The sequence below is a fragment of the Botryllus schlosseri genome, chromosome 5 (assembly GCF_051294905.1).
Source record: "Botryllus schlosseri isolate E-star chromosome 5, Bs_hap1, whole genome shotgun sequence".
Taxonomy (NCBI): domain Eukaryota; kingdom Metazoa; phylum Chordata; class Ascidiacea; order Stolidobranchia; family Styelidae; genus Botryllus; species Botryllus schlosseri.
Window position 1 is genome coordinate 22,813,917 of NC_137240.1, and position 72,089 is coordinate 22,886,005.

General features: G+C 39.8%; 1 protein-coding gene across 3 annotated transcripts; it reads right to left on the minus strand.

Annotated features, from left to right (window-relative positions):
* Nucleotides 1-13,217: 13,217 nt before the first annotated feature.
* On the minus strand, nt 13,218-49,736 carry LOC145439439 (uncharacterized). 3 transcript variants are annotated; one of them, XM_080316923.1, is made up of 9 exons: nt 49,579-49,736; nt 48,491-48,601; nt 46,311-46,440; nt 43,026-43,198; nt 36,370-36,530; nt 24,105-24,122; nt 18,899-19,015; nt 17,231-17,434; nt 13,218-16,236 (listed from the first exon to the last, which is right to left on the minus strand). In XM_080316923.1, the coding sequence occupies exons 2-9, from the start codon at nt 48,552-48,554 to the stop codon at nt 15,697-15,699; spliced, it is 1,407 nt and encodes a 468-aa protein (XP_080173049.1). In that variant the 5' UTR covers nt 48,555-48,601; nt 49,579-49,736; the 3' UTR covers nt 13,218-15,696. The 3 variants fall into 3 exon arrangements, with proteins under 3 accessions (XP_080173049.1, XP_080173050.1, XP_080173051.1); XM_080316924.1 differs by having other exon boundaries at nt 48,491-48,610; nt 49,579-49,734; XM_080316925.1 differs by having other exon boundaries at nt 48,491-48,592; nt 49,579-49,730.
* Nucleotides 49,737-72,089: the final 22,353 nt, after the last annotated feature.

The window sequence follows — 72,089 nt, forward strand, 5'->3', positions numbered from 1 at the left end:
AGGGTGTATGACTTGAGAACTAGCAAAGTATGTTTCTCACCACTCAATTCGAATGAACAGACTCAGCATACTCAATTCTGATTTCATTGACCAAATAGTTCTGTATACAATTCTGTCTAGTAATACTGTATGACTCGCGTCGAGTGATAATTGCAAGTATTGGATTAGAGTGTGTGATGACTAGATATTTAGAGATTCGATTGTGTACCGTTATCTTCTCATTTCAAACTTAAGTCTAATAATGTCATATTATAATGTTGCTGTATAAAGAACATGCGCACTATTACCAATGAATGTTTTTTTGAAATGACACGGTATGTATCTCAGGGTACATTATGCACATTGGAGATCAGACACTATAGTTGCCAGGTGACGTGTTGCAAATGTTGCTCCCTGGTTATACAAGGACGTTCATGCTGATAGAAACCTACCATGTGGTATCAGATCAGTAGGTTTCATATAGACAAAGTCCATTTGGGTTTGCATAAATTTCGTGTATTTTCGTGTACACAATTAAAATTTCAAAACATGAAATTATATAAATGACTCATAACTGGGGCATTATAATGGTGATATTCCGATACTTGGCTAGAATTGATTAATATTACACTCTAAGAATAGGTTTCGTTGGGTATAATCGATTGATCGTCATTACTTGCTCTGGTGAGTAATCGTACGGTGTCAAATTTATCACATATGGTAATCGCCATTGAAATTAAATCTCGTTAAAAGAGATGACAAACGAATATAAAATAATTTCAGTAATATCAAAATGAAAATAAGTCAAACAATACATGTTTGGTAAGCACATAAAAGCCCGAAGATTGTGTGCTGTCGGAAACGTCGGAATGAAATTATATCATATGATCTTTACTTACCAGCGCAAACGCGATAAAAGCCTCACATCAATCCACCCACCAACTTTGACGTAACGTACGCTATTGCAAACCAGAAACGAAATGATATGGGTAAGCCAGCAAATCAAGTTTGACTAGGAATTAGTGTCACTGGAAATAAGATAGAAAAAACACGTTCGCCACGTACATTCATACATACAGCTAATCCTGATACTTATAGACGACCATACGGAAATACTATTGTTGCAAAGCCGTAGGCCTACTTGCTATTTTTATAGATTACCTGGTCCTCGCTAGTAGACTTACATCAGATTCAGGATTGATAATTTACTCTCAAATGTAAACGTTTATATCTTTTTCGTGCTGTGCTAATTCCGACCATAGGAAAAACGCTGCGGGAAGCTTGCTATGGATGTGAATCAAACAATCATAGATAATTTTAGCAGTTCTCAGAACTTATGGTCGGGCCTGGGTAGCTAGTAGCCTACATGCGATAAAAGCAGTTTCATTGTAATTATTACTTCAAATAAACACAATATATGAAGTTCTAGATGAGGGACCACCAAGCTTATTGAAACCAAAAGCTACTTCTTGGTTACTGATTAATGCGACGGACTGTCAGTAATTCCCGCCTTATATCCTTGTTCAGTGAGATTTCTTTACTTAGACATTTAGAAGAGCACGGCGCAGGGTTTCCGCCCCTTACCAAGAACAGAAAACTCTCGCTTACCGGGACTCACACCAGCGTCTCCGATCTCAGTTGCGCGCCGAAATGCCGATTTCCGCGTCCAGACTCGGGAATATTAATTAGATTCCCGTTACGCCTCCGCGCGGGTTAAGAGGAGAAACGCCGCGATCGAACGCTGCGTTCGTATTATCCTCAGGGTCGACTGACCCATGCTCAACTGCTGCTCATATGAAACCTTTCTCTGCGTCGACTTTGAAATCTCTCATTTGAATATTTTCCACAGCGACCACAAGCGACTCATTTGGTTCTCGTGGGCCAGCGGTAGCCCGCGGGCACCGCGTTGGTGACCCCTGTGTTAGAATCTCAAATGAATATTCCATTTGTCACGCTATGCCGAGTTCACACCTGCCACAGAGTGAATGTATTATTGACTACCCACGATATCGTGTAGCAATCCGTAGCTTATCATTATATAGGTTTCACTTCATCGCGGCGCGGTCAAACACAGAAGCTTATAAAGCCGAACTTGTGAAACATTTGGTCCTGAGGTTTAATGCCTCAAGGCTCTGCCATGGACCATGGTGCTCTGAATTGTATACTATACAGCAGGGGTCGGCAACTCAAAACGGCTCGCGGGCTATCCTTCAAATTTCGTAGAGGCCGCGGACTGCAAGAATGCAATATCAAAACCAAGTAGGTCACAATGTTTGCCAATCACGATTTTAGATCGTTACGTCAGTAAAACCGCGTGTTCTCTAACGGCGACCGCATAGTTACCACAAAAAGATATGATATTTTAGTAAAGAAGTACAAATATATCGAAAAATATCATGATCACCACTTTATTTTGAACTATAAGCTGCGCAGTGCGCTGTGCGCACGATACCTTGCAACGCGTTTCAGCGGTCAAGGAAAGTGAAAGTGACTTTTCTGCAAAACAATTGAAATTTATTCAGTATCTAATAAGCCTGAGTTTCATACTCCCAACTCCCAAGGTATAAGCATGCCAAAGTCGCTGAGTAATTGGTTTATTCAACATCGTCCGAAGACTATTCATTGTTATTTTTAGAGATTTTCTATATTAACAATATTTGAATTATATTTTTGTGAACATTTCATTAACATGTAACCTGCATATGCCGTTTCACATTGGCGTTTTCACTTCTGTGAATTACTACATTTGACCCTTTTTTTATAAACCACTGACCTCAGTGTGCACTTTTTGAATTACCGGAAATGTCTGCGATTTGGGTCTTAATGGTGATTAGAGTGAAACCATGCCACCGCTGTCAGATGGTTATAATGTGGCCTGGCATATTATAATACTCGACATTTGTTTCCTTAAGGTTCAATGGAAGTATTTCTTACTAAACATTTGTTAGAAATGTTCTGGATGATACAAACATTTTTCCAATCTACTCAGAATTGCTTCGCGGGCCGGATGATATCGTCTGGCGAGCTGTATGTTTGACACCTCTGCCCTAGAGCATCCGGCGGAAGAGCCCTGATTTATTGTATTTATTATTTGCCTAATTTATTGCAAAAGTATTATTCGCGCCAAGATAGATCTTTTGAAGTTGCTTTTGTAGTTTCCAAAACCAACGGTGTTGGGTGCCGTAGCCAATAAGTGACACGCGCCGCAACGTTGTTACTATGGTACGGCTTGATCATGAAAATTGTGCCCACCACTGTATCATACAAGTTGGTGTGATGACACACTAGGTTTCTCTGCAAAGCTCTAAGGATCGCGATAAAGACCGTCGCTGTTCAAAATAAATCCGAATCGCTTACACGTAGGCTACCAGACGAAACTATCTCATTTCGTCAGACAAACACAACTCCAAATTCCAATTTCGACGCGGGGCTCATTGGGGGGTCTCATTTCCACCATGCGGATCAGGCTGCGGGCACAGAACTATTCGGCTGTGGTCATTTCTACGCCCAGGTATTAATGTTGAACATTTTGGTCAACATACAATGGGTTTTTAATTGCACGGTTTTATCGCCGTCAATCATGTTAGGAGCGCTCTTCACGGAGTCTCTTGTTTCCCGCAACTTCATATGTCTTGGTGTATCCTAGCTTAGAAACACCCACGGCCGAAATTCTGGTTCCTCATAGTCACGCTACCACAGGCTGCACAGAGCGCACCCCTAGACTAAAGTATCCACCCACAGACGATATTAGCATGCCGTTCTCTCATAATTGCTAATAAGTTTGGAGTAGCGATATCTAGATATCCCTGGTTTGGAGTCATTGCTGTATATTAAGCATATTTTGTATTTTTGGGGGAATCCACGTTAAAAACAATTCCGGTTCCACTAAACTGCGTTAAGCGCGGAGAAAATTTTCAAGAATAATGAAATCCGCCCTAACAAACTCTACTTTATATTGATATACGAAATAATTTTTGGTCACGTTCAAGCTTTTCACATTTTGGAAACTTCTGTTTCACATTTTGCAACATACTTGAATATAACATGTCATGTGTGTTATTTCATTTGGCGTGCCATAAAAAATCATCTCGCGTCCCATATTTGGCTCGCGTTCCAGGGTTTGCCGACCATGACGTAAATCATTTTTTTCATTTATATATATTTTGAGTTGGATATATTCAAATCCTCCATTTCCCTCTTCGTTGGTCCCTCCCAGCCTTCCCAGGGTGATGCTGCTGAATCCATCATTACGACTTGGGTGGTTACAGTATATAATATACGTTCAATCTCGCGAAAAATGTTACGGAAGCTGCACGGTACTATACACTTGCCGCTACTACTCGCCACCGCAGTCTGAATTGTGAGCTGTCTAATTAAATCGAACGCAACTAGCAACAAGTACAAGGCGATCCTGTTCCAACTCACTTCATCCGACCGTGACCATTCTGCCGGATAACAATGGGAGAACAAAGGAGTCTTCACTCCAGCCATGCTCTATCTATTTTAGTCGTATCACTGGTTTTCACAATAACTCGTTGGTACGATTATATCAGATGTAAAGTCACTCTTTGCGCGAGGGGCCCAGCAATTAACTACCAGTGTTTTAGGGATGCCAAGATAATATCTTCTGGTCCAGGAAACTATTTTCCACCAGGACCGAAATACATCATTTCCGGTCTCATCAGACGGCAATATAAGCCTAGGTTTTGAAACAATGACGGAAGTGGATATTTTATTATTCACAAGCAAAATATGTTGATATGCGTCAAGCAGAATTCTTCAAAAATCAATACAATTTATGGCGTCCACGGTTCATTCTAGTTTTGTTTCGAATTCCCTTTCCTGAGGACACCTTGATACAGCGAGTGATAGCAAGTTGAATTCCATGGAATTGAAATCGGAGATGATAATATTACTGGAATATTCTGTTAGTTCACAAAATGTTTAGTTGTTTACAGGATAGAACCAACTGAGCTTTTGCGAACCGCTCAGTTACAACAGTTTGTATGCCGAAGGCGGACCTAACGTTTGCACCATACTTACTATAGTTACCATCTATTCCAACCATAGGCGTAGATAGGATGGAGATTTTACTACGAACTATATTAAGAGAGAGAGAGAGAGAGTCTTTATTTTCATCCAACCAAAATACATAACACACGGCAGTGATGGTGGTACAGAAAATATGCTAGCACAGTATTCGGTATTAGATAGGAATGATCGATAAGACCGTGAAGGTCATCTAGTCTGATCACACCAGCATAAAACAGGTACACTTGACTCTAAACAGTCTGGCTGTAAAAAAGGTTACAGTAGTTAAAAAAATAAAATAGAAGAAAAATTAAACGATGGTTGCAAATGATCAATGAAGCAATGTCTGGGCGAGGTAGGGCAACAGTGTTAGTGTAACGACAAGAGGTGATCAAGTAGGGCTTTTTTGAATCTATTATGAGGCAATTCACGGATATGTGGTGGTAATGCATTCCAGATGATAGGTCCCGAGTAGTCGATAGATCTCTTAGTTAGGTTGCTATTGGGTGGGGGTAAGTAGATATTTCCTTTAGACGAGGATCTCGTGTAGTGGGAGTGGACATTTTGGGCAGGCATGAAAAAGTCATCAAAAACAGGAGGCAAACTATTGGAAAAATATTTGTGAATGACTTTTGATACTTCGAAGCGATATAGTTTGTCAACTTCAGCCGTATCGCACGGTTTTGCAGGGTTCGAATTCTGCACAAAATGTTGTGCATGCACTTCCCTATACTACGATTCCATATTGTAGGTGAGAGTGGAAAAGAGAGAAATAGATGGTTCGTAATATTGATCTGGAAACCAAAGATTGCAGACGGGTCATTATTCCCACACACCGAGCTAGTTTTGATATTGTGCATTCAATATGCTGCTTCCAAGACATTTTGGCATCAATGGTGATGCCGAGATATTTTGCCGAGTCACATATGGAGATTTGTTTATGATTGATGTTCACAGTGAAACTATGATTGGCATTATTTAAAAGGAGCATCTCGGTCTTACCTGTATTCAAACTTAGTTTGTTTGCTTGCAGCCATCTCGACACTTTTGAGAGTTCCCTATTCACAGATACATGCAAATCATCAACAGTGTTGGAGGTTATGAAGAGGTGAGTATCATCAGCAAATAGGGTTGTGCGGAATAAAGATGCATTAACAATGTCGTTAATAAAAATGAGGAAAAAAGTCGGTCCAAGGACTGAGCCTTGTGGCACTCCACAAGTTATATCTCTGGTAGTCGTTCTTAATGTCCCCAGTTTAACAAATTGTTTGCGGTTTGCCAGGTAGCTTTCAAGTAGAGTTGCTGCAATACCCCTGATTCCATAGTGTTCTAGCTGGTATCTTAAGATTCTGTGGTTAGCTGTGTCGAAAGCTTTGCGGAGGTCGATAAAAATGCTGCAACCACTTTTTTTTGCTTGATGGTTTTGTAATAGTCCGTTACAATTGATAGTATTGCATGGTTGGTGTTGTGGTTTGATCTGAATCCATGCTGAGTCGGAGACAGTACTGCATTCAATTCAAAAAAATTCTTGAGTCGGGAGTCAATCAGTTTCTCAAAAACCGTGGCAAGATTTGGCAAAACAGATATTGGTCGGTAGTTAGAAATTAGCTTTTTACAGCCTTTTTTAAACACTGGCATTACTCTGGCAGTTTTCAGTGCATTTGGGAAAATGCCTAGACGTATCGACTCATTAAAAAAAATGCATATAATATCACCAATAATATTAAAGACTAGCTTCAGAAAGTGTGTTGGGATGAGATCGGGTCCTACTGCTTTGTTACTTTTCATTTCAGATAATATGATCGCAACTTCTCCTTCACTTGTCGGCTCAAGAAAAATGGATTTCTGAGGGCCAGGACTCAAGTATGAGAGAAAGTCATCGGAGGAGTTTGGTATTGAAGCTGCAAGATCCGGACCAATGGATCTTGGATCCGGACCAGCGTTCGTTTTAGATGGCGACTTGGTCTCAGAGATTCCGATGATGGTTGGTGAGCAATTAAACATCTCAAACAGGGGGGGAATTTCATCTAGATGTGCTTGGAGGGATCTTGTGTTCAAGTGTGCAAGTAAAATTCCTTGAGAGGATGGGATATCACTACTATTCATTGAATTGATAGATCTGCAGTTGCTCATGTTGAAAAAGTTTTGAGCCATTTATTTAGTGTGGGATGCGTTTGCAGTGAGAGAGCAGTACAGCAGCTTCTATTTGAGTTTATCGAGGTCATTCTTTGACTCAATGTGGATTCTGGGTGCGCCATCATTCTTTTTCATGTAGATATTCCCATTTGCAGTCCAGAGATATTTGAAGCTTTTTTCTTTTTTCGAAGCTCGCGCTTCAAAGAAGACATCTCTTCTGTAATTTGTTAAATTTACGTTTAGGAAGAGTTGTTTCATTCCTTCAACACCGAAGTCCTTGATATCCATTTTGTCCTTTCTCACTTTGAGTAATTCTTTTTTGGTTGGTCTGGAGAGAATTTAGCTACAATGGGTCCTGTTTTGTCTGGATTTTTGAAGCGCACTCTATAGCAGTGCACAATCTGTGGTGCAGTGATGTCAGCTTCCAAGGCATTAACTATTTTCATGATGGTCTCCGGCAGATCTTCTTTTTTGGAGTAGGGAACACCATGAAATTCCAGGTTGTCGTTTCGAGATTGCTGCTCCAGGTTGTCGTTGGTGCGTACTAGGCCAAATATTTTTTTGTTCAGGATACTCATAGTTGATTCAAATTTGTCGTGTTCCTTGAGCATGGTTTCTTGCGAGGCGAGATTTAGATTTTCTTTCTTGCTCTCAAATTCTGCATTCATGAATTCCATTCCTGTCTTGTCACTGAGCGTATCTTCCAGTTTACTGTCCATCTTCTTCAGTCTCGCCAAGATGGCATCTTCATGTGTTCCAGACTTTGTCATTTTGTTTCTTGGATGGATCTATAGCCTAGGTTATAGCCTAGATTACTTTAAATCTTAATACAACCAAATAATATTTTAGATAGGAATATCTACTTTATTTGTCATATATCGTCACTGCAATGTACTCAAAAGGTGGGTAACGAAAATGCGAGTGGCACGACCTACAATCTTCAAACATGATAAGTAAAACGGAGCTATTGCACGTTTTTCTTAAGACAATTTTACCCATAAAAGCGATGCAGACTCATCACAAAACTATTTTGTACTTTTCAAAATCAAAAGTGCAAAAATGGGACATATCTAAAACAACGAACTGAGTAAAATAGTGCAAGTGGATAAATCCTACAAGAGTACCCCGAATAAGTTGAAACATTTCATTACAGACTAGCCCTGGAAGAGTGAAAATTATTTACCAACATCCTCTCGGGCTGAGAGAGTGAATTTTCAAATATATTACTTGTAGCAGTGGACGGTAAATTCGGATTTTTGCTTCCATCACTCGCCAACCAACCATAAGTCAACTGCTGTCGCTTTTATGGCTGCCTGGTCGCCATGATCGCATCGAAGGAAGTAGATAGACGAGAATTTTCTTTATCACGGTAGCCTATATACATTTTTCGCAGACCTGCCATTAGCATTATTTACAGTGAGTGGAAATTATAAACGTCAGATGTCGCCACATATCATGTTGTCATCGTAAATAGACTATGCATTTATATTGTAGTCAGCGTGGATACAAGAGCTGTGGAGTCGGCTCGAATGATCATCGACTTCAAATACGACTCCAACTCTAGGCATTTAAATATATCGACCCCGACTCCGGAAACTTTGAACACGCCGACTCCAAGGCTCCAACTAATTTGTTGACCTTCATTTTTGATGAAATGTAGTCACAATTGCGGTAGAATGGAAGCGTTGACCTGTTTTTATTCCTCTTTGGTAAATGAAGTCCTAATTGAGGCAGAACATGTATGTTGACATTTTGTCTATTTTAGCAGATGCACTAGAGAAGAAATTCCTGGACCTCTAGCAATAATCGATATCAGTAATCGCGTGACTCATCAATCACATTTCGGACCAGACTCGTCAAAACAATCGAAAATAGCCTACCTGATGATAATCCCGAAAAGCGCAATTTTTCATTATTACCTAAAATATTTGTAAAATATTGATGTGTAACATGAGCATAAAAATATTTCGTGGTATTTGCCTCACGTGAAGCCTTGCCTGAACCAGCAGTCGTCTTGAACCGGAGTGCCACAGGAGCACTTTGAGGTGGGACACGGAGCTATTTCGAGAAGATTTCAAGTTGGTGAAAAGTTTGGATTTTAAATTACTTCTACTTCAACATTTCTGGTCTGACTCTCATCAACACTGCGGTAATTTTATAATGTTCTGATGGTCTTTGCCTTTCGCAATTTGTTTGTACGAAGTCATTCTCGCGCGCTACCATGTTTCCGTTTCCGATACCTTGCTGTCGAATTATAGGGCGGCTCACTTTCTCTCGTGGCTTTCTTTATACACACCGAAGTCACGGTGAGATTATACATAACTAACCTACGTGGTTGAGTAATCAATAGTGAGATCTGCCATTATTCGCAGATACTTTGCGAATGTTTCGAACACATGTGCATTCTGGAAATTTTACTATTATCGCCGTTTTTCTCCCGCATGCCTCGTATTTGAGTATTTTTTCTTATAGAATTAGGCTTGTCATTCATCATCGCCATTCCTACTTTGGAATTGCATGCAGCGCCGAATTTTATGTGGGTTCATTTCGGATACTGGATTCAGATTTCAAGCGACCGCGACGTAAACAAGACCATCAACTTAGCTTCGCATTACAAGAAGACGCGCACCATTAGTACAAATTACTAACAGCATAAAACTAGACACATAAATCTTTGTCAACGCTGGGAAAGGAAATGTCGATATCGCGTTACACGGATTTTCTGCAATCAGCATCTACAGCCTTTTTTTCACCGGACGTGCTTTGCCGACACATGATGCGTGCCAAAGCTCCAAGCTCCGCTTACAATAACTACACTGACTCTGTTACAAATATATATTCAAGTCTCCTAGTTCATCTTTCATGTAACAAGCATAAATAGTTTTTAAAATTGTTTATCCTCACTGGCCCATCTTATATAATGCGAATATCAGAAAAATGCCCGTGGCGCAGAAGGCCTGAAACGGTGACCGTCATAACTCCAACTTCGCTATTAATATAAATTGTAATAATAGCCTAGTCAACAGACCACCAAATTAACTTAAAAGTGAGCAAATCGTGAGTATAGTCATAAAGTCAAAGTGATGACCTTTTTTTAGTCGACACAGTAAATATTCCAGTAAATATGCCAAAATCAGCTGTTTTCAATTTCCCTCAACCAACTTTTATGATTTGATTGAGGTGTCCTCCTTTCCCGATTCGAACATATGATAACCCTATAGGACCTATAGGTAATATGCATATTTAAAATAAATCAAATATTGATTTGATGATAACGTGCAAGCGCCAGAAACATTCACGAGATTTTGTAAGCTGGTTATCCCCAATATTAGGGATGTAAGTCGGTTGTGCTGGAAATCTGTGAGCGACAATCTGTGCATTTATTTGCTGATTCTACTTTTGGATAAACTTCAGAACACATAATACTGACTGGTTTATAACCGTGTTACTTTCAAATAAGATTCAGCAAATGGCGTACTGTGTTCCTGTATTCGGTTGTTGTCGTAATTCGATTTCTTTCTATAGCAACAAATAATTTGATAAAATTGTGCCTATAATTAGGATGTTCGGATTAAAGTTGTGTTTCAAATTTCCGCAACGGATTCATCATACAAGACTTACATATTGCGTTACCTCCGACGCCGAAATAGAAATATTCGTTATCGAAACCAAAGCATTCATCTTCAACTTTTTGCGATTAGATTGGTTTAAAAACTCATTATGAACAAGTTATTGCTAGGGAGATTTTTATTTCACCTTAAAAACGGAAGATATTGACCAAATAAATTGAAATTGTGACATTTTGTGATCTCAAAAAACTTAATTTTGACAAAATTTTGCCCTCATGTATGTACATTAGGTGTTTTTGTACATAATGTTAGGATTGTATTACTTACCTGCATTTCTGGTTGTAACTGCCTGTCCTTACGAAGTAGTTTGGCCTGAAAAAACTTTTTTGACTTGAAAACTCACAAATTTTTACATGAATTTTATTTCAACGGAATCTGGACCTATGAAGAATTCCAGCAGTTACGTCGAATGTCTATTTTCCCCGCCAATATGTTGGTCACACTCATTAGCTTCATTAGCCAACATCAGGGTGTCCATTTGTTTTTATCAGAGATAACCAGATTTCATGAAGTTACAATGCGTGTTGGAGGCCGACATATTGTAACGTCGCTCCAAGACAAGCTGCATATTTTTGAATTAAAATGATGTATATGTCAAATAGATATTGCGTGATGATCATCCCCCAAAGCGCAGAAAATTATTTCGAAGTTCAACATATTGATAGAAATATTCATGTAACTTTTACATTATCAGAGTCGACGATTTCAAAACTCTCTTGACAGTTTGCGTAGTGGAAGTTACGATAAGCTATGTGCAATTTGTAACGCGACAGCGGTCGAATATCATTCGTTTTTTGATATTTAGATTAGAATAATTAGTTTTAATATTATCTTCATACGTATGCGCGTTGCGCAGCTTTGTTGTATTCAAATTGATGTTGACCGGGATGGGTGAGTCTGAATCGCAATTTGAGATATGAACAATTGAATAGTAAATATTGACAGTGAGCGTTTTTCTGAGGTATGCAATCAATTCGACGAATCGAAAGTAGGATCATTATCACGGTTCTGGCAAAACTGTCAAAGTATGGAATAAGTAAGGAAGTATGGATAAAACGTTGCATACCATACTTGGGAAATTTCCATATCATACCATACTTGCACATTTCCATTTTCCATACCGAAGTTTCGTTCCATACGATTCCTGCAGCTGCATTTCTTGAAATATGTTTTACTGCCTTGGAAATACGAGCTATCGAGTTGATACGAACGAGTGCCGAAAATCCGTTTGCACAAAGATAGATGAAGGCGAATGTAATAATAACCCGTAGCGCTTACGACGACATAACATATATGGAACCACGATTGAGAATGTTGAACATATCACGTCGAGCCAAGTATAATTTCTATCCAGCAGCCCACTTTGCAAACATTTCGAATTCATCGCGATTGACCTTACTAATGCAAATTTTTACTTTTATATTAAAACCCCAACTAAGCATCTTTAAACAGAATGGTATTTGTATCAGTAAGCTATTGACAATTTGGCAATAAAAATGAGTTTGAATAGTAGGATATTTCATATCAGACGGTCATTATGTTGATATGAGTCCTGAAGTTTCAGCAGTTTTTCCCAATTTAGCTACAAATTAGGTTATCAATCATTTTGCAATATCAGAGGTTTCGTGGACCCCCTAAACTGATTCGCGGACCCCTAGGCGTCCTGGGACTCCCAGTTGAGAACCACTGGTATAGACATAGGTCGTTAGTAGTTAGGTACTTTTACTTTTTGCCTACTTGCACTACTTATTCAACTGGTTTCTAGAATACTTACACTTCTACTTGAAGAGTTTTTTAGGCAAAACTACTTACTTTCGACAGTTCGGATTTTGAAAAAATAAAAAGTAGTTTTGTGATGAGTCGCGTTCATAACATCGTAATTTTCCTCAGTCCTAACAGTGTCTGACCCCATTTTCTAAAATATCAGGACTGATAGACGAAATACCAATCATGGGGTGACTTTAGTATTATTTGAAGTTGCAATGGAATTAGGGTCCTGGGCGTCTGGGTCTCGAGTCATATGACTTGGTCCGAGTCATGCGTAATGACTCGAGTACAAGTCGAGTCAATACACGTATTGACTCAAGCCGAGTCGATTCATTTTCCGAAAAGGACTCGAGTCAAGTTGAGTCACTAAAAAACTCGAATCGGACTCGAGTCGAGTCATGACTCATGACCCAAGTCATTACAACCCTGGTAACCATCGCCGACGTACTGTTAGGAGTATGCGAGCCCTCATACTATAGTTGACGATTTTGTAAACACCATTGTTTCAAAACCGGATTAGCTATACATATATAGAGTAACTGGTTCTTGCTGGTACATCAGATTCATGATTGATACCTTCCTCTCAATAGTAAACGTTTTGATAACTTCCTTTCGTTCTATGCCACCATCGATCATAGGAAAAGCGCTGTGGAGAACTTTAGCAGTGGACGCGACTCGACAATCAGAGATATTTTTATCATTTCCAAGAAGTTTCCAGATTTTGGTAGTTCGTATAGAGGATCAAAACAATTGTATCGTAACTTAGACTTCAAATAAAACAAATATACAAAGTTGCTCAAAAACGAATCATCATTCGCTTGCCCACGTCACGCTGAGTTCACACTTGCTGAAACGGTGATACACAATTGACGACCAACTGGAGCTGGACTGTCGCGAGCAATAAGCATTATTATCCACGTTCATTGGATTACGCCCGAACAAATAGGCTCAAAAGCGGTACTTAGCGATGTATTATTGTGTCATGGTATCCTATATTGTAAGGATGCTACGACCCAGTGTAAAGTTTTGCTTAGTGTCAACACGAGCCTTTAAAGGACATGTCTAAATGTGCACAATACTTAATGGAAAACAGTAGTAGCCTATTTGACGACACAATCACATATCAATGTCATTGTGGCGTTCCAAAATTTGATGACGCCACAACGACTTGGTGCAAAATCTAGATGAGACATATGGGTTTTGGAAAGTCTCTCGACCACATTACTATAAGAATAAGTTTTAGTTTGATAAAGATTTTATACTTCGATAGATTTAGTTAAATATACATCATGTCCTTAAACTCGTTTGCCTGTATTAACAAGAAGCCGGATTGACGTTTCTGAAATTTAAGCTATATTTTAAACTTCTTGTTTGATTGTGGTATCATTGGAAAGCGTCCTTTGCCTTCCTCTCGACACCGCAGTTTGTTGATGATATAGGTCAACGAATCATTAACCACAGCATACGCTCGGTGACATAAACAGAACATGGTATTTATAACTTTCTGAGTCGCGACGATATGACCGGAGCAAAACGTCCTATAGCATCTCGTTGATAAAATTGCATTCGGTCTCACATCCATTCTCAAGCTGCAAGAACCCCTTATGATTTGCACCTAGATTAACTAGGGAATCTTAGTAGCCCAGGGCAATGCTGCACCATGGCACTAAGCTTCACATACATCAGAAGTACCTTCGGTAGATCTACAATCTACATGGTGTCCCTCACTCTTGTTTCCGTGCCAAGCATGCGACAGCGGCAGAAGCGAGTCTTTTTCTTCTTCACAATAAGAATAGTGCAGAATTTTGAGTAAAATTGGCCAAATCAGTACAACATTTTATTATAAGATTTATCCCAGTTCTACGTAGAATTCCCTTTATATCTGCCCCCATAATACAAGAAATTTTGATCACACATTTGATTACTGGTTTATTCTGTTTCAATCAAAAGGTTAATAGTGTGGAACATATCAAGGTTCGTTTGCAAACGAGAACCTCTAAATCAGTGGTTCTCAGCCGGGGGTCCGCGAAGCATTTTCAGGGGGTCCGCGAAGCCTCTAAATGTGCAAAATGATTATTAACCTAATTTTTATTTTATTTATTTTAGCGGAATCACGAGACAGTTTGTGGCTCATTACGGCTAAAAATTCGTGACTCGCATCAACAGAATGGCCGTCTTGGATGAAATATTCTACTGTGAAAACTCATTTTAATTGCCAATATCCTACTGATACAAACATATTGATTTTTGGAGATGTTTTGTCGGGGATTGTGGAAAAATAGATTTTGGAGTAGTAAGGTCGAGAACGGTGACAGGTGACTTCGAAATGTTTTCAAAAATCCATTTTCACCTTAGATATACATAACCGCTAAACCATAATAACTTCAAGAGGAGCTGCGAGATAGAAAAGACTAGGCTGGACGTTACATGTTCGTTAAAAAATCTGTTTCCCCATTTTGGTGCTATTACCATTTATGTTGCGACCATACTTAAAGGTATCATTGAAAGCGTTTCCCGTTATTATTACATTCGCCACCACCTATCTTTGTGTAATTGTGAAATTTCAAGACATGACCACGTATTAAAAAAATGCAGCTGGCTTTGAAATAATATAACTCCACCCAATTTCTACATAAATAGTATGATGTTATTATCAAGAAAAGTCATTTTGTTGCTGTTTAAACAGCCTGTACAGTTATCTTTGCACAGGAAAGATGACGGTTGCACGATAATAGGGCTAAATTTGAAGAAAAAAAAACGTGGGGGTCCGCGAGGGTCCACAGGGGGTCCGCGGAGACAAAAAGGTTGAGAACCACTGCTCTAAATTATCAAATACTATACAGCAGCGATATCAAATAGTGATGTGGGAAAAATATACGCGACTAATCCTTAAAAAGAAGGACTTTGCTAATGACAACCGAGTGGTTGTGGCGTAGGTAGACTCGAAATATTGGTGCTGGGAGTTTATCAATGGCACCTCAATATTCTCTCTCGTTGAGTTTGTAGTTGGTATCCTCTTCATGAACGCTATTAGCTAACACCAACACAGGAAAGAACAAAATCCCATTACATGTGAAAATCTAAATCGATTATCACCGAAAGTAATACGTTGCAATGTTTGAATGTAACCAGGCTGTTACCTCGCCAATATCATTCAGTTTGGTTCATTTTCTGTTGGTAGCATAACGTACTCGACGTCGCTACAATCATCTCCGGCGATGGTAGGAGTTCCAGCAGGCATAGGCGCAAGCGACAGTTCCTTGTCTGTTGCGTTGTCGCAAAATGCCGAATCTGTGCTCGGATTCCTGCTTCTGTCATCAGTTGCCAGTTCGCATTCTACCGCCATTGCAGCTTGAATGCCGTCATCCAGAGTGGTTGCAGACCACTCTTCCATTACAGGATCAAAATTCTGATTGATACTATTCTGCGATCGGACCTCTCTAGATAAGCAAACTTCTGATACATATCCCATGCTTTCATTATCTGGTAAAGCGTCGGAAGAAGACGAGACAGATTCGGAATGCTTCTGAAAGTCCGGGAAATCCCTTCCAGCAGTCACAGAATTAGAATCCATCTTTTCACACCCGTCCAAATTACTTTCAAACTGCACCAGTGGCTTTATCATCGACAGGTACTCGGAGTTCCAAACGACTTCATCGGCGGCATCACACAGTCGGGAGTTGATAACATGTTTCTGCAAATAAAAAGAATTCGTAAACCTGTCGAATCGACGAAACTCGACGTAAATACTAGAGTTTCCAAAATTGCTGAAATTTCAATGTTGCTTGACTCGACTTCTAGCGGCTGGAACTGAGCGACATCTAGTGTACAACGTTTTTAAGACGATTTAACAAGTGAACCGATGGAATTTTGAAAAAAAGAGGTTTTCAACACCCCTAATGGTCACATATCTCGGTACTGAATCCGCTGAACTCGGAAAAATTCAAAATTTAAATAGAGTTTTAACATTAACTACAAGAACACTCATTTAGACTTAGTTGTTCTATAGAATGTAAACATGGAATGGCAACGACCGATTTTGCAGCTTCGTTCCGCTTCGCTGAAGCTTTACTCAGACTTATTTTAGGGCAGCTGCTGTAGAATTTCTGGCAATCCAAAAGTTGTCTTGCAGAGCTCAGAATTTACTGAATCTGGTCTTGATCGAAAGCTACTGTCGCACTGATTCCGAAAATATCAATCAAAATATGGTCAGGCTCCGTACTTAGATGAAAAATCACCCTCAACATCTAAAATCTGGATTGTTCAGAACAATCGGATGACCGCAAAACAATGACCATAACAATGACCCTTTGCGGCGCTTCGATTGTTCGGACAATGCCGATAATTAGACTTGGAGGGCGAATTCTAAGTGGTTCAGTGCCTGATCATATTTTCATTTACATTTTCGGAGTCAGTGTGACAGTAGCTTTCGATGAAGACCAAATTCAGTTAATTCTGAGCTCTGGAAGACAACTTCTGGATTGCCAGAAATCCTACAGCAGCTGCCATAAAATAAGTCTGAGTAAAGCTTCAGCGAAGCGGAACGAAGCTGCAAAATCGGTCGTTGTTATTCCATGTTTACATTCTATAGTTGTACAATCTCCTCTGTCCTGAACATGGAGGGTAAGAAACCAGCAAGATTGATAGGTAATGTAAAGTAAGAGTAGTTGATCGATTCTTTTGCTTACGGTACTGTTCGGCAATTCCGGCTTTTTGTTTTTTATCGCTCTCCATTGATGTCGCAGAAACATGATTACTACCGCCAGCAATAAAATAACTCCTGTTGCTATTATGGCCGTCATGCTGGTCATATCAGAAGATGGAGATGTATTGGATCCTTCTGTAGTTGTACGGGTTTGCTTTGCATCACTGCATGTAGATTCTTCACAAACCTGTCAATGGCATTAAATAGCGAGTGGAAATTGTAAACTTACGAGATAGACTCACTCAAGGTTGCAAAGAGACTATACTATACACGAATTAAAGATACAATGGTTGTCGAACTTTTTCTGAAAGAATTGGTGAATCATTTGTTTCTGTCAAATCTATTTTATTATTGCAATCGAGATGAATTATGCTACATCGAAATTTCAAGTCGACTATCAAGCATACAATTCAACGACGATACTATCTCGATATCATCTATCTCACCCATAGCAACCGGGGTGTCGATTTTAGTGAATCGTAACTTTGAACCGTCGGAATGTGCCGGACCTTGGTGCACCATCGATACATAATATACACAAAAATGTTGACTAATAAGCTGGGCATAAATATAAATAATAATAATGAATTTTAATTAATGTCGAAACTTCAGCGGATCCCTATATACAACTTCATATCCAGATGTGATGGGTGTGCAACTGTGCATTGTATAATGTAGCCTAATACACGGTCGCACATAATTTGAACATTACGCTTGTGTTATGGCGAGGCCGTTTAGCATAAAGTCCCCATTTTTAGAGGATGTGTTGACCTTCATTTATCGGTAACAATTTAGTCACAAATTGAGTGGAGCAGAGGGTGTTGATCTACTATCTCTTCATTGGTAAAATGAAGTCGCAATTAGGGCAGAGTATGATTGTATAGAGTAGGCCTACTAGAACCTCTGTATATCAGGAGGCGCGTGGGCGACAACTTCCTAGACATGACCCTCCTCGTCGAGCTTTGAAGTATAATAAATATGGTAAGCCTCTTTTCAGTAGCAGTACACCTTTAAGAATCTCCAACGGCGAGACCAATCAATCAATTTTGGAACAGGACCACTCAAACGATCGTGACTACATGAAGGTAAATCCCGCAAGGTGCGAATTTACGTCCGACTATATCGAATATATCGATTTGTTGAAATATTATTCAAAGTTATTATATCGGTATTTTGGTTATTTTCGTGTTATTGACCCGTTTTTTCAGCCTACTTGAGCTTAGATTAAGCATACCAGATCAAGCTACAGAGAAAACGCCTTTAAAGTGGTTTCTCAGCGGGTACGACAAGCTTTTCCTGTGGGCCACATTTGGCCCACATGGAACAAGTTGCATGCTCCTGGTGAAACCTATGGCTGGAATACTTTTGCTATATTTAGGTTGCACCATTGCTTACAGAGATACTGTTATCGAAAGTAAAGTTTGTACGGTGCACTTCTTAAGTAATTAGTGGTTAAGAAAATATGGGTTTCGTGTTGTACGGGCAGTTTGAATCCGTCTACTAAATCCCTCTCTACCAAACATGGCACGGTACGGACTGTAGCTGGTTTCAATCTGTTGTGAGGCACAGTCCACCGGGCTTCATCAGTATCATGATGTTTGAGTCGAGCTGGTATAATCTACCGACTCGGGGGCACAAGATATTTACAAACCGTTGTCTGTTTGCTTTTCTTCTTGCCGCCAAAAGTGATCTGAAAACTCGCTTCGACGCAAATCGTTGAACTGACATTGCTAACCGATTTTTCCATTACAATTGATTCGTCCCCCTTCTGCAAGATATTGTAGTGTATAAATAATCGCCTAAAGCCTGGTTAGTTACTACTGTCGTGGTTGAGCGATGAACGGTCATCCACCGACAGATTAGGCCTACATGATGCTGAACAAACTGCACTGAGGAAATACAATGAATTTTAGGACCATTTCCACAAAATTAAAGTAGTCGCGGCTCCTTGAGTAAATCATTCAAACATCGTAGATGACAACATTTTTTTTTATCATGGTAAGTGAGAACGATTTTAGGGTAAATCGGGGGCGATGAGCTCGAAAATGGCATTGGTTTATGTAGATTGGCTCTAATTTTCAAGATATCATTGAATTTGGACATTTTAAGTTTTATTTCATTCAAACTAGGTTACATTTTATCCTACCAGCCTATATTAAATGTTTTAGTAAGTCCGTCTGTACTGAAACCACGAGAATGTGAGAAATGTAAAACACAATTAGATCGGCGGAACAAAACTGCTGCATAAATCACAAAAATACCCCATTTATTTGCATTTTCATAGGATTCTCCTAATATATTGTAATTTGTGACAATAAGCTTCCTATACCGATCAATGTGCTTGAGGTGAACAGCAGATAGCAGTAATTCGGTAGAAACAAACGAAGTATGCCTGAGCCTACAAAAAGACAACAATTTGTAAACACAAACGAAATAAACAACCAATCAATATTTTTGTTTACCAATGAGTATTCAAATCTTCTCATAGAAATAAATAAATATTGCGATGTGCAATAATGAATTTCTTAGATGCAACTCCTGTTATTAACTAAAATTAGTTTGAAGTCATCTGGAGGAAAGTCCTCTTGTACGACTTTGATGGGGACAGATTCGCAATAGGCAGCTGGCAGTAATCAGTCATAATGTAAGCATCCCAACTATCTTGATATTTCTCTTCCATTTATTTGATTTATAGGAGAAACCTTCCACCTTTTTCCTCACTCATATTTCCCGGGTTTTTGGGGAAGCGATGATACTAAACATTTATGCTCATGCTTATCCTTGATCCAAGAACTTTCGTGAACATCACCTCCACGTTATCCCTATTGTTTCTTTTTTGTCGTCTTAACACAAGTCAAGACCCTCATTGTTTAGCTGATCGCGGGTAAAAGGTGTTGGTACACCCACTGGCGTAGCAGCATGTGCTGCCGCCCCTGGCTCTCGCTTAAAATGCCGCCCCCCTAAGTAGACCGCAGCAAATTTCGACATAGATTCATGTTCAAGCAATCTTGCAAATAATTACAAATATTATGACGCGTCTCAGCCTCATCGTCTCAACGTTAATAAGGCCAAAAATAATAGAGACAAGAAATAGCGAACGAATGTATTGTGCAAATAGAAAATCAACAGCCACCTCAAAGCAAAATCCGCGATAATATCCTCCAATTCAAGTTTTTGAAAGTAGTCTCTTTCTATAGACAGAATGCATAAAGCTGATAACCGATCATCATTCATGGTAGAACGTAAATAAGACTTAATCAGTTTGAGCTCTGAGAAGCTCCTCACACAGCTCGCAATTGGAACACCAATGGTCAGATAAAGTTTCAGACACGAGCATAAACATGGTGTCGAATCAAGTAGCTTTGCATTAACTAACCACTGTAAAACACCAAAAACTGTTGCATTACGATCAAACGTGGTTTCACTGCTCCGCACCAGCCTCTTGACCCTTTTAAAATTTCAAGTTGAACAACTTCATATGATCAGGGCCGTAACAGCACTTCGTCAGCCCCCCCAAAAACGTTGGTCTTGGGCCCCCCATAGGTTGATAAACCGAACCCCAGACCCCATCACCATTTTGCTATTTAACACTGCTCATCTTCTTCGTTGTGGCTCCGTTTAGTGGGACAGCAATTCTCGTCTAGACGCGCGAAGCGCGAAAAATTCCAGTAATTCATGATTGAATCGGGTAATATGATCGGGAATTGAATATATATTGCTATCAATTTTTATCTTCTCTCCGCTCATGTTATCAAATTTACCGGTAGAGCTACGGGCGAGAGGTATTTGAACAGGTAGGACCCCTAAACAATTATTAAACATCTTCGGGCGTATACCCGTTGGCAGGAACGAAGCAGCACTTCGTCAGGGACATGCACCCAAAAGAAAATTCAGACATGGGATTCCATAGGGTGATAAACCGACCCCCCCCCATTACGTTGTTCGTTTTTGCCACCAAATTAGTAGCACTGTTTACCGAGCCAGCGCCATGCGCGAAAATATTCGATAATTTATGATAAAATCGGTCAATAAGATCGGGAATTGCATATATATTGCTATCAATTTCTTGCCCTCTCTGCTCACGTTATCAGATTTACCGGTGGAGCTGAGTGAGGTGTCTTGGAAACTGTAGGGCCCTTAAATAATAACTGAACATCTTCGGACGGGCGGACCCGTTGGTATGACTTCGTTACATTATGTTATTTCGTGACCTCCCGTCTGCTATATAAAAAAATATAGAATCGGCCAAGCGTACTGAACTAAAATGTCAATGGACAATAAACCTATATGTATTTTGTATATAGAACGAAGTTTTCGGTCAGCGTAAGTGAAGTCCTTTTCGTCCAAGGTTTTCGCGCTGCCGATCGTGCTGGCACACACTTCTTGGAGTCGCATGTAATATGCCCTAAATCGTTATGTGTCTTGGTGTGTCGTGGCGCGGTAATGTCCAACGCCAATATGTCCATATCTATAAATCTTGCGTGTTTTTTCTTGGGGGAAGAGCACCAAATAAACAAGATATTTGGCAACATGAAATCGCGCCAAGCGCGAAATTTTTTTGAAAAAGTGGCATGAATTTTTAAAAAAATACTCTATAATTTATGCTAATTCACGAAATAATTTTGGGCCCCCTTCGAGCTCGCCCCCCCCCAATTGGGGTTTTGGGGTGCGGCAGTTACGGTCCTGCATATGATAATATCTTAATTTGTTTTCGTCCTACAGTCCCCATATTGGTTTGTACGAAAAGCTGGCAATCTTCTGATTTATATGATCCCTAATTCGAAGGTATAGGGCATGGCAATTTTCGCAGCTAACTCCAAAAAGTCCACCTCGTCGTCATAAGTGCTTCTAAAAGCGGTGGGGAAAAAATTGTGACTTTCGCTTTGCAGCAGCGCGTGGGAATCAAAAATCCAAACATATCAATTAAGTGGTGTATGCCGGTAAACCTAGTTTCAGCTTCAAGTTTAAATCTGTCCAAAGCTTGAAACATGCTTAGTCTAACTTCTTCAACAACACCGAGGCCAGCATTTTCTGATTGTTCGCCACGCATTCACCTTTTTCTGCGAACTCTCCGAACAATCGGCTTTGACGGCTATTTCAGAGTGGTTCCATCGCTATGTTAACATATTAATTCGTGTTTTCGGAATCAGTGCGACACTAACTTTCGATTGAGACCTGTTTGATTAAATTTGAGCTCACGGGACGCCAGCTATAAGACTACCAATTGCGCTTTTTTCAGCCGGCTGTACACTGTGCCGAGCGAGATAGTGAAATGGTGACGCGTCCGGCTTCTTGATTTATAGGTCGTGGGTTCGATCTCCGGCCGGTTCAGACCAAAGACTCGAAAACTGGTATACGCGGGTATCTCGCTAGGCGCTCAGCAATCACGGATAGCATGGAGGAGAAAAGAAACGGGGGTGCAGACTAGATGACCTTACTATAAAGTCCGTATCGCATCTTCGTCGTCAAAGCATCTCGATGGTGCAGGCGAAAAAGGTTACCATCTTCCTCTCTCTCTCTCACACACTGTGCAGCCTCATTTTGCCGCCCCCTAGGAGCCTGCCGCCCCTGGCGCAGAGCCAGAACCGCCAGGTGGCTGCTACGCCACTGGGTACACCCTGTATTCGTAATAATGTTGAGGAGTCGGTGTTAATGGATTTTATACAGCATATACTATTGCCATATAGCCCACATCTTCCCATACATCTTAAATCGTAGCATCATTCGAAATTAGATCTGGCAGGGATGTAAAGCTGTAACTGGAATTTCAGGGGAGTGGGTAATTGGCTGTAAAGCAGAGTCAATGTATAGGAAGTGGTATTACTTCCTGTTTTTGTTCGAATGTTAATCTCATTCATATAAAAATATCAATCATCATGGTGACTTTTTGGCTCGCACAAAACTACGGGGATTACAAATTGAATCATTTAGTTAGACTTTACCTTGAGTCCATAAGCGCGAAGTTTCAGCCTTATGCTGGCGTACCGTTTGCGGTGTCCGGCGTTTATCTTGATCTCACAACGTCAGATCAAAGTACTCCATGTAAGTGCACTTAGTGACATTTCACATATTGAATCGTTTCATGTTCAACGTGTTCTCGTAACATATGTAGCAAAACAAATCTAGGTCATTACGACACTTTCTCTGTCTAGCTATCGCTCAATTTTTAACATACTTATTAAAACACTCTTGAATTGAAATTTCTGATAATAATAGCAAGGGACAGTATCTAAAGCGTCGGAAAGCGTGTTAAATCTGACCCCACCAATCATCGGTGATGAGATAAGTGGTATTTGACTCTTTCCGTAGCTTAAATGAGGGGGGTGTTAATTGACGTGATCTGTGGGAAAAATAGTCTCTAAATGATAATCTTCAAGATACATATAACTATTGCTTTATCAGTGCACTACAACGCACATGTTAGTACTACATGTGAGATGATATAAACTAATCTAAACCCATATTCACCTCCGCAAACGCGAGTTAACCTATATTACCCACAAACATTCTACTTTTCTGGCATATGCAGGAAGAGGCAATATCTTAAAAAAGAGAGCCAACTCGGCAAAAGTAATGCCACTTTCGGACTCAGCGCCCCTGATATACCTCTAATTCGATCTCACATATCATGATTTTTGAAAAAATATTTTTTGTTGCCCTGTGTGGTAGGTACCAACCAATCGTATTTAATTATTGCCTCGACTCCGTATCCAAGCAGCAATACACAAAGGCTATGAGATGATGGAGTCGGATCGATCTCTGATATACAAACAACAGGACATGGGACATTGTAATCCGCGCACGGTCCGCACTAATTTACTGCAGGCATCTCATGCATAAATATATTGAATACTCACTTCGTGCTTCTTTACTACCTGAAAATGACAAAATATATCTTAGATATGATTCAGAGGTGGGCAGACCTGCTTCATGCGCGAGCCGCATATCAAAAATCTTAGCTTTAAATGAGCTACAACACAAAAATCAAAAAGTACGAATTACTGACGTCACAATGAAATGCAGGCTACCGAATGAAGTTTATCATTGTGTAGTGCGGGGGTCGGCAACCCCCGGCACGCGAAATGATTTTCCATGGCATGCTAAACGATTTGACGCACACGGCATATTATAACCGTGTAACCTGCCTAAGTGTTGGAGTTTCATGTAGGCTCCTCCTCGCCATCTTATCCGCGTAAGCGGTGTCTTACAAAAAGCCTAGAAGTGGGCCGGGCTACAAGTCGGCGGATACGGAATCAAAAAGAAGGAATATCGGACTGGTGTAAATGACCAAAGTAGTCGACAAACAACCATGAATACCACAGACAACAGCAACAACAACCATGTATTTGCAAAATAATGAACAGAAGTTATTAAAATCTACATGCTCGTAGGCGATGCAAAAGTGTTTCGTAAATTTTATTGATCTTGATTGCGCGATTTACTGGAGCCTGGTTCTTTGATTATGATGTGGGATTCCAAAATATATATGGAGAGAATATTATTAAAAATATATTCATAATATACAGAATGAGTCCAACCGTCTTAGCAATTATGAAAGAACGGCAACTTATTATCGTATGAAGCCGTTTGGATGCTTTGGTCTAGGAGTGTGCACTGTGTAGCCTGCGGGAGCGCGACTATTATATGAATCGGCATTTCGGCGTTGCGCATTTTCACGACACGACCTCGGCATAACGTTTCGAGCAACATGCAACCATGCGATTCTGTGTGGTTTGTGCGCGGCCTAAATTATTGGCGGCGATAACACCTTGAAATGAAATAACCGCCGCATGTCGGCCAAAACGTTCGAGATTGATATGTCCACTATTCACTAGTTCAGACGCCAAAATGACCGACGCCGAATAGTCCAGCGCCCGCAGCTTTACGCGCACGAATCAGATGAGACCAGCCGAGGGAAATAATGAACCCCGTGACCATTTCGGAATCGGTATTTGAAATCGCGTTCGTGTCACGAAGGGAGATGTAGGGCCGTATGCGCCAATATGTTTTGAACCTAAACTGGAGCTCAAACAGGGGTTCAGGATATATTTCCAAAACACCATCGTCGAAACGTCAATAATCTAGCGTTCACTCGCGCCGAATTTGATCGAAAAGTAAACAACCGCAAGAGGTTGTAGTTCAGTGCTTGGCTTGGTTGTCGCTGATCGTGGTCTTCTGTTTCTCGCGACTGGTTGACTGTCTTTTTGGTTCATGTTGAAGACGTAGGTGCACTAATTTCTATCTTTCGGTAAATTAGCAGACTTTCTAAGCTGTAGAAATAGATTTTATATGTTTACAAACCCAGAACTAGAGTTTCACCAATGGGAGGCCGAATGGCTTACAGTTTACTGTTAGTTGATCGGTATACCGAATTTGATCGGTATACCGGTATTAGCGAGTATAGTGGTGAACCAGGAAATCCACATGACTGCTTCAAGGTACCGCTAATGAAGATGCGATATTCTTGACTTGCGCCTTGTAGGTTTGAATAAAAGACTGTCGGGTCAAAAATAAATGAAAATATTGACCAAGTCTGACGTCTGTATACACTATACAGTGTACAGTTTTTGAAGTACCCTGCGGGGTGCAATGGAGGAGGCGTTTTTCCTATAAAGTTTGATATATTTCACCAGCATTGAAGCTCTGCCAGTACAGCCGATATTACAGTAGATTGTCATCATAGCCCAAATGACCGGGTTGGAATCTCGGTACATTTAGCGTAATATATTTGGTGCGCCAAGACGGATTTCAGCGTCACACCTGTGTGTGTGGAATCTTTGATGTGCACGAAACACCAATTCCATATTGGCGAAATGGAAAGCACGTAGCTGCCAGCTGCCAATGTCACGGCATGTCATGAATTGCTGAATCCTCGTTTATGTAACTGTTTTCAGTTTAGTATGAAGTATGAGCACTGAGCAGTGGCGTAGCAGCCATTTGGCGGTTCTGGCTCTGCGGCAGGCTCCAAGGGGGCGTCAAAATGAGGCTGCACAGTCTACTGTACACCGCCGGCTAAAAGCAGCGTAATTGGTAGTCCTATAGCTGTCGCCCCATGAGCTAAAATTTAAGCAAACTTGTCTCAACCGAAAGCTAGTGTCATGCTGATTCCGAAATCCGAATATGTTAACATGGCAATGGAACCACTCCAAAATAGCCGTCAAGGCCGATTGTTCCCAACAATCGGAGTGCCGCAACACAACACAATGACCAATTGACCATGATAATGGAAATTATATCGAGCGATTATTCGGAAAAATGCCGATTTTCAAACCAGCATTTAAATTCTATTTCCGGAATCAGGGCAACGATAGCTTTCGACTAGGATCAGTATTGTTGAATTTGAGCGCTCGGAGGGTCTGGCCAACTATAGGATGACCATTGACCAATTACCATGGCCAATTATGCTGCTTTTAGCTGTCTCATCAGTAGGCTTGTCCGGGTATTCAAGTGTGACAACTAAGTTGCCCAATGCCCATCTATCCGTAGGTTAGTGATCTATATATAGGCCTACTCTGTGTTACGATTTGGTACAGCAGACCGAGATAGCTGTGAAGGTAAACGGGTAAACCGGTCTTAACCTGGTAATAATTGTCAGATTGACAGATTGTGCTTAAATTTATACAAGTGTTAATTAAGAGTCGAAAATGAAATACATTCGTTCGCTATTTCTTGTCTTTATTATTTTTGGCCTTATTAACGTTGAGATGCGGCATATTATTTGTAATAATTTTTATTGAAAACATTGCTTGAACATGAATCCATGTCGAAATTTGCTGCGGTCTACTCAAGGACCGTAACTGCCGCAACCCAAACCCCCCAATTGGAGGGGGGCGAGCTCGAAGGGGCCCAAAATTATTTCGTGAATTAGTATAAACTATAGAGTATTTTTTGAATATTTATGCAACTATCTCAAGTAGACAAATATTTTGATTATTGGGTACTCTTCCCCCAAGAAGAAATACGCAGGACTTTTAGAAATGGGCCCATCGCCTTTGGCCATTACCGCGCCATGGCGCACCAAGACATATAAAGTTTTAGGTCATGTAACATGCAACTCCAAGAAGTGCGCCAGAACGATCGGCAGCGAGAAAACCTTGGCCGAAAATGACTGCCTTTATGCTTACCGAAAACTTCGTTATATAGGCCTATACAAAATACATATAGGTTTAATTGTCCATAGGCGCTTAAATGACTGGCGCCGAATGTTCCTGTCTTGGCAATCTGAACCTCACAAGACAGATACCATCCCGCGCGGAAAAATTATAAGCCAGTGAAGAAATACCAATTTGAAATCGTGTGATCTTTTAGTTTAAAGCTGACTCAGGAACGGACATCCAATGTAGACGAAAAGTAGCGATAAAGAGAGAATAGCGTGAGGGGTTCTGGGGGGCCCCAGAAGTTCGGTTTATCACATATGGGGGGAGGGGGGCTGACGAAGTGCTGTTACCGTCCTGGGTCTATTTAGGGGGTGGCAGCACATGCTGCTACGCCAGTGAGTATGAGTACGTAATTTGGTAAAAGACAAAACTGAAAGTTGATTTGCTTGCTAGTGATGTAGGTTGTCGATTGAGTAGCAGTGTTGGGATCAAGTCACTACCTTCGAGTCACGAGTCATTTCGAGTCATTGCACATTTTGACTCGAGTCAAGTCAAGTCATTCGATTTTCGAATGTGACTCGAGTCAAGTCAAGTCACTCGATTTCTGGAGGTGACTCGAGTCAAGTCAAGTCAAGTCAAGTCACGAGTCAAGTCACAATTCAAGTCAAGTTGCCTTTTCAAAGTATGAGGCATGATTACGTCATTGTCTTTTGCCAGCTATCTGAAATACAGATTAAGTGGTCATTGTTTCTGAACTGATGAACGAATATAAAGTTGAATATACACGCGAGAAAGAATCGATAACATATACGTAGAACTGCTTAACTACGTAAGTAATTGCATAGCCTCAGTTTATAGTTACCAGCCAAAGTAGAGAAACGAATTGATAAGATGCAATACACCACCCGTTTACAAATTGATATGATACAATTCGAGCCTTCGCCAAAGGTTGAGGAATATATAAGCTCTATTCGAATTCAATTTCATTAAAACAAGAGGTTTGGTTAAGGTAAGAACAGAGAACAGAAATATACATTTTGCTTTCACATTACTTTACTTCTAATTTAAGACAACGTAGGCTATAAGCTTCGATTACATCGTTTGCGGTCAATGTATTTGTGAGAGAACAATGGAGGCTCAGTAAAACGCACGGTTATTGAATGATTGGTCGCTCTCATGGGTTACACCAGCGTTTCGCGAACAATCCGACCATATGCAAGACGCAGTGATTTTTATCGACACCGATTACTTGATGACTTGAAATTGACTCGTGAATTTTGCTCCGAGTCACGAGTCAATCCACATTTCTGATGCGCCGAGTCAAGTCAAGTCATACGAAAAAGGTGACTCGAGTCTGACTCGAGTCAAGTCATGACTCGAGTCATCCCAACACTGTTGAGTAGTGGAAGCAGAAGTTGTAGGGATTTGTACTAGACGTCAGGAATCGTGGTCCTGTGATTTGCGCTCGCGGTCGGCTGTAGATAGGTTGGGTTTGGAGCCGCATGTCTTGCAAATCTCTATATTATAGTAATTTTACAGGTTTTAGGTTACATGAGTGAAATATATACACGTTTTAACAACGATAAAGCGTTTCACTAATCTGGAGATTCTCGGATTAGGTCACAGTCAATGAGTACCGGCATTATCAAGTGATGTCGGCCAAGAGACCGTCCTCAAAAATGTGCTTAATATGAATGAATTGCAATAATATTATGTTGGAGGAAGACACATTTACATATATAAAAGAATCAACATGAAACTGAAGGTTATCGATTCCGATTTTGATGTACTTCGCAAAGAAGAGGGGAGTAACTATCCTGGGTCGAATGTCAATCGCTAGAGATTTGGGCTGAATATCATTACAAAGTTATCTGTCTGAGTCAAATTCCCCAAAAAGTCAAGGATTGCAAGAATAGTCTAGTGATAGGACCAAGAAATCAAGAAACCAGTCATGGAAATGTGCAAATATGACCGATTTGGAATTGTACCATGTTCGGGGAATGTAGCCTACACGCATGGACCACATTCATCTCAATTTCTACAATAGCATCAACATGCAACTGAAGGTTGTCCATTCTGATATTGAGGTACTGTGCGATGATGGACCTTGGTCCGAAAGTCAATTGCTTTAGATTTTGACTGACCGTCATTCAGAAGTTTGATGATGTGAGTCAACTCGCCAAAAATATGAATATACCATCAATCGAAATATAGGGAATGATTAGATCGTCTCTGAAAAATGCTTCGGTTGGCAGTTAGCACTATGATAAGGGATGTACAAATCTTACATATTCTATAACAAATATTCTTTTATCTCTACCAAGGTGCTTACAATAATGCTTGAAAGAATTCGGTATGTATAGCATCGTATTTTATCCTGTCTAGCAGAAAATGTTAGGTGTGCACACTGTGCAGTACTCATGATTGAATGAAAAGGTTTTTACTTGGATGAGATTGTCTTTGTAGACTATTTTCATTTCATGTTTTTGGCTATCATGATAATTTATTGTGTGATGATGAGGACCAGACCCTGGAGATTCCTATTTACTCGACAAAATTGCAAATTGAAGGATTTCAGTTTTTTTTCACAAACTGTTCAAGTATACAACATGATAATTAACAATGAAATAAGTCTGTCGATTTGTGTTACTTTATCATTTGAGAATATTGAATATATGCCGTGCAGAAATGGTAGTTGGATTGGATTGTCGGGCTATGGAGAGAACACAGTAATGGTGGAATCTCGGCAAGTTTTGCGCAATTGATTAGGAGAGCACTGATGATTCTCAAGGTGACAGTAAGGTACTCCCAAGGAATTAAGGGAGCAAGGACACTCATTCCGTTCGGGTTATATTCGAATGTGGGTAAAACAACAAAGGTGATATTCCGCACTGTGAACACACAGAACAAGTTGTGCGGGTTGAAGACAGTGGGTGAAAAGCGCTATTGAGACAGTGCGGCGTCAAATATATATTCATAAGCCAGGATATTGTAAATTTTCACCCTGTTCTTCAATTCACCTCCTGGCAGGGCATGGCCAGTAAAGCCATGACTAAACTTTAGAATTTTAAAAGCATGATGGCAAAGCTAGCAATGGTATTTGATTCGAAAATGGTTACAGAAATATAGCCGGAGTTTTGTGAATGTGCTCATCTGCTCATTGAAATAGACATCGCGCTAGCGACCGCTGAGTTCCACAAAAAACTTGTTTTGTTTACTATTCGGTCGGCCTTGAGTAGCTTTTCAGGGTGCAAATTGAGCATACATTTACTGAACGCTAGCTCGTCTCAATGATCATCAGTTCGTCTGAACGGCGTTTGAATATTGATGGTGCATCGCGAGATATTTTGAACTGATGTTTCGTTTGAATTATGTTCGAGCGAACAGACGATCAGACTTGAACGTGTTCAATGTTGGTGCAAACGGCCCATGTTCGAGCGAACAGACGATCAGACTTGAACGTGTTCAATGTTGGTGCATACGGCCCATATTCTTTTAGTTTCGTCGGGTACGTGTAAGCGATTCCAATATATCTGCAACAACGAAAACCTTTACCCCTGTACCGGGAAGCTTTGCAGACAAATCTAGTGTCAGATCAACTTTAATGAGACATCAAACCGATTTGTATGATACAGGCATGGCCATATTTTTGATCTTCAGGCCATATAATCGTAACAAAATTGATGGGCACCGATGACGGAACACATTGGACTTGGAAACGACAAAAACAACGAGAGAAGATTCACCATAGCGCGACTAGAAAAAAATGATGCAAAATTATGTACATGAAACGATAGGTATAGTGCGGTTGCGGTAGCGACCGAAATGTATGCCATTCGCGACCAATACTTTAAGAATCACTGGCATAACCGATGCCGTTGCCAGTTGCAAATAAGCGGTTGGTGGGATTCTTTGCTTGAAACGGTAACTATGACAAAATTAAAAATGTTTCGCTCGCCAGTCGGTAAAATTTTGACATTTTTTTGTTATTTTTGCACGCTGTTAACGAAAGGTTGCCGACCCCTGGTTTAGTGATACCGTTGCGTCTCCTCCTGAGCTGCAAAGTGTTTGAAATCAGGCTGATATGACGTATAAGCACTAAGCAGTGCGGAGCAGTTCCTTCAAGTGCTGATGAGGATCAAGGAAGATTTTAGCTCGGTAATCTCGACGACATTTTCCTGGTCAAACTCTGCCTCTGCGCAGTTATTGCTAGCCTTTACAGTACAAATGGACGAGCCGTATTCCCCATTGTTAGCCCGGAAATGATTGTGACCCGTGCTGGCGTAACTAATTATCATTGTTGAACACAATGATTTATCATTGATTGATGGCCAGACATCCATTGTCGCGGGCGAAACGTTTATGTGAACTCGATTCGACAGTTCAATTGCAAATGTCTAACCCCATAGTGCCACCATCCCGTAAATTATACAAGTCTAGCGTGAACCATACGGAAAGAAACAAAATGAAAACAATACACATATTGGTAATAAGCGATGCATCAATTTATAATCAGATTAAACCTCTCTAGCAAAATGGCCGAACGCGTGTGCATTGCGCATTGTTCATTCATTAAAGAGCCGCAATCAAAGGCTGAAACAGCCGCAGTTTGCTCACCCCTGTGATATACAATATAAGCCACGGGTGTCAAACTCAATTTGGGTCGGTGGTCGGATTCAATTATTTTGATCGTCTGCGGTCCGGATCAGTCAAACGATACAAAATGTTACTTTCAAATTCATATCTTTGGTTCTCAGTGGAATACTCTATTATCAAGTCTACGGATTACGGAAGCTATATTCTAGCAACAGCTTTATTAATACTAATAATATTTATTCACTATGTAATTTACAATTAAATAGTATATTCATATTGAAATGAACCCGAATATTTTCGGCTGACACTCGTCAGGGGTAATCGTCAGCAACTAGTAGAGAATTGGAAAGAACATTGTATATCAACAATCGTATCACAAAATTGACGTCACCAGCATGAAATTTCGAATGAGAGAGCGTTCAATGTACTATTTTTAGGTGGTACACGAACTCCTTTTGTTGACCGAGTTTTGGTTGGTGTATTTTGATAAAAGTTGATTCCAAGGCACACAAATGGAATTGTGAACGGCCTCGTCCTACGATTCGAAATCGGTCGTCTCGATAATTATTCGCACAAATCGGATTATCCAACAGATGTTTGCCGATGACAGAATTAATGGCCTTTGATCGATCAGCATCAATCTTAAGTGGATGAGTTAAGGGTGAGCTTTTCACATCGCGTGACGCACGTGTTCTGATAAATCTTGGGACATGTTGGTTTATGCGGTCCTGCAGACGTCTTGACGTTCTTCCCACGTAGCCACAATCACAGTGGCACCTATATTCGTACACTACATTACTTTGTTGGAGTGCAGGAAGCACGTCTTTGCGTGTTGAAGGGAGCAGTTGTGTTGTTGTAAAAATCACATTGGTTTTGACTGTGTCGTAACATTTACCGACAGCATATTCGGGTTCATTTCAATATGAATATACTATTTAATTGTATATTGAAGTTCTGTACCTCCAAGAAGCTCTTCAAATATGTAATTTACATGCACCGGTTTTGCATTTTTATTTTCGCCTTCGTGAATAACTAGTTTTTGGTCTACTTCTGAACTGAGTGTTTCACAGACTTGTTATTAATGGTGACTAGACTGAAAACAGAGCGTTGCAGTCCTCGCACGGTTATAATGTGGCATATGAACATGTTAAATATTTGCTGACTTCATGAATGAATACAAGCATTTTTTCATTTACTGAGCAATGAGCATTGCAACGCGGGACGTATGTTTGACACCCCTGATAATAGGCCTATATATGAACTAACACAAATAAAATGTGAAAATACTGAACTAACAGCGGAGTAGTAGGGTTTGGTCAAATTGGTGCGCACCAATCTCCGCTCCTGACGCTATTTACGTTCGTCGCTCACCACTAGATTATCGCGATGCGTATTTAGCACTATGCATTGATAATAACTTGCTTCCGAGAAATAAATAACATTCATTATACGTTATATAATACTTTCCTCAGAAAATATAATTCAGATTATACATAAATTTCGAAAACTATGATGTCTATGCAAGACAATATTCGCCAGATATTATTGTATGTGTATTTAGGACTTTATATTTTCGCGATTAATATGAGCTCTCAGATAACACTCATCAACGTTAAACTATGCTTACGAGAAATAAATAACATTCAATATACGGTAGATGATTAAATTCCGAAACTTGATAATAACTTGCTTTCTGGATATAAATAACATTCAGATTATACCTGAATTTCGAAAACTATGATGTCTATGCAAGACTATATTCGTCAGATATTCTGTTATTATGTGTATTTAGGACTTCGTATCTTCGCGGATAATATGAGCTCTCAGATAACACTCATCAACGTTGAAGAAGGCGCGGTTTTATGATGATATATCATAGTGATTGGGCAGCAACATCATCACTAATTAATTAATATAAAATGCGATTTCGACTTATTATCAGATCGCAGTATAACTGAATAGCACTTCATTCTGCCTGCATAGTTTTTGCATGTCAAGTATAAGGGTTATTAAATCAGTACTAAAATACCAACGGACTAGCCGCAGGCGCGCGATTCTCGGCGCTGTAATTATTATTATTATTATGTATAAAAACATTTAGTGGTGCTTTTCGCATCGAAGGCTTTTTGCACCACGGCGATTTAGACATTTTGATCAAAATGATAGCATGAAATGTCACGAAAATACAAGATGAGTACGTAGCTAAATGCGACGCTTTGACTCTCGTATGAAGTCCAGTAGATCGGCAGTAATGTTGCTGTCCGTTAAAAGGTTATATAGCTGGAAAGGTACGTTCTTTGTCTGCGCGATATGTTGTAGCTTTCTTCTTATCTCAGTAATTAAACAAACACTTTCGCTGCAGGTACGCGATCTCCAACGTTATAACGATAGGGACAAATTAGTCGCATGAAAGCGAGTCTAATGAATATAACGACAGACAACAAGTTAGGTGAAAAGTAAAAGTAATCGAAAAATTCACGAAGTTCCGATACACTATATTTAAAAAATTATTAATCCACATGACTCGAGATGTCGTTAAGTAAATCATTTTTAGGTATTAATCATTACGTCGCTTCCGTAAACCAACAAAATACAACTGAGGTCCTATTCCATTATTCCATGCAACACTATGTTGGCGACCGGCCAGATTTGAACACTCTAATTTTTCGGAATTAAACTTATCGCCCACCACGGACACTCAATGAAGAGCACCCGCAGAGCACCAACATAAGATGCTTTACAATTCTTGACATATAATAAACCGAGCATATAATAAGCTGACCAAAACTTATACTTTAGTGTTCCGAAAGGTACAAGTACTTTACCTTTACACGACGTTTTTGTAAAATGAATACTAATTTTAATGAAAAATATAAAAGTAAAAAAGCGCGAATCAAAAATTTGTAAAGTAGATAGAAAACTACTTATTCATGACATAATAATAATTCTACTTGTACACTTTTTCACATTTTATAACTCACATAATTACTTTTCGCTGTATTTAAAGTCTGTCAAATACCAGTATATGTTACGCTGAGCTCATATTCGTACTGTTTGATTATCTTGACTAACGATATTCATTCGACAACCTCGTCAGTGATAGATTTGATACTCGGAACAGCGTTATATGACACAATAGCGATAAGAAGTTACGACAGTTTAAAATTAGCTACCTTGCGACACCAAATTTCGTTAGTTCTCCGCCTTCAAATATCGTGTTATACAAATATTATGTATACGGAACAAGTATAAATCTGACTATGTTGTTGCTGTTTACAAGAATACCTCCCTCAGTAACCAATTTCGCGTTGACTATGCAATTTTGTAAGGTAGATAGAAAACTACTTTTAAACTGTTACACTTATACTGTGAGTACCGTTACACTGAATATAGCAGAGTAGATAGAAGAACTACTTTATCCAATCTACTAAAGTCTTACACTATATATTTTGTAGAGTAGATATAAAACTACCTTTTATAATGTATAATAAATACTAATTTTAATAAAAAGTCGAACACTTTTACATCGAATTTGTAAAGTAGACGGAAAACTACTTGTTCATGACATAATAATAATTCTACTTGTACACTTTTGCACATTTTATAACTCACATAATTACTTTTCGCTATATTGAAAGTCTGTCAAATACCAGTATATGTTACGCTGAGCTCATATTCGTTCTGTTTGTTCATCTTGACTAACGATATTCATTGAACAACCTCGTCAGTGATAACTTTGGTGCTTGGAACAGTGTTATATGACATAATAGCGATAAGAAGTTACGACAGTTTAAAATTAGCTACCTTGCGACACCAAACTTCGTTAGTTCTCCACCGTCAAATATCGTGTTATACAAATATTATGTATACGGAACAAGTATAAATTTGACTATGTTGTTGCTATTTAAAAAAATACCTCCCTCAGTAACCAATTTCGCGTAGGCTATGCATACAAATGAGGAAAGTTACATCAACGTGTGGTAACTTGTTGTATTATGTAGCTTGTAATTCGCACAAGTAAGTCCAACAAATTATTTGCATGAACGCCAGTCCAATGGACATAACGACAGACACAAATCAGTCGGATGCACACCATTTCGAAAGACTTTTACATCATGGAGTTTTTGGTATTCACAGTGTATTTCGACTACTTGGTCAATTACACCAGGCCGATATACTTCATTATGATTCCGTATCTGCCAACTTGTAGCACTGCCCACATGTAGGCTTTTTAAGACACCGCATACGCAGATCGGATGGCGAGGAGGAGCCTAGATAAACCTCCAACGCTTAGGAAACATTTCTGGAGTCAACATCGGTCGGATTCGAACCCGCAACCCATTGGTGTTGTGGCCGTGAATATTGCTGATGTTGGACCTTTTGGTCTTCGTGAACGCGTAGATATTTATAAAGTTAGAATGCATCATACCTTCGTAATTTCTCCAGTTTGATTTCCAGGAAGAAGATAATATAATCGGACACTGTATTCGAGGTCGTAATCCTTTAGACGACTAAAAGAAGGTCGCAAATATATTTGGGTATCCCCACAGTTGTTGGATAATGTCGTAATTGGCGGCGAAAGTGATATTTCTGCGAAAAAAAGAAATAAATTCCTTATGCAATATTCTTGAGTTTCTTGCTTTCAAGCTATAAGCAATTCCATTGTCAAAGTAGCTGAATAATCAGTTTATTCGACGCCACTCAATGACCTCCCAGTGGTAATTTATAGATTTTGATATTGCCGATGTAATTCGAAAAGTGGAACCTCCGTCCGTGTTGTTTTTGTTAGTCCCATACCTAAGTAATTCCATCCTGACGCAATAACCTGGAAGGCCGGCCTAAGCCAGCCTAATCTCATGTCCTGCGAACGAGATGTCATTGGCCATTGGTGATTAATTAAGTAGAAAGTTGTATTTTTGGTCAAACGTTCGTACAGCCTAGAGCAGTGCTCTTCAACCTTTTTCGACGTGGTACACCCTTATAACGTTTGCTCAAAACTTGTACACCCCTGTTCATTAGGAGTCCTCAAAAATGACGTTTTTCCTCAAATCGTACTGGCTACTTGATAAAATTGTTAGGTTACCTAACTTAAGCCTACACACCAAATTTGGTTCAATTCCAACCAGCAGCCGCATGGCTACGGAAGAAGAAAGTTTCTATTTATAATATAAAAATAAATAACGAAAAAGGTGAAATTTTTCTGTTCACCCCATGAAAGTATTAGATTGTCTATAAAAATGATGTTCAACCCAGTAGAAGCGGAGTTATTCCCGTCAAAAAATTTGGATTTGAATAAAATAGTATTTGGTCACAGAGTCTATTCGCAGCCAGTTAGGCCGCCCGCCACGCAAATTGGAATTTATTTCGTGTCAGCCCCAAAACAGCATGACATTACGAACGATAATCAACCTAAATGTAACAGTATTGGGGAGAGAGTAGGTAAAGCTACTGCTGCAGAAGCGGTAATTCAGTTCAGCGATGTTAGCAGACGGACCAGCCTACTGCGTATCAGGCCTGCCCCACACCACACACAGTCGATAGTAGCACATGGGCTGCAAGAGATGTCAGTAACCTCAGATCGTATGCCGCTATACACAGTCTATTGTCGCTAATTTGCATCACTAATAACCAAATACTAAATTACAAATGTATGGCGAAATATTGGACATAAAATCGGCATTTTAAAACAAAAGGGTTTCGATTTCAACATGGAAGCTGTTTCGACCCTGGCTGGCTACGTCACTTTAACATTTATGTGCATTGCGGTATTTATTAACGTCGGGTAGGAAGTACCGATTAGAGAAGTCTGAGCTATCGCGGCGGTTTCCTCAAAAACCACTAAAAGACAAATGACTAGCTGAACACTTGTTTGTTAACTACATACTTTCCAACACCAAACGGAACCATTGGTCTATTGCCGACGGCTAAATGAATAGGAGAAATATTTGCTTATGACATCACAATCAAGCGTTGCACAGTATTACACTTGAGATAACATCGTACCATATTGCTCATTAACCTGTGCGTCAACCTGTACTGACCCATAAACCTGTCTTTGTGATAGCTAGCCATCGGCTCATTGTAATTCGTATCTGGTACACCCCTGTACACCCCATCCGAGTGGTACACCCTTTGCAAATTCTGGTACACCCTAGGGTGTACGACAACCCCGGTTGAAGAGCACTGGCCTAGAGCAGTGCTCTTGAACCGGGTTTATAGTACATCCAGGCTCTAGGGCAGTGGTTGTCAACCTTTTTGTCTTCGTGGACCCATTTTGGACCGTCACGGACTCCCGCGGATCCCCTCAAGTTTTCGTTCAAAATTAGCTCAATTATCGTGCAACCGTTATCTGTCTTGTGCAAATATTAATTGTGGGCTAGTGATAAACAGCCACAAAATGACTTTTTGAAAATAACTCCATGTAGAAATTGAGCATACTTTTATTATTTCGAAGCGAATTTTGCAGCTGTATTTATTATCTTGAAAATTCGCATCTTCGATTTGATATGAACCAGTGCAGAAAATCCTTTTCCACAAAAATAGGTGGTGGTGAATGTAATATTAACGCGAAACGCTTCCGACGACAGCTTTCGGTATGAATTTTTAATGAACGTATCACGTCCTGCCTAGTCATTTCTATAGCATCTCATCTTGAAGTTATTTAGTTACTATATCACAGGAGCAAATGGATTACGTGGTGAGGTTTCATTTCCTTCATCGGAACAGATTAGGAAAAATATGCAGGAATTTATATTTTAAACGACTGTTTGTTCACTATTTTGCTGAGACTGTCAACTCCAATTCCCAAATGTTTTGCAAACATTTCGAATTCACCCTGTTTGAAGTTGCTGTCTTCAACATTTCATTTTTCCACAAACCCCAACAAAACATCTCTTAACAGCAATATTTTTGCTAAGGCTGGCTATTGGCAATTTGAAAATTAAAATGAGTTTGCACAGTCGGATATTTCATCTCAGACGATCATTGTAATGATGAGAGTCATACAGTTTTCGTAATTATGAACCGAAACTGCCTCATGCTTTCAAGGTTAGGTTATCAATCCTTTTGCAAATTTAGCTGGTTCGCGAACCCCCTGAAAATGCTTCGCGGACCCCCGGTTGAGAAACACTGATAGGGTGTACCACATTGATGGTATGTACAGATGTGTACAAGATACCGCATCACGATATCTACGATATTCACGGCCTTATCTGGCAGGAAACGGTTGAATGAGCTAACAAGCTTGTTTTGTGGCGTCTCACATGATATCCGCCTTGACGAATTCGTCATTATTCGGTAATAGGTCTACCAAGAAAGCCATCACCGATGAACTGGTTGACAAGTTATTATATCTCGACAAGCAGACATGCCACTCCTGGGTTTTCCACCCTGATCTTGCTTTTTCGAGCATCTCCTGGGTTTCTTGGTTTTTGTCCTTGAAATCTTTTTTTTTCAACATCATGTTTGTCAGGTGAATTTTACACTCGAAAACTAATTTTTAGATTAGTAAGATCATGATGTCGTAAAATGCACGAAATTCAGTTCGCCATTTTCGATGGATTTAGCTGTTATTGTAACGGAAGAGTCTTTAGAGACTGTTTCACTACTAAAATAAGAGGCCTCGGTGTGATGGAGCTTCATTGAATACTAACTCTCAGGTTGCAGAGAGTCATGTTCATAAGGAAACTTATTGGAACAGCTGTTCTACATTTAAAATTTTAAAAAGACTTGAATACTAATATAGTATCACCCCAATAAATTATTCGTGTATCAATAAATAACATGTAACTGTATAGTATGCACCTGGGTAGACCTGGTGTTGATCTGACTAATATATCATATTATCATCTCAGCGTATTTACTTCCAACAGGAGAGAAAAAGTTGTACACCCCAAGCAAAATAGTCAGAGGGGTTGGTTATCAGCCCGTCAGAATATGCCCTGAATTTCATGATTTCGCAGTTTATTTTTCGACTAAGCATGCCTGTCACATTATCCCAGACGAAAGTGATTGTCTGAGGATAAATCAATCGAAAGCTATTTTCAATCTGGCCAGGTTACCCGCAGAGATGGAGAATGGCGTTTTTACGAACATTTGCAGCGCCATGATATAATACACTATTCAGTATATTGACGCCGCGCACCGATTGTTCCATAGCAATGCGTCGGGAAGAAAACAACATTTTTGTGGGATTCGCTGTGTTAACGGAGCAAAATGTATAGTATCAACTGTTGGAATTTCAACATCAAGAGCTAAAACTTACTTCTGTTACTGTATGACTGTAATTAATGACCGTTTGTTTCCAGTTTTACAATGTATCTCTTGGAAATTCGAGTGAAATATAGTATCTGGTTTTTTTTGGGTATATTTAGCGTCCGCATCTCGATTTTTCCGACATATCCCACTGGCATCCCTGTCGACAAGAGAGAGTAGTGAATCTTTCGATTTTCGTAACTCGCTTTAGGTGTCGCAGTTCCCCTGGTTAGTGACCCAAAATATAGCCACTGCTTTATACCTTAAAGTCTTACACATCCGTTTTTCCGATAAGGATTACTGCGGATTCGGTGTATTATCTGCACTATAGGGTGTACAAGGTTCAAGAAAAATTTAAAAGGGTGTACCATTACGAAAAAGGTCGAAGAGATTGTTTTTGATGATAATCGGGTGGCGGGTGTATGAATATGCCTTGACCATTGAAGGGCAATGACTATTCTCTTTATAAAGCAGGGTTCATTAAAGTTTTATGGTCTATTACACTGGTCGACATAATTTTTGTTTTTCGGCCTAAATGATGACTACTAAGTCAATTTTCGTACGCTGATTACGAATATGAAGTCGCTTTTGTTCCTATCACGTCTAGATTTTTGCATAATCTGGGATTTAAAACTTTGCATTTTAGTGCCAAAAACAAGCTGTTCTGTGACGTATTCCTTCATGCTGGGTCATAGCTAAAACCATTGTGACGTTATCAGATGTGGTCAAAGTACTTACCATAGGTACTCAAGTAGAAGTAGATGTAACGGCGTCAATTTCTACTCAGGTAGAAGTAAAAGTAACTTTTTTAAGTAGTAAAATAGTATGTATTCTAGGCCTAGATTTTGTTAACAGTATCAATTTATTATTATTTTCTTCATTTCAAAACATCACAAGACTGTAATACAATGAAAAGATAGGAAGACTTGGAGTAGTCTTTGAAATCAGACACCCACCTGGGCCTAGGCGATGTAAAGAAGAGGAATTCAAAACGCACTGAATGACAAATGAAGTGACATTGAGGCTTTGAAAATTTGAAATAAAATCTTGAACATTTGGTGTGCCAATGGTTTGAAGAGAGCCACATGGACATGGAAAAGATTGCTACTTTTGCTCATGTGTTTTCTTGGATTCAATGTCAAAAATCAGCATAAAAATCAATGTCCAATTTGACTTGCGCAATACGACCGATTCCTCATGGGCCAGATGTCACAATTCCATTGCCTTCAAAAGTTTTACCAACAGTTAAAGAAGATTCTCTCGGTGAAGAGTATTTGTCTGAAGAATGTTCTCAGCATTATGAGTGTGATGGTGATCAGCAGCTAAAAAAGTTGAATCAAGCTGAACTAAGTAACTTTGTCATAAATTTGAAATCGCTTAATTAATCTGTTCTTATTTTTAGCTCCAGATTAAAAGCAAAACATGTACTTGGAACTGATACCACTGTTGCTTGGTATATGCACGTGATAGTGAATACATAATCGCTGCTTTTCCTCCAAACCTTCTTTAGTCTATTGCGTCGATGTTCACGGTGTCACAGAGATCTTGGGAAGTATGAATTGCGCACATTTATGTATGCACCAAGCCTAAAAGTTGTTTTGTCGCACAATACAAATTAATATGCTTCTTACCTGTAGCTGCTACAGCTGGGATCAAGGGGTCTTACGAGAATATGAAACTTTTGATTTAAGATTTGGAATATAGTACTTGAAATACTCAAAACGTGTAAAATTTCCGTTGATTTTGAACTCATGAATATGCTACTGGTTCAGCTGTCTATAACTGCAAGGTATCCTTGTTTTATGTCTGAATGGGACAGCAGAATTCATTGAATTATTCGTAAGTGGCCGATGAGGGAGCATCCTACAGCAGGCTTTAAAACATTTCACAGCCTGCTCTTATCGACAGATCTGATGTTGTATTTACACCATTATATAATAAACTGGATCTCATGAAAAAGTTTTTAAAGGCTCTAATGAAAGAGATTACATGTTCTAAATACATTCACGAAAGGTTTCCTAACGTGAGTTAATACAGTAGAGGGTGTATTTGTAGGACCTCAAATCAAAACACTCACCAAAACCCCATAGTTCTTATTAGGAAGGCGGATTTGGAAAAAAATACATGACTCTCTTTCATTTAAGTTGCATCTAAATTTCTTGGAAATACTAGGGATCCTGATTATTTGGAGGGTTTAGTTTGAGATGGTAACACCTCAAATCCAATAAAGTAAGTTGAGAGCTTCGTAGGATGTGTTTCGTATCATATACGGACCTAAACGGGAATAAGAGCCCTTTAATACAGTCGTTTCTGGGTAAAAATTTTATTCGATTTTTGCGAAAAATTGTGACGTGATGAGTGAATTCTGACGGCATATGCGGAATCAGCATCGTCAAATTAGGTAAACTCAATCGTTCTAAAAAAAAAGTTGAAAAATGTCGACCTGTGTTATAGGTGGGATCAATTATTCCCTAAGTTGTTCGAAACTTTTCAACAGCTGCGATCCCAAGGTTCAACGATACTCGATCACAAAGCAAATTTTATTGCAATGACGATTAAGAATTTACCTCACTGTTTTTCTCATCAGCAAGTCCGTAATATTTGCGTGTGAGTGTGATGATCGGGTGGAAGGTAATGAATCTGCATTGTCCATTGAAGGACTGCGACCATTCTGTTTACAAAACCGGCTTCACTACTAGTTGTAAGCCTATTATAGGTGAGATCAAATATTTCCAGTTGCTCCAAACTTTTCAACAGCTGACTTCCCATGGTTCAATGATACCCGATCACAAAGCAAATTTTATTGCAACAGCAATTAGGAAATCAACTCACTGTCTGCACGACCGAGTCCGTAGTAATCGTGCGTTTCATGGGCGATTTCACTTCCATTGATACTGGCTGCAATTGTGAACTTCCATACCTTTCTGTGGCAGTAGCCATCATCAAACTCGACGCCAGTATCGAAAGTTTCGTTAAAAGATGGCGGATGAGGGCAACGGTCGACACTAAACACGAAGCAAGGAGTCACTACAGAGCTGCTATTGAAACCATAACATAAGTCGAAGTTTGTCAATTTGGACGGTTATAGGAAATAATTCACGATAAAATTGTTTTGCCATACCTAGAATGTGTTCCAAGTCTATTTGGTCACGTCCAGGAAACTATCTAACATCATTTTAACATGTCTATTCAATTCAGATACACATAGATAGGCAATGACAGGGTATATAGTGTTGAGCTCAAGCATAGGCCTACTTCACTATAGAATTTTATTTGTGCTGACGCACAAAAATAAGGGTTACCATACGTCCTCCTTTAGGAGGATGTGTCCTCCTTTTTCAGGTTAATGAAAATGTCCTCCAAAGACGCCTAAATGTCCTCCTTTTTGAGATTTTGTCCTCTTTTTTGATAATTCTGGTTAAATATGGTGCAAAAATCCACTGAGAAACATTTATTCAGCACTGAAGTAACGCTCCGGCGGCTATTTCGGGAGCTGAGCCGGACAGTTTACCTTTTTTTTTGTCAACCAACGGAGTATGTGAGAGAAAAACTGTATTTCGGGAGCCGAGCCGGAAAGCTGCCGTTTTTAGTCAACCAACGGAGTATGTGAAAGAAAAACTGTACTTCGGGATTTGAGCCGGAAGGTTGACCTTTATTTTACGTCAACTAACCACAAAGTCGGGAAAAATTTACCATCCGTTTTTTCCGAATCTTACTCCACAATTCTAAGCCTGAAAATTTTGAAAAAGTGTCCCCCTTTCCCGATTCCAAAATATGGTAACCCTAAAAAAATATAATTTCGACAAACAAATATTAACATTTTGTCAATCAAAATATTATTATCGATCGCTCACTGTTATAAAAAAAGTCATAAAGTTATTTGGCTTTGTGTTGAAAACAATTAGAGAATTTATTACTCTGATTCCTTGATCAAGATTAGATTTACCTTGGATATTTATAATATATATCTTGATTTACAGTAAAACTGTAAACTTTTGAGAACCTAGTAATAAGTCAAATCGTTATTTTGACACAATACACGAAGAGGTTAGATTACATAATCGCGGTAAATGAAGAACTGGCAGAGTGAAGAATGGAAGTTACAGAAGTTACAGAAGTTTTGCTGTGATTTTTGGCTCAGTTACAATAACCCTAGCCGTGTGTCCAAGATCTTGTGTAGAATAAGCCTATGCGCAGTTCCTAATAACGTGATCTTTTGGACCATTATCCAATCGAATGTATGCCTTAATTTTTCGGATATGATGCGTTTGCCTCCGATCCCATCAGCACTGAAGACCACCATCAGATTGAAAATATTGCATCGCATTCCATTTGAAGATCTGCGTTTACGATCATTTCCGCTTATTAGATTGGATCTTTGATCAAATACGAAGGCACGGTCAATGAAGAAGCATTACTTTCTCTTCTTTTTTAGAATTTGAGAATGATATTTGACCGGTTACTCTTTATTTCGAGATCCGTTATGATTGGAATGCGGCCAGCTTTTTAATCGGTCGCTCTCTGTCACTGGTATTGGTCTGTAGTCATACCACAGGTCCGTTGAAGTGGTGATGTTGAATTGTTTGCATATTTCGTGGCTAGTCGGGGTTGTATTTCCATGTGTATTTGGTGGCTTTAAATGCACCGCACTCGAACATGAGATGTGCTGCAGTTTCGTTTAGATTTTACTAATGCCCCATTCACAGTCGGTGTTTTTCCTCATACATTTTGCGCAAATATCTAGTCGGAAGTGGCTGATCCTGAGCCGTGACATTGATTTCTTTCCCCTCCGATTTCATACCCGACCAGTATAGATACGACCATGAGAGTTTGTCATGGAGCTGCAAAGTTAACCTCTAGGATTCGAGCGACCGTGGACACTATTTTAAATAATATACAACAATAACAACGAAGGTATACTGTGACGTAAAAGCTAGACTATCAACCTACCCTCACATTACAGGGAGACGCACGCCATTAATATAAATTACAAACAGCATTGAATTTGACGCTTTACGGAGTTTCAACGCCGGAAAAGGAAATGCTGATATCGCATGACGCGTAGTCTCTGCATTCAGAAACTCCCGCATTTCTGTTGCCAAATTGAAATTTCACCGAATTCTCCATTTCATTTATGGAAGTAAGGCATCCGATCACCATATACACGACTGGTCAGTGGTCATACATGCGGCGTAGTTATATTTAGTATGGATGGATAGCTATAACTGCATAGTTCATGCATGCATGTATCGCTTGCTATTATATATCGACGGAAAATCGTGTTCTTGTCGTTCATGTACAAATACGAAACCCCACAGTTCGAACATTTGTCACGAGTCCTCGGGCGACTTTACGGAAATGGTCCGAGATGTCTTGCATTCGAATAAATACCTTCTCAAGACAAACAATAGTTCATTTTTGCAAGAAAGAAAACTTATCTGTATGGGAAATCCGAGATTTGTTGATTTAAATGGGGCAAGACAGGCCGTCTAATATTTCCTTCTCGACCGATTTTATTCTCCTAAATCTGTGGTTCTTAACCTTTTATAGACTAATCTGAGGACCCTTACGCTAATCTGTCAGCCCGCTGGGAACCCCAAATTTTTGCTTAGCCCCAAAACAAAAATGTACCACAATTATCATTACCTTGACATCTAATACATCATTATATAATATAGATTAGTGGTGCACAAAATGAACTGTACGTCAACGATGTGTTAAAAGAAAGAAACATTAAAATATGATTTTCATAGAAAACGAAAACACAATAATGACAATGTATTGCAAATCATAGAGACTTCTGCTATTCCCTTTAAGATAACAGTTTGAAATGCGTGGATTCGCCTGAGCAAGATGAAAGGTGGATTGCATGGAGCCATAGTTACAAAGAAGTTTGTCTAAGGTAAACTTGCTAAAATATCGTGGACATATCCCAATAACAGAATGAATTACGCTTTCAGACAAACAAGCTTACAAAATATTTTAGTTACAGGAAGCCGCGAGTTATCGCATTTATTGCAGATAAGGCAATGTACATCGAATTTCTCTATAATCCCTACAGCCCTTACGGATACTCAGTATACAAAACGTACTGAAAGTATGAAAATGAACTCTTACTTAGCAGTAACTGTGAAGAAAACCTTTTCGGTTGCGTTGTACTCCGGACTGCACGAGAAATCCCAATTTAAAAAGTAGCGAAAATCAATATTTGATAGCAAAATACCACGAATCTGGCAATGGCTACTGCCTGTCAAAAAAACGTAAGATCTGTATCACGCAAACTGATTGGCTAATATATGTTCTCCTATGAATCGATTCAATACGTTACCGAACTTCGGTCTTTGGAATTTACATATAGTATGCATATGCAAATCAAGGTGCATATAACTATTGCCATCACACTACGGATGGTGTGAATGTAAGGTTCACGTTCGCGTTTTGTGCGTGAACGTCAGAAATTTAGAGGTTCACATTCATAAACGAACCTTGGTAGGTTCTGCAATGTGAACCTTTTTCATATATTACAATTTTCCACATCATTATAACATCTTTGGTTAAAATTCTTAGAATTTCAACTACGGGCCACTCTGTGCATGGCGCTGGCAGCATAAACAGTCAACACTAAACGAGCATGCACCTGGCAATCTCAAAAATTTTACTTGCTATGTTACAAAAGTTTGCTCGAAATATCCAGTTTTCCGTTTGTTAATGTTTAGGGACTCTGCTCTGATCTTGATTCGCAATCATACATCAATAGCGAAATATGCTACATGTAGGTATGATGCTTATTCAACCAATCAGTGAAATTCACATAAAGAATACATCGGTGTCTAATGTAAAAAATCTAGACGGCGTACGGGGTCCATCTTGATTTGATGTGTTTATCGTCTCATAAAAACCAAATCCGTGTGATTGGGGTGTTGGCTACTCCTGTATAACTTGTTATTAGGATAATATCGGTAAGAGCGAGATATGGTATTCATTTTCGCCTGCACCATCGAGATGCTTTGGCGACGGAGATGCGATATGGCGTCTACAGTAAGGTCATCTAGTCTGCACCACAGTTTTTTCTCCTTCATACCATCCGTGATTGCTGAGCGCCAGCAGAATAGCCACAGATACCTGTTTTCGAATCTGTGGTTTGACCCGGCCGGGGATCGAACCAACGACCTACCGACGGAGAAGGCGGACGCATCACCATAACACTATCTCGCTCGGTAGCAAGTATAGAGACCAGTTTTACACTCTACTCAATATCAATGTAGCAATACTCAGACGCCGAATACATTGTCCGGTCTGGCCTGGACCGTTAAGGCGTAGGCCTAAGCTTATATTCCGGTAAAATTCCTCGTCGAAATTCTTGGCAAAGCGACGGAAGATATTGATTTTATGGTATTATTATGTCATTTGATTGCTCCATAGTTGATACATTTCGCGACGGTTAAAAAATCGGTATGTGCTTCAGCATTGCTGCATAATGTGGCCTAAATTATCGCTAAGTATTGTGTAGTTACTGTACATTAATATATCAATTCACTGAAATGTAGAGTTGGAATTAGCAATACGACGTCACGTGACGTCATGCGGTTCACGTTCGCGTTCACACAGAACCTTTCAAAAAGGTTCGCGTTCTCACGAACCTGAACCTTTCAGAGGTTCACACCATCCCTACATCACACTATACTAATGAGATGGTAGGCTGCAGTACGCATGATCTTCCCCGTCAATTGCTTAGCGATTTTAAGTTACTGCGTTAATATGACCGTCTTCATTGATATTGAAATATCAGTGTGGCAATATACGATATGAAATTTTAATTAATTTCTGAAAATACATCATCACGAACAGCCTCAGATTAGGAAACATATATTGTATCAGCAACTTCGTTGTATTCATTATGATTGCATTATAAGGATGCATTGATTTAAAAAATAAAATTGTGAATAGCGTTTGAATTCGAAAGAAAATTCGCGGAAAATATAAATTGAAATGAGGCATGTGGAAGGCTCAGGACCTCAGATTGGAAATTTGTCATCCATACATCATTCTACATATGCATATCATTACGTTCTGAGATTTCGATACATACAATTCAGTGTAAAACAATATTATACTGATTTAGAGTGTTACTATAAATCGGGTATTCGACGCAAATGTTTCGCACGTCACTTTCGGGATCACTGGCTTGCATATATCCTAATCTGTGAACACCTAAATTAAAGATACTGAGCTCGAACGATTCCTACATCTGTGAGATATCTTATCCATATTCACTGTAGTAGTCAAACCATTCTCACCACTGCTACTCCGGATATTGCAAATTCCCAATACTGATAGCGACGCGATGATGAAATAGTACATTCTTGTGAATCCCCGCTCTATCTTTTCAACCTCAATATCTGACGATCCTGTGTATACTACATTATCATTATGTCATCACTATATGATTATATGATCGGAAGATATATGATGACGATGCATTCCATGTTACTTTCGTACGGAACAGTGGATGAAAATATAATTTCCGATCAACGATCGTGATGAACCCGCCAGCTTGTCCAGTACCAACGATTGACTGCGCGTATGATTTGAGAACTAGCATAGAATGATTCTCACCACTCAATTCGAATGAACAGACTCAATATACTTAATTAGGACTCATCGAGTGATAATTGCAAGTAGGCCTATTGGATTTAAGTATGTGGCGACTAGATTTTTCGAGACCTGTTTGCGTGCCGTTATCTCCTCATTTCGAACTAAAGTCTATGTCCAATGTCATTACTTAATATTGTTGTATAAAGAGGATACGCACTATTGTCATGAAATGTTTCTTTGAAATGTAAGTATCTCTGCGCACATTATGCACACTGTGGAACAGCCACTAGTTGTCAGGTGACGTCTTGCAAAAGCTACTCCCTGCAATGTGGTATCAGATCAGTATGGATCGCTTATAGACAAGGTCCATTTGGGATTGCATTAACTTCCCTGATTTCGTGTACGCAATGAAAATTTCAAAGCGTTATACATTGTATAAATGATGTCTCCTAACCGCGGCATTATAATGATGGTATTCCGATACTTGGCTCGAACTGATTTATATTACTCTAACTATGAATCAGTTCCGTTGAGTATAATCGATTGATCGTCATTACCTGCTCGGATGAGTAATCATACGTGTGTCAAATTTATCACATATGGTAATCGCCATTGAAATTCAAACTCGTTAAAAGACATATTTTGCATGCCAACCGAATAAAAAATAATTTCAGTAATATCAAAATAAAAATAAGTCAAACAATACATGTCTGGTAAGCATATAAGAGCCCAAAGACTGTGTGATGTGGGAATCGTAGGAATGAAATTAAATCATATGGTCTTTACTCACCAGCGTAAACGCGATAAAAGCCTCACATCAATTCACGCACCAACTTCGACGTAGCGTACGTTATTGCAAACCACAAACGAAATGATATGGGTAAGCCAGCAGATCAAGTTTGACTACGGATTAATGTCCCTGGAAACAAGGTAGAAAAACATGAACGAACGTACAGTCGTACATTCATACATCCAGCTAATCATTATATTTGCCGACGACTACGGGAATACTACTACTGCAAAGCTGTACTAGCTATAGATTAACTGGTCCTCGCAAGTATATCAGATTCAGGATTAATAACTTCCTCTAAAAAGTAAACGTTTATATCCTTTTCATGCTGTGCGGCTACCGACCATAAGAAAAACGCTGCGCAAAGCTTGCTATGGGTGTGAGTCAAACAATCACAGATGAGATTGTTTAACAGTTCTCAGAACTTATGGTCAGACCTGGGTAGCAGTAGATATTACATGCGATCAAAACAGTTTCAACGTAATTATTACTTCGAATAAACACAATATATGAAGTTATAGAATCTCAAATCAACATTCACACCTGTCGCAAAGTGAATGTATTATTGCAGTGGTCGGTAACCTACGGCTGGCGAGCCATATATGGCTCTTTTGGGCATAAGATATGGCTCTCTGCGAAATTTTCATTTTTGTGTTTAATTTATCAATATTGTAGCAACTTGTTATTGAATCTTCATCACGACCTGCATAATTATTCTTGTGGCAGTATAAGCATGTCTTTGAGGAAAGGTTAATACAGTGGCGTATTCAGGGTTAGGGGCTCGCAGGCCCCTTTTTCAAAATCCTCACGTTGGTGTCGCGCAAGCGACCCATATCATTCCTGAATTCGATGTTCCCGCCACAAAATCTTGGATTGTACGATACGTTAGTTAGGAGACATGGCGGCACCTGTATCACAATGCAATTTGCAAATACACATTGTCTTCCTGATCTACGGCGAGAAGTGAACTGCCATGGAAGTGACATTCACAATTACAAACAACGCAATAGCTATCCACTTTTTTGACTGATAACGTAGCTTTGCAGTCGCTGTTAAAATATAGGCGTGTGGCTCAACGTTATGCTACTCCCGAATATTTTGAAAATTGAAAAGCCGAATCGGAATCAGTGCGACAATTACATTCGAATAATATCAGTTAATATGAATTCTATGATATTTACGAAGGATAAGGTATGATCCGGCCGTGCCTCACCTATGCCTCACGTATCCTTTCACGCTTTATTTCGAACAATAAATTGGCAAGTTGCGTCATTTTGGTCGTAAAAATGTTCAAAATCTAGTAGATAGGTGTTGCACTGCCCTACGTGCATCCCCTGACCCCACCTCACTGACGCATCACACATTACCGTTGGTATGTATACTGCTGTATAGTGCAGTGGTTCTCAACCGCCGGTCCGCGACGACATTCCTGCCGGTCCCCGAGGTATATTACAATTTTATACTTCAATTTCAAGACGTAATGTTGAAGGCTTGTCCATTGATAGAATAAATAAAGCATCAAATTTTAAAATAATTCTGAAGTTCGTGAGTTATAGGGCTTCAAACATGTTCGATTTGACTTAAAGCTCAAGACGTGTTATTTGGCGAGCAACAAGTACAGAACAGGTACAAGCTGACTTATCGATAAACAGCGCAGTTTGCGCGATCATTCGTTTTCGATTTATTTATTTTGTGTAGGACCGTAACTCGGGCACCCAAAACCGCCCAATCGGAGAGGGGTCGAGCTTGGAAAGTGCCCAAAATTCTTTTGCAAATGAACCTTAAGCACAGCGTATTTTTCTGAAACTTTTTCCAACATTTATCAATTTCTTTTTGCGCTTTGCGCGATTTAGTGTCACTGAATGTCTTGCTTATTAGGTGCCCTTCTCCGAGATATAAGCATGATTTATAGAAATAGGCATTTCTGAGTCAGCCATTACTGCGCCACGACGTATCAACCCCTAATGAAGTATAGGCTAACATGGAACTCCGAAGGGCGTGCAAAACATTCGGCAGCGAGAAAACCGATCCAGTCATGAATAATCGATGATATTCGGTATTGCCGCGATTAAGCTATACATAAACTCTTTGCTTGCACCGAGTAGAATGAATGTGCTCACAAGTACAGGTGAAAACATCCACCGAACTGTAGGGTATGGGGGCGAATCCCTCGGAAGTTTGGCTTATCTCCCTGTGGGAGACCAAGACCAACGATTTTGGGGGTGGGCTAACGAAGTGCTTTTCCGGCCTGGATTTCCGGATGGCCGGTATAGTTGCTGCAAAGTGTTTTCCTGCGGCACACATTGTATTCGTAGTTGCCAGAGTGGTTATGCGTCTGATGGAAATGGGCAATGAGCAAGGTAGCACGGCAAGGTGCTTAGTTCGACTTGGTGCTTGGTTTAAATGTCACTCTCTAGCACCATATAATTGCAAAAACGGTTGCATACTTTACATTTTGACTTCATTTCAATTTTCGAAGAGCACCGGTCCGCCAGACATTTTTTTAAATTTTACCGGTCCGCGAGGTGAAAAAGGTTGAGAACCACTGGTATAGTGACCATGTTTGGATCCACCTACGTATGTCATCATGGGGGCTCGCATTTAAGGTTAGCATCAAAACACGATCACGTATCACTGACGGAAGTCTCAAATTTTGTATGAAGCTTAAATTGAACAATTGTCAACAAGCAGACTACAGAGCCGTCAGGAATATCATACAGAGTGGAGTAGTAAATAAATAGTTTTACTGCTGTCTACGTCTGCTGGAAATCTAAATGTAAATTATTGCCTGAAGCTTCGAAAACTATCATATATATGTCAGTGCAATACAATTTAAAATATATAGTTTGGAAAATATCTATGCGCATTAGGGCTGTTCAAAAATAACCTTTTTTCCTGAATCTTGCTGATTACTTGATTAAATCGTTAGGTTGCCTTAAAAAACGACGCACACCAAATTTGAATTCATTCCAACCAATATTCGCGGATTTCGTAGAGTTTGAAAATTTTGAATTTGCCTAAAAATGCAAAACAAAAATTATTTCAAATTTTTCTGCCAACCCCATGGAATTGTTGCGCTGTCTTCAAAAACGATGCAAAACAAATTTGACTCAATCCGAAGCCGTAGAAGTGGAGTTAGTTCAGTTTTTCTTTGATAATTCTGGGATAATCCTTGATTGGTGGATCATCCCAGAATTATCATCAAAAAACTAGAATAACTCCGCTTCTGCAGCTTGGAATTGAGTCAAATTTGTTTTCCATCGTTTTTGAAGACAGCGCAACAATTTCATAAGGTTGGAAGGAAAATTTGAAGAACATTTTTTTTTCATTTTTAGGCAAATTCAAAATTTTCAAACTCTACGAAATCCGCGAATATTGGTTGGAATGAATTCAAATTTGGTGTGCGTCGTTTTTTAAGGCAACCTAACGATTTAATCAAGTAATCAGCAAGATTCAGGAAAAAAGGTTATTTTTGAACAGCCCTAATGCGCATACTCATTACTTAAATAGGGCAACCAGCATGATTAGTACGAGTTTTTACAGAGAAAATACGATGCAAATGACGAATCTGATGAAGCAATTTTGATTGTTGATTGTTGATTGACATGTATGGCTCTTTGGGAGTTGAAATGGGAAATGTAGGGCCAACATGGCTCTTCGTACCAAAAAAAGGTTCCCGACCACTATATTATTGTCTACCGAGTATAACGTGTAGCAATCAGGAGTCTGTTGTTATCTCGGTTTCACTTTATCGCGGCGCGGCCAAAAACACAAGCCAATAAAGCCGAACCGGTGAAATATTAGGCCTTGCGATGTAATGCGTCAAGGCTCCGCCATGGCACTCTGCATTGTGTACTGCACAGCAATATGGCAGAGTGCTCTTCAAGAATTTGCGGCATGGTACACACTTTTAATGTTCATTGAAAACATATACACCCCAGTCTATATAATACGCCGAATCTGTCGTAATGCTTGGAAACTTGGATCTACCTATTCATTGTGATAGCTAGCCATCTGTCTATGATAATGCACTATACACCTCAGTACACCCATCAAAGTGGTACACACATTGATGATAATGGTACATTTTCGGGCGTAACACTGACCTGTTATTTATATATAGGGCTGTCAGTCCGACTCGAGTCACGATTTTCCGATGACTCGTCTTGACTCGAGTCATTTTCTCAAAATACGGATATGACTCGACTCGACTCGAGTCAATCTGTGTATTGACTCGACTTGGACTCGAGTCAATGCACATGACTCGAACCAAGTCATATGACTCGAGACTCAGACGGCCAAGACCGACATTTCATAGTAATTTCGAAGAATAGTAAAATAACCACCCTATTCGGATTTCGTCTATTGGCACTGGTACTTGAAAATGCGTCCAGAAACTGCTAAAAATGAGAGAAATCAGTATATTATAAATGCCCATCATTCGATATCATCAAACAGAGCTATATATCAAGTGGGTTTAACAAGACTTTAACTCATATGCATAAACTTGGACTTCATGAAACGGGACTGTGCGACACGTGTAATCAACTAGAGACGCCTGAGCATTTTGTTACTTCATGTAATCGCTACGATCGAGCCAGGGTCCATCTAATTCAATCCGCACATAGACACAATATTCCACTTTCGCTTAGTTCGCTATTGGAAAGTCCTCACACGGTACAATCACTGTTAGACTTTGTTATATTGTCCACTAGAGACTTATAGTTGTATTAATGAACAAAACAGGCATGGTGCAAAAGGCGTCAGTTAGCCGTGAAGCACCCCCCTCCCCCCTATACATACATACATACTTTAACTGGAAACTGAGCAGTCAACACAATGACTTGGACTCGGACTCAAGTCATAATACCATGACTCGGACTCGACCCTCTGCTCGATGACTTGGACTCGAACTTGACTCGGTGGTGAATTGAAAATGACTCGACTTGACTCGAGTCAAAACTATAAAAGTGAGATTGACTTGTGACTCGGACCCTTGTGACTTGGTTACAACCCTGGCCTATGTATTGTATACGGCAAATAAGTAAGCCGTGTTATTAGTACCAGAGTGATTCTCGGAGTGTGTTAACTTCATCTCATTAAAATGTTATAGACTGGAAATGTGTTATTGAATCTGAGAAGGACATATGCGAAATGCGTATGCGTTCAAAACTGATATATACAACTTGCTGCCTCCTTCGTCGCACGCGGAGATATAAGTTACTACCTCATTGCAGGAGATTATCTGAATGTGTGGAGAAGTCTTGTGTTTCGTAGTAACCATTTTCAAGTGGTTAGGGAGACAGGGACGAATGTAACAAGGGACAGACAACAACAACCTCACCGCTAGTAGGGTGGGGGAATAGACTTGATCTTATGAGTCCACATGCGCTAATTATGTCACCTAACACACCTAAAGTTACGTTGTCGTCGTGGAGCTGCAACATGAAATACCGAAATAGTTTGGGAAAAGGCGAAAGTTTCGTCACGAAAGTAAATACTTTCTGGACTAGAATAATTTACTCGGAAGAATATTACCTCAAGTGATTACAACTTAATATATACAGCTAGGCCAAAGTTACCATATTCTACCATGATAATAGGAAAGCTGGGACTGGCAACGCCAGGAAAGGACCGTACTGAGACAGTCATCCTGGTAGAGCGCGTCAGGGGAAATTGTAACGCGCTGTTACTTTTGCCCCGTTACAATTTATCTAGTCAATGCTAAAAATCTTCGTTCATATGCCGACAAGATAGCATAAAGGTGATGCGTCCGACTTCTTGATCGGTAGGTCGTGGGTTCAACCCCCGGCCGGATAAGACCAAAGACATGATTAGTAACACTGGTATCCATTGCTTCCCTGCTTGGTACTCAGCATTACCGCTCGATATATCTGTAGCGTCCTCGTCCACCAACATATGCACATCATGCACTCGTGACATGCATATTCACAGCAAATCGTGTGTAGCCTATGTGTAGATCATGAGTCGTTGTATATGCCGCAAAGACATCAAGGACAAAAATATATTACAACATTCTATTCATATTCCTAACGTCCTATGCTGGTATTTATCCATTGCAGATGAATCTTGCAGCAGCCAGAAGTTCAACAGCCGGACAGATAGGCCTATTACTGCATTTGCCATACCAATTCTGACATGTTCAATGTTCACCTGTCGGTAACGGCTATGCACAGGAGTATAATGATGTGGAGCTTATGGTTCGGTTATTTATTTGTTTCTACCACCCATTCCCATGTTGATTGACTTTTGGTATGTCGATTTAGACAGCATTAGTTCGAAAGATACAGATTTGAAATCAAGTATATCCGATACAACAATATGTATATGCATAATAAAACGGTAGTATTATTCAATGTAAATTTAGGATTCCCGTATAAATTTTTGCACATCGGACCTTACCCACAATTTTAGTGTGTACGTACGCGACCGATACCAATATTTGGATACTGATATTTATATGTGTTTGTTTGGGGTTTGTCGTGGAAGTGATGGAAATTGAATAGCTCATCAGCCCTAAATAATCAATACAGGAATAGGAATATGCGTAATGAAAAGGGGCAATGACGGGTCGGGAATCGGTCAGTTCAATAATTTCATACATGTATGTTTGGCCAAGTTAGCAAAAAAGGGCTGTATTTAAAGAAATCGCTTGCCGTTATAACATTACAGATATACGATTTTACTAACGACTTGTTCCACATCAGTTCTGGATTTCGCCTTGATTATAGGAGATATTGATTCGGCCTCCAAATTTGCATGGCTGGTTAAGGTAAATTCCTTATTACAGAGTGTGTTTACCGCGTAGCTATTTGCTCAGCCGCCGCAAATCTCCGCAGTCTTTCCGAATTTCAAGTGAGCATGAGTATTTAGTGCGACGAATAGGCTATCTCTCACGTCACGTTGGGTTGGCAATCAGACATCTGTAGTCGATGAAATTTGTCAACAAGTTCTTTGAACTCTGGCTGCATTTCGGATGTAGAAACTCTTAATAAAGACTGCACGTGAATATAAGTTACATTGGGACGGGGCCTTGTCTTGTTTATGTTCATGATCGAAAATGTTTGCTCGCAGATGTATGTATAGACCCGAACAGAGCAAGTATATTTTCACGACCATCTATCTCGGGTTGGCAAACTTGAATTCATTCTGTGACGCATAATAATTTTCAATACTTTCAGATTAGAATTCCACTTTCAGGGTAGAAACTCTCTGCAGGCCGCTCAAAATCCCGTTGCGGGCCGGATCCGGCCAGCGGGCCGTATGTTGCCCGCTCCTGCTGCATGGGGTGCATCATTGTCCTCTGCGTTTCGCATTTGGAAGGTGGGACTCATTTTACACTAGTGCATTAAAAACGAAAAATCCAAGTCGCCTCAATCGCGTCAAGCGTAAATAAAATTTTCAAGTTTATAATCTCTCAAAGATTGGAACAAAAGAACTAGTTCGGTAATTCAAATTGCATATTGACGGACGCCAACACACACTAATTTATGGTGTGTTGAGCGCCACATAATTATTGTTTAACCGCAGCATGCAACGTCCGCAGGTTGGCCACCTCTGGCCTATTGAAATAATGATGAACGTAATGATGAACGTAATGCTCAATACTAATCATGGCTCGAGATTTCGAGACCACCATCAAGCACAATGGTTCTCAGACTCGACGCCGCCGAGACACCCTGCCTACGCCCCTGCAAATGTATATACACTGCGTTATTTATAAGCATCTCGCAGTAAGTACTAATTCAATATTTCTGAGCTGTCGCGGCGGTTTACTTGAGAATCATTATAGACAGATATCGCAAGCTGAACATATGTCAACTCCATCCTGATCTACTCCAAAAGAAACCAATAGGTCAATTTAATAATGTTTAAATCATAGGTTTTAAAACTTTTTCAGACCCGCCCACCATGATAGTGATATGATAGTGAAAAATTTTGCGCCGCTCTTTTATCGTCACATCACAAAATACAACCTGAATGCTAGCAAACCCAACTGATAGCTTGATGGCATGGTAATGACCAGGCCGTGTTAGTTTTGGCATTTCGCGAATCAAATGCCAAAACGGCCAAAATTAAAAAAAAATTCAAAATCCCAAAATAAGACATTTTGTAAATATAGATTTTTATGAAAGTTTTGGATATAAATGTTCACAAGTATTGAAATGAGTCTGCATGAAGCGACAGAACAAGTGAGTAACGCTAAATTCGTAAACTGCGATCCGTGAGTCCTTCGTATGGCCTCGGTCTACCGTCCATGGCAGGGGTGTCAAACTCGAGTTGGGATTCAAACCTTCAAATCGCTCGCGGGCCGGACCAGTCACTTTATTCCAAAATAATACCTCAAAATCCATGACCGTATTGTTCACTTTAACACTGGATTATACAGCCTACGGATCATACAGGGTTCTATTCTATCAACACCTTTATTCGCAAACAATGGAATTGGCAAAATTAGTCGATTGATTACAGTTATATAATTTGCTGAAACGGTGATTTTAACGACGATATACGTTGGCATATTGCTATGATGGGTCTGTTTTAGTCGTAATCTGGCAATTGTCCTGTGTATGCGTTGGGAGGATTACACAAGATTTAACTGTAAACGCCGACGTTGAAATTCTGTTCATGATCATTATATAGCCTATCCTATAACATACTCCACATTTTCTGTCTTGAGGGATTATTTAGTTGTTCAGATTTGTCAGAAATGTGATGGATAATACAGCCATTTTTCAGAATCGCTTCGCGGGCCGTTTGAAATCGTCTGGCGGGCCGGATGCGACCCGTGGGCCGTATGTTTGACACCCCTGGTCCAAGAGATCTAGGTAATGTGAATGAAAATCTTGGGGTCGAGGTCAAAAGGTTGAGTACTGAGATCTGGATTTACGATATACTTACACAGTGCAAAATGCCTCAGTCACCAAGAAGTAACCCCCATCAATACGTACCATAGACAGGCCTACAAATATTCAGTCCTTCGGTGTTTTTTGTTTACTCATTGGATATATTGAAAATTAAAGCCACTCGTGATTTCTAACCATTGTTTAGCGAGTGAAGGGCCGTGATTCAAACTTGTTGACAAGGAGTTTGAATTCTTATCATAAGTGGTCTTGTGATCTGTGTGAATGCAGGTAATGATGTACGCATATCGTATCGACTATTAGGATTAGATATTGCAGGAACAGTCGGTCGGTTTTGCATTTGGTGAATTGACTCCCCAACACCGTTGCCAATTCGATTTTTACTCTATCTGTTTGATGACACAAATAAGTGGATACTGCAGGTTTTGTGACATTCGTTTTATATGAAGGAGTATGCTATACAGTAAATTACATCGTTGATTCGAGTATACGAATACGAATTCCTGGCGATGCCAAAACTGCCAAAAATAAAATCTGAAAAAATGAGCTATTTTTGGTATTTTTGGCAGATGCCACAAATAACATGGCCTGGTTATGACTAACGATGAGAGAATTCTCAAATATGAAATTCAGACTATATACAGAGCAATAACTGTTGATGTGAAAATTTCTGCGGTTGACCGCTACTTCGCACTTCCCTTCAGATTCTTTCACGCTGCCCTATTTGAGAAACACTGGTTTAAATGATGAGGAAAAGTATTTGTTTATGACATCACATAAGGAATGTTACTTACTAGCTATACAAGTACAGCTGATATGAAGATTGTACGATATTGCACGCCCTTTCAACATGTTCTGAAGCATAAACTTGTCAGTATTATTGTGATAGCTTGTCATTGGCATATTTTAATGCGGATCTGGTATACCCCAGTGCACGCCATCTTAGTGGTACACCCTTCTACAAATTTGGTACACCCCATGATGTACGATACACCCGGTTGAAGAGCCCTGCTATGGTATATGTGTAATCGAAATAAGGCAGTGAATAGAAATTAGGTTGAACACCCCTGGATTAGGCTTACTATACGGAATCAGTGTGTTATGTGGTCAATGGTGTAGGAGTTTCGAGTAAACGTTAAAGGGGCATACCATGACGAAATCGGTTGAAGGGCACTGTAGTAGTGTGTATGAAATAACTGGGGGATTTAGTGCCCCGGTCCCCTTTTCAAAATTAGATCGACCATAGCTATTATTATGTTTTATCTTCATTCACAGTAAAAGACAATCCGGGGAGCAGCTTGCCGCCTAAGGAAGATGGCGAGATTAAAGTAGTTCTCTGAAGATCTTGCAAATAAATTTTTTTATTCGATTCAATACATGAAGATGTTAGGTTAAATAATCGCAGAAAATGGAAAATTGGCAAGAGGTATACAATTTTAGAGATAGGGCTAATTTAAAGTGATGAATCAAAGTTGCAGAAAATATGTTTTCAATTTTGAGCCCCAGTGAAAATAAGCCACGTGGTGTGTACAAGGTCTTCTGTTTTTAGGATAGGGCTATGGGTAGCTTACATTCATGTGATCTTTTGGATCACGTAGCAATGGCGACATCGATGCAGAGACGTTATTAACGCATACATGCGGCTCAGCAAAAAGCACTCCACTGACCGAGGCGACCACACATGCAGGAGGTAAATATAGCACCAGTCATCGATACTATACATTATTGCGGAGCATGGACCGGAGCCGGAATGGATATCCGGCCGGATTTTTTCAATTTTGGCCGGAGTCGGATCGGAGCAGGATCAGTAGTTTTTCTGATGCGACTGGAGCCGGTTCGGAGCCGCATCAGTACTTTTTTGATCCGGCTAGAATCTTTATTGATAAGCATGACTTAAGTAACTAAATAACTACCAACCAGCCAACCATACACATGTAACCGCCAAACCAGTGCGAAAATAAACGAGCCATATTTATAAATTCACGGAGCCGCCGTACCGTTTAGTGCGGAGCATGGACCGGAGCCGAAATGGATATCTGGCTGGACTTCTTCACTTCTAGCCGGAGCTGGATCAGTACTTTTCCTGATACGGTCGGAGCCAGATCGGAGCCGGACCAGAGAATTGGAAAACACGATCGGAGTCGGACCCAAGAATTTGTCGATCCGCTCCGCACTACTATACATATGTCACAGAAAACAGTATGGAGCACCGCTATTCTACAGAGTACAAATGCACTTCATGCACTTCTCTCTTAAATCGTGACTTTGACACCACCATGAGAGATGTAGGCCTCGAAATTGGCAATGCTTTCCACGATAGACACGTGAACATTAACAATTACCAACCGGTAACTGCTGCGTTTGGGATAATAAATTTTTAGGGGACATCAGGCTTTAGGGATGAAACGAAAAATACACTGGGTTTAGAGGATTTTTCGATTTTTATGGTAGAACTGTAAAGTATGGAACTAGTTATTGACAATAGTATGTTTCGTTTGGCGGATTTTTAGCTACGTGTATGTTTAAATGCTTTTTAAAATCTTTCCTCCCGTAGAAATTCCACCCTCTGAAAAAGTGGCTAGCGGTACTTTACCTTAGTGTAATGTGGTCAGTATTCGACATAGTTTGGGCATATCTGAATAAGTTTGAGCAACAACAGAGAACAACAGCTTTAGGATGATTGCATTGGGCGAGCCTCTTGTGTCTCCATGCGTGTTTGGTACGACACAGCTGGACACGAGATGTGCGAGAATTTGATTTTGGTTGTGTCCATTTATGGAATCGCCACCATTAGTTTGCTTCAGAATGCTTTAACGATTCTAACCAATTTGATTGGTAGCGATTGGTTTTGCGGTGCCGGTTTCAGCCTGGAGCTGGATAGCCAGGTCCATGAAAGCTCGATTACTGTAGAGATAATCTCAAGAGCTGTCCATGAAGAGAGGTCGTCTGCCATAACGCTTCTCTCACTTTCAGTTTTCTTTTTAAATATTATTAGTATTACTACATTATTATAATTCACGCGCAACAGTAAGTATTATTGCCTCTCAAGGTCCACTGCGGTAATTTTATAATGGTCTTTGCCCTTCGCAATTTGTTTGGACAAAGTAATTCTCGCGCGCTGCCATGTGTCCGTTTCCGAGACTTTGCTGCCGACTTGTGGCATACGCTCGTGGCTCTCCTTATATACACTCCGAAGTCACGGTGAGAGCTGTCCTTATTCACAGATGATATGCGTATGTTTCGTAGACATGTGAAAATGTTACTGCTGTGGTCGTTTTCCTACATATACCTCGTATTTGATTACTTTTTCTCTGGGATTGGGCTTGTCATTAATCATCGCGATTCCAATATAGGAGAAACCTTCAACGCCGAATTTTATCTGGGTTTATTTCAGATACTGGGTTCTGATTTCGATCGACCGCGACGTAAACAAGACCATCAACTTACGCTCGCATTACAGGAAGACGCACATCATTACTATAAATTACTAACAGCATACAAATAGACACATCAGACTGTTTCAACACTGGGAAAGGAAATGTCGTTGTCGCGTTACAGAGAATCTCTGCAAATCACCATCTACACCATTCTTTCCACCGGACGTTCCTTGCTGACGCATGATGCCGAAGATTCAAGGCGCTTACATTGACTAACGTACTGACTCTGTGGCACATATTTATTCTAGTCTTCGAGTTCATTTATTTAATATCATTATTTATTGACGTTTTTACAGTGGCGCTACGCGCCTTTTCAGGCTATGTGCACCACGACACGAATTTTTTTAATGTTCATATGTCTTTATCTTTGGCAATCTCGGGGACGACTTCTTCAATCTTTCGCTCATTCAAATGTCAGCCTCTCTCCACCCATGCGTCCCAATGGTGGTCTTTGCTGCCTATTTCCAGTGTTGGGATGACTCGAGTCATGACTTGACTCGAGTCAGACTCAAGTCACCTTTTTCGTATGACTTAACTTGACTCGAGTCAACTTGCTAAAATGATTTGACTTGACCTGACTCGACGTATCAGAAATGTGGATTGACTCGTGACTCGGAGCAAAATTCACGAGTCAATTTCAAGTCATACAATGATCGGTGTCGATAAAAATCAATGTATCTTGCATATGATCGGATTATTCGCGAAACGCTGGTGTAACCGGTGGGAGTGAGCAATCATCAATGATGGTGCGATTTACTGAGCATCCATTGTTCTCTAACAAATAAATTGACCGCAAACGAAGTGATCGAAGCTTACAGCTTACGTTGTCGTAAACTATAGTAAAATAATTTCTCAGCAAAATGTCTATTTATCTCCCTACCTTAACCCAGTGGTTCTCAACCTTTTTGTCTTCGCGGCCCCTTTTGGACCGTGACGGACCCCCACGAAGTTTTAAATCAAATTTAGCTCAATTATCGTGCAATAGTCACTGTCTTGTGCAAATGATAACTGTAGACTTCGTGATGAACAGCAACAAAATGAATTTTCTTGAAAATAAGATCGTATACTATTCACGTAGATATTGGGTTGACTATTACTTCAAAGCTAATTCTACAACTGCATTTCTTGAAATAAGTGGTCGTGTCTTAAAAATCCGCCGCTTCGATTTGATATTGACGAGTGCTGGTAGTGGTGGAGAATGTAATTAAAACGCTTAACGCTTCCGACGACACATTTGAGGTATGATCGCAACAAACATGGCACCAAAATTGACAAACAAATTCATTTAATGTGCATAATACGTCAAGCCTGGTCATTTCTATCTAGCAGCTTATCATAAAGTTATTATGGAAATAGTGGTTGTGCATGTGCATATCACTGTATGTGTGTGTACTGTAGGATATTTCATCTCAAATGGCCATTCCGTTGATCTGAGCTCTGGAGTTTTACTAGTAATGAACCGAAACGGCCTCGTGATTTGCCGAATTTAAAAAATAAATAAAAAATAGGTTATCAACCATTGAGGCTTAGTGTTGGAGGTTTACCTAGGCTCCTCCTCGCCACCTCATCCGCGTCAGCGGTGTCTTACAAAAGCTTAGAGGTGGGCCGTGCTATAAGTCGGCAGTTACGGAAAATAAGAAGAATATCGGCCTGGTGTAAATGACCATAGTAGTCGACAAACACCATGAATACCCCAAAACAATTGAGGCTTCGCGGACCTCCTGAAAATGCATCGCGAACCCCCAGGGGTCCGCGGACCCCCGGTTGAGAACCGCTGACTTAACGAAACCTCTTGTTTTATTGAAATTGAATTCGAATATAGTTTATATCGTTCTCAACCGTTGGCGTATAATAGGCTCGAATTGTATCATATCAATTTATAAGTAGGTAATGTATTGCATCTTATCAATTCGTTTCTCTATTCTCTATTCTGCTGGGAGCTATTAACTGAGGCTATGCAATTACCTACGTATAGTTTAACAGTTCTGCATATACATGAGCGATAGGCTGCAACACCTTCTTACGGGTATATTTAACTCTAGATTCGTTCATCGGTTCAGAATCAATGACCACTCAATCCGTATTTCAGACAGCTAGCAAAATACAATGACGTTATCAGGCCCCATGATTCGAAAAGGCAACTTGACTTGAATTGTGACTTGACTCGTGACTTGACTTGACTTGACTCAACTTGACTCGAGTCACAGCCAAAAATCGGGTGACTTGACTTGACTCAAGTCAAAATGTGCAATGACTCGAAATGACTCGTGACTCGAAGGTAGTGACTTGATCCCAACACTGCCTATTTGTAGCACGGATCACTTTCGAACCACTGTCATTGGTGTCGTGACGCCGGTGCTTAACCGATTGCGCCACTCGCTTCCAACAATTGGATTTTCGCCTAATTGGGCAAAGATGTTTCGGTGCTTATTCCGGTCAAAAGTGAGCGGGGCGAAAGTGGCCGAATTAAGCGGAGTCGACTGTAATATATATTCGCATATAACCGTGAGTTAGCGACTTTATGGCGGATTAGGGAACGCTAAATCGGTTTTCTATGGTAATCCCAATCAAATATGGCACATGGGAATGAGGCGTTCAAAGTATAGTGAAAGTATGAGTAGAAACACTTACTCAGCAGAAACCTCGTACAAAACCTTTTGCGATGCGCTGTACTCCGGCCTGCACGAGAAATCCCAAATCAAACCGTATCAAAAATACAATGCAAATACAATGCGATACGTGAGAGTCGGTCAAGATTTTTCATATGGGATCAAGTCACTACCTTCGAGTCACAAGTCATTTCGAGTCATTTCACATTTTGACTCGAGTCAAGTCAAGTGAATAGATTTTCGAAGGTGACTCGAGTCAAGTCACTCGATTTTTGGAGGTTACTCGAGTCAAGTCGAGTCAAGTCAAATCAAGTCAAGTCACGAGTCAAGTCACATTTCAAGTCAAGTTGCCTTTTCGAAGTATAAGGCATGGTTACGTCATTGCATTTTGCTGTCTGTCTGAAATACTGATTGAGTGGCAATTGATTCTGAACCGATGAACGAATATAGAATTACATATTCATGTAAGAAGGTGCTGTATCGCTCACATATACGTAGAGCTGTTGAATTACGCAAGTAATTGCATAGCCTCCGTTTATTGTTGCCAGCTAAAACATAGAATGGAGCAGAGAGAAACGAATTGATAAGATGCAATACATTTCCCATTTACATGTTGATATGATACAATTCGAGCATGCGCCAATGGTCGAGGAGTATATAAACTATATTCGAATTCAATTTCAATAAAACAACAGGTTTGGTTAAGGTAAGAACAGAGAACAGAAATATACATCTGTATACATAAATTACTTTACTACTAATTTACGACAACGTGAGCTGTAAGCTTCGATCACTTTGTTTGTGGTCAATTTATTTGTGAGAGAACAATGGAGGCTCAGTAAAACGCACGATCATTGAATGATTGGTCGCTCTCACTATAGATAACAAGGGCTGGGCAAAATCGAGTAGCTGAGTGATTCGATTCTGAATCACGTAATATGCTTCGAGTCGAGTCGAGTAATCGAGTATCACTCATTATGACGTCATAACTGAATGTAATAAGTCAAAGTTCATATATGTACCGTTTATGCCACCATAAAGAATATAATGCCTCTTATTATACATCTCATAAATGATACTTTGGTATTATTTTGTCCATCCGATTTCATTCCACTTGGTGACAATTCTGTGGCATAATCATGATTTTGGAAATGTGCTACGTCCAGTAACTTTCGTAGCTTTGTACTATATGTTTCGTATGCTACGATACCGCCAATCAAGGTTTCAAGGCTTCAACAGTGAAAATGAGTATTGAAACTATAATTCTCGTTGATAAATTAACTTTCAGTGGCGAGGAGCGTATAATTTCAGTACTCGAAAAATTCGTCTTTCACTACTCGACTCGAATCATTAAAATTAATACTCGATTCAGATTCGAGTACTCGAATCATTTTGCCCAGCCCTATAGATAACTAACCTACGGATAGATACGCAACACCCGTCGTCACGCTTGCTTGCCCGGAGTGAATTACCGCTCAGCAATCTGAACGCAGCATAATTGCTAATCTCATAGCTGACGACCTGAGCGCTCAAATTAAATAAAGGTGATCTTATTTGAGAGCTACTGTCGCACTGATTTCGAAAATATAAATTAAAATCTAATCAGGGCAGCCGTACCCGTTCAAAATACACCTCAAAGTCTGAAAATCTGCATTGTTGTAAACAATCGCAACCATGCGAGGGCCATTGTTATGGTCTTTGTGCTACGTAGCTGCCATTGTTAGCAACAATGCCAATTTTCAGACTTTGAAGGCTATTTCGAGCTGGTTCCATTCCCTTAATGAAATTTTATTGTATATTTTCAGAATCAACGCGACATTAGCTTTCAAATAACATCAACTTTATTTAATTTAAGCGCTCAGGTCGTCAGCTATGGGATTAGCAATCATGCTGCGTTCAGATTGCTGAGCGGTAATTCTCTCCGGGCAAGCAATCGTGACGACGGGTGTTGCGTATCTATCCGTAGGTTAGTTATCTATACTCTCACGCGTTGCACCAGCGTTTCACGAACAATCTGAACATATGCAGGATATAGTAATTTTTATCGACACCGATTACTTGATGACTTGAAATTGACTCGTGAATTTTGCTCCGAGTCACGAGTCAATTCACATTTCTGATAAACCGAGTCAAGTCAAGTCAAGTCATTTTAGCAAAGTTACTCGAGTCAAGTCAAGTCATACGAAAAATGTGACTCGAGTCTGACTCGAGTCAAGTCATGACTCGAGTCATCCCAACACTGCATGGTAGTGCCTAAAACCAGATATGGCATTGAAATTACTGTTATGTTTGGTGTTTAACGATTTTTCAGCAGATTATAACTATTGATATTAATAGCGAGGTTGAAGTGGCCCCTGTCACCGTTTCAGGCCTTTTGTGCCACGAGCATTTTTTGCTGACATTTGCTTTCTATACGACATGCCAGTGGGTATAACCAATTTTAAAATCTATTTATGCTTGTTACATGAAATGATGAACTCGAGGATTGACATAAATATTTGCTACAGAGGTAGGTTAGTTAATGTAAGCGGAGCTTGAATCTGCGGCACGCTTCATGTGTCGGCAAGGAACGTCCAGTGAAAAAATGCTGTAGAGATGCTGATTGCAGAAAATTCCTGTTACGCGATATCGAGATTTCCTTTCCCAGCGTTGACACAGATTGATGTGTATAGTTTTATGCTGTTAGTAATGGATACTAATGATGCGCGTCTTCCTGTAATGCGAGGTTAAGTTGATGGTCTTGTTTATGTCGCGGTCGCTCGAAATGTGAATCCAGCATCCGAAATGAAACCAGATAGAATCAGTGTTGGGATGACTCGAGTCAACTTTTTCGTATGACTTGACTTGACTCGAGTCACTTAGGAAGAATGACTTGACTTGACATGACTCGGAGCTTCAAAAATGTGCATTGACTCGTGACTCGCAGCAAAATTTACGAGTCAATTTCAAGTCATCAAGTAAACGGTGTCGAATAAATCACTGTATGTTGTGTATGTTTGGATTGTTCGAGATACGCCGGTGTCACTTGTGAGAGCAACTAGTCATTTACTAAACCTGCGTTACACTATCCTCCATTGTTAGATCATGAATAAATTGACCGCAAACTAAATGATCACAGCTTACGTTGTCGAATTAGTAGAAGATTAATCTAAATAGCAATGTGTCTCTTACACGGCTCAATGCTTACGTTGCGCAGTGCTCACATTTACCAACCCTCTTGTATGATTAAAATCGAACAAATATAGTTTGTGCGATTATATTCTCACGGATGTGTAGATGGGCATAGTGTAGGGCAGAGGTCTCAAACACGCGGCCCGCGAGAGCATTTTTTGCGGCCCGTGACGGCATTTTAGAATTTCAAGTATTCGACAATATATTTCAGTGCCACATATCTTTTTTAGGTATAAGAACTTGAAGTACAATCTAAAACTGCTATAAAAACACTGAGATCTCAACAAACTACACTATCACATCACTTTTAAAAGCTACCATGCATTAGAAGATTAGCTATTACTTCACATTTCTAGTTCATGGTGATAAGACATGACCCGTTGATGATTCGTGACTGAAAATATTGGGATTTGGTTTTGTGCGATCTTTTCTAAAATTACTCGATTTCGGATTGACTGGGTGATTGAATAAAAATGACTCGAGTTGAGTCGATCTAGTCCAGTGGTTCCCAACCTTTTTCGCCCCATCGCCCCCTTTTCAAGGTCAACAGCGATCATCGCCCCCCAAATTTTGTGTACCGAAAATTGGGCATACAAACTGTAATCACCGGCGGGTTGACTAAAAAAAAAAGGTCAAATTTTCGGCACGATGTCTAATTTTACATACTTTTGTAACTAAATTTCCGTGTGGGTTGATTGAAAAAAAAAAAAAAAGGTCAGCCGATTTGGCCCGTTATCGCCCCCCTTTCGCCCCCTTCGCTATTTTCGCCCCCCCATCGCCCCCTTTGTCCATTTTCGCCCCCCTTTCGCCCCCTTCGCTATTTTCGCCCCCCCCATCGCCCCCTTTGTCCATTTTCGCCCCCCTGTCGCCCCCTTCGTCATTTTCGCCCCCCTAGACCGCCAAATTTTGGCTGATAATAACTGACTGCAGCATGTAGCTGTACAGTTACTCACATATTTTATTAGCAGCTCTACGTGTGCATGAGGAATACAACGTAATTTTGCATGTATATTTAATTAAATATTCGGTATTTGATACAAGATAAATGTTCAATTATTCTGTCTTTCAAACAGTCAGCAAAATGTAATTGACTTTGAATCATCACTCATACTTCGAAAATTCAATTTGACTTGACTCGTGACTTGACTTGACTTGACTCGATTTGACTCGAGTCACCTCCAAAAAACGAGTGACTTGACTTGACTCGATTCACCTTTGAAAATCGATTGACTTGATTTGACTCGAGTCAAAATCTGCAATGACTCGAGATGACTCGTGACTCGAAGGTATTGACTTGATCCCAACACTGGATAGAATACGGCGCTGCATGCAATTCCAAAATAGGAATGGCGATGATAAATGACAATACTAGTCCTGGACAGAAAATATTCAAATACGAGGTATGCGGTAGCAAAAAAGACGCTAATAGTAAAGTAAGCACAATGCACATGAGTAGACTATTGGCAGATCTCACCGTGACTTCGGTGTGCATAACGAAAGCCACGAGAGAAAGTGTACCGGCCCATAAGTCGGCAGCAAAGCCTCGGAAACGGAAACATTGCAGCACGCGAGAATGACTTCGTCCAAACAAATTGCGAAAGGCAACGACCATAAGAACATTATGAAATTACCGCAGTTGACCTTGATAGGCAATAATAGTCACTGTTGCGTGTGAATTATAATGACAGTAATACTAATATTATTTAAAAAGAAAACTGAAAGTGCGAGGAGCGTTATAGAAGTCGACGCGTCTTCATGGACAGCACTAGTGGTTATCTTCTCAGTCTCATGGAGATGAGCTTTCATGGACCTGGCTATCCAGCTCCGGCCAGAGACCGGCAGGAGAAGAATCCATTTACGCACCACAAAACCAATCGCTGCAAAACAAATTGGCTACTATCGTTACAACATTCTGAAGCAAACCAATGGCGACAAAACCATAATGTGCCACAACCAAAATCAAACTTTCACACATCTCGTGTCCAGCTCTGGCGCACATAACACGCATGGAGACAGAAGAGAATCGCCCACTTCAATCATCCTAAACCATGTAAACATTACAACCTCACCAATTCGACAAACTGGTGTGATTACAGACCAGCCGCAGAGACAGAAAAATACCAAGCAATATTGAAACTAAAAAAAAAGCAAAAGGAATGTTATTCATTCAACTTGACGTCCCATCTGATCACAATATACAAGAAAAGTAATCGGAAAAATAATAAAAATACGCGGACATCAGAATTGACAGCGAGAAAATCTAACATTGCGACATGCAAATTGTGCAGCTACTATTTGTAATTCAGGAAGCATAGTTTCTCTGTATTCTCACCCAGTTAAACTCGTTCTGCAAGGGTAAATCTGTCACATATCGCCCTTTTGCGTCGTCAATTTCAAGAAATTGAGAATACGGAGCATTGAAATTCCAATATGTTTGAATTTTTTTATATATAAAATATCGGCCTTCATAGACCGATATCGATAATAGGGAAAGTTCCAAATATCGGCCTCGATAATAACACTGGTCAACAAAATGAAAATTTCTTTTTAGGCAGAACATCTGAGAGCCGTTTCTGGGGGTTTTTGACGTTGCTGATTACGAATATCACATTAGTTTTGTCAGATTGGCTCTTTGTCAGGAGATATATAAATTACTGTTTTTGCCCGTAAATATTTCACTTGGTTCGAAGAAAATCGTAGTTTTTTCTAATGTTATACTGCGTATAAATAACTAATTGACTACAAAGAATACTCATGTCATTCTAAGTCGTTCTATCAATATTAACATGTCATGATGCGAAATATATGTTTGTCAAAAAAGAAGTTTTTGAAGTCTAAAATTTGTACTTTTGCACAACGGAAATACATATTCTCCTGTATCAATTAGTCATTCTACCAAGATTAAAGATGAGTATAAAACTATAAAATTTGTCCTTGGAAGACTTAACTACAATACTCATATGCGTCTCCTTTCTTTCGACTGGTAAATTGACAATTTTCCTCTGAGTCAACAAAGATGGGCATACCTAGTAACCCTATCAAACGAGAAGCTTGAATCTGGTATCTGGTATATTCGAATACCGATGAAAGATTCCAATGTTACATTGAGAAGGAGTTCACTGCCTGTAATTTCTCCTAAGATGTAGTAAATAAAACCTTTTAGATGATCATAAAGCACCCAACCACAAACAGTTGGTCCGAAAATTCGTATCTGCATATCGAACACTTGCGCACAAACATGAGCATAAAAGTTCACTTCCTGTTCAGAAGTCTTGATATATTTCCTGATCATCTTGTTCATTAGCAAGGGGAGAGGTTCTACGAAGACATCAGAACAACAAAAGAAAGATATCTGGGCAGATGAGATGAACAATTGATCATATTATGTCAGACCATTGCCGCAAACTTTCAGGAAACTGCACTAAATAGCTTACAGGCGAAATTCTTACAAAAACACAATTGAGATTGGAAATATATCAATAATATTATATTCCAACTGATTATTTCAACTTTACAATAGCTGGTTGACGTAAAACTGATTGAATTAATGCCACGTTATTTGAGTATCAAGATAAATACCTATGTAGGCCTACATGACTGGAGTTTATTTATGTACATGATATCCGTGATAATCTGTAACTATGATAAATCTATTACCCTAAATATAGTCCTGTTGTGTATTTTGATTTAAAAAAGTCTTCTGTGTGTAAAAATAACAAGTAGATTGATTTACTAAACTTTATAGTACGACTGAGCCGATTTTATATCTAGTCATTATCGGGAAAATGGGAGATTTCGGTCAAAATAGCCTCATGGGTTATCTCCACAACAAGAGCCAATTTGAAAAAACCAAGGTCATATTCGGAATCAGTGCCCTTCAGAACCCCCAAAACCACTCTTACTTTGTGTGCCTAAAAAAATGTGTTGACCAGTGTAATTGGTCAGATCGATAAATAATTGGTCGACCTCTAACATAGAGTCATATTTTGATAATCTCATTTAATAGTAGGGTTTGGAGCCAAGCACAGAGAGATCCGTGCCAAATATTTCGTAGAATGACCGATGACATCATGATTCGGTGAACAAGGGCGACCTGGGAATTGAATAAATATGTGATGGGGGAATTCTAGGAAAATGGTTCTTTTCTCGTGATGATCGGGTGGAGGGTTATGAATCTGCATTGACCATTGAAGGACAGTGACCATTCCATTTATAAAACCACCTTCACCACTAGTCGTACGCCTATTATATAAAGGTGAGATCAAATATTCCATGTTGTTTGAAACTTCTCAACAGCTCTATTGTCATGGTTCAATTATACTCAATTACAAAGCAAATTTCATTGCAAAGGAATTCAACTCACTGGCTGCGTAAGCAAGTTCATAATATTTCCGTGTACTTTTGGCGAC

What these genes read in the sequence shown, in the direction of transcription:
- LOC145439439 (XM_080316923.1), bottom strand. Translation starts at nt 48,554, where the DNA reads ATGTACTATTTCATCATCGCGTCGCTATCAGTATTGGGAATTTGCAAT. An exon ending in CGGACTCGGTCGTGCAGACA is followed by an intron (nt 36,531 to 43,025) that starts GTGAGTTGATTT and finishes TTTTTTTCGCAG; the next exon opens with AAATATCACTTTCGCCGCCA. An exon ending in CGGAATTGCCGAACAGTACC is followed by an intron (nt 16,237 to 17,230) that starts GTAAGCAAAAGA and finishes TTTTATTTGCAG; the next exon opens with AAACATGTTATCAACTCCCG.